This window comes from Acomys minous (assembly GCF_964271855.1).
Source record: "Acomys minous genome assembly, chromosome: 14".
NCBI classification, from domain to species: Eukaryota; Metazoa; Chordata; class Mammalia; order Rodentia; family Muridae; genus Acomys; species Acomys minous.
The window spans coordinates 58,915,301-58,987,241 of record NC_140496.1 but is presented as its reverse complement, the minus strand read 5'-3'; the positions used below and the strand labels follow the sequence as shown (position 1 = coordinate 58,987,241).

Sequence of the window (71,941 nt, the reverse complement as noted above, 5' to 3'; positions counted from 1 at the left end):
CCAAATCTGCCTATCATAATGTTCTACTTGTAGGTTTCTAGGACCCTCTGGATCCTTCTACTTATGGACCAGTTTCTTAGGCATCTATAAAAATAGGAACTTAACACAGAACACACTCTGGAAGGGACAGCAGCCTCTCTTCATGTGGTTCCCTGTAGGAGTCTAAGAGATTCTACACGTCAGTGAGTTCAGAGAGTTCTTCAGTGTCAGGTCAAAGGTACTGTGAGATGTGAGAAGGGAATCAGGCAGACACACCCTAATGCCACCAGAGTCCTGATGCATTTATCTGGTTTATTGACCTTTGAAATCTGTTTTAGAGGACGGGAAGAGAATGACTTTCAATGCCAACATGAGTTCAGTCTACCACCTGATACCACACCTTCCTACTCTCCACCATGCGGCCAAATGGTAGTCCAATGTGCGGTCTTAAACAGGTGAACTCGGTGAGCCCCAATCTAACTAACTCAGCAACTTCTTACTCCTTAGACTGCTCCAAAGTGCAAGCAAATAGCTAACAAAGCGTGGCACGGCCTGCGGAAGTCCCGGCATACCTGCTGGAATACAGAGAACGTTGTTCAACACTAACTGAAGTCCAATGCTCCTTGCAGAGTGGTGCAGTTGTCACTAAATGTTCCTTTCCATCCTGGGTTCTTCACATCTCCCCGCAATCTTCATCACTATTAATCTGTCCCTCAAGTCCTTCCTGCTATATCAAGTATGAAGGCAATTTTCAGCCTAGACTCTTCCACGTAGCCCTCCGCACTGTGAGCTAACGGGCTTGAAACCATAAGATTGCTGCCATAGGGCGTTTATCCATCCTGCAGCGCTTCCAACTTCCAAGCCATTTCTCTATCTGGCGTTGTACTTTAGGCAGCTGCTCTGCCTTGAAGTGAGATTAGAGTCAAGTAAGATCCTGTAGTCCAATGTGCTCTGCGAGCTGCAAAGCTCAGGAAGTGATGGACACTGGGAAGTTGTTAAGCCTGGCTTCTCCTGCTCTGACTCACAGCCTGGCCTACCTCCTTAGGCTGTGTGGCCTCTGGCTCTGAAGGGCTGGAGGGTCCAGCAGCAGATGGACATGGAGGCTTGGTGGCTGGAGGATGGTAATGCAGACGAGTACAGAAATGCATGGGTATGTAGGGCTGTCAGGAAGGGGTAACTAAAGAAACCATCATATATCTCAGAAGCCTAAGATTTTATTTACAGCTGTCAGTATTCTGGTAAAAGGTCGCTGAGGTTTAAGCCCAGGCCAACCATACCAAATGCTGCCTTCTTCTGGAACCCTTTCTGATAATCTTAACTTCAAGACGTCCCTCCATCTTGTCTGGATTTTCTGAGATGTTTGCCTCATTCTTTTATCTCTTCTATATTGTCTTATATTATTGCGAGGGAGCAAAGAATGAATGTCTTTTCTGTCACTCAAAGCAGCTTACAAGCAGGACCCGTGCAGTGCCTTCTTCTTAGCCACGGTGCTGTGAATAACTAGCGTAGCACACATTGCTGTTGTCCCACTTGCCGTTATCTCTTCTTTTGTAGTAAGTTGCTGTTTTCCTACCTTCCATTCAGCCCTTCTTTGTGGTAAGTTTGGGCTAAACACATAATGACCTAGCTAGAGCTCTGTTTACTGGATTCCTTTGCAGATAGGCATGACCCTGAGGTTTGTCTACTGTACAAGGGAAGAGGAAAGGTGGGCACTCTCTTGATTTTTTCTTTGTATTGTTTCTATTTCTGTTTTCTGAGACAAGGTCCTTCTATGGAGTCCTGGCTGTTGGAGAGCTTCCTATGTAGAGACGGCTGACCTCAGACTTGCAGAGATCCTCCTGCCTCTGCCTCCTGAGTGCTGGAATTAAAGGTGTGCGCCACCACGCCTGGCTCCACTTAAGGTTCCCATTTTATCTTTTTTAAAAAATTCTTCTCTCACACAATACATCCTGGGCACAGCCTCCACTTCTCCCAGTCCACCCCTCACCTTCCCTCTTCCGCTCTCCTCAATTTCCCTTGGAGCAGGCCTCCCAGTGATATATCAACCAAACACAGCGTAACAAGATGTAATAAGTCTGGGCAGAAACCTCATCTCAAGGCTGGACTAGGCAACCCAGTAGGAAGAAAAAGTTCTCAGGAGCAGACAAAAGAGCCAGAGACACCCCCACTTTCACTGTTATGAGTCCCACAAAAACCCCAAGCTGAAGAACAGCAGCACATGTGCAGAGGACCTAGCACAGACTGACACAGGCTCTGTTATTGAGCTTCAACCTCTGTGAGCCCTGCTCAGTTGATCCTGTGGGTCATGTTCTCCTGGTGTCCTTGACGCCTCTGGCTCCTACAATCCTTCCTCCCCATTTCCCATGGGATTCTCCAAGTCCCACCTAAACGCTTGGCTATGGGTCTCTACATCTGCTCTCGTCAACTGCTGGAGGGAGCCTCTCTGATGATGATCGGGCTGGGCACTCATCTATAAGTACAGAAGAATATCATTAGGCATCATTTAATTGACTTTATTGGTAAGTGATGTTTGGTTCTGCCCTAGGTCTCCGAGGCATCCAACTCCAGGAACACAATACTGGGCATGAGTTCCTTCTCCGGGCTTGGGCCTCAAGTTAGATTAGTTGTCAGTTGGCCATTCCCATAAGCTCTGAGCCTTGGAAAGTTCTCCTGTTTATTATTTTCCTTCCGAGGGCCTAGAAAGAAGAGGTGGTAGGCAAATACCATACCGAAGGGGTAGAAAAATAACAAGATAGAAAGAACCTAGACTCATAGCAAAGCTCCCTGAAACCCACTACTAATCCTAAGTATATATGTGTGAAAGGAATAAACTAGTATTTTTCACAAATTATTCTACATTGGGATGCCTATATACTAGCGAAGACTCCTAGCAATGGAGGATACGGAGCCTAAACCGGCCATCTTCTATAATCATCCAGGGTTCCCAGTGGTGGGACTGGGACACCAACCCAGCCACAAAATCTTTGACCCACAACCTGTTCTGCCTGCGAGGTGTGCTGGGGCAATGGTGGCTCAGAACAAGAAGATGGAAGCTCCCTGCTACCCACAACTATGTTGTTTGGCCTGGCTCGGCATTTGCTATACTCGCTTGGGCCCCCCTCTGCCTCTGCCTCTGAAGGACTGTGATTACTGACAGGTACCCCACACCTGATCTGCCTGATTTTCTTAATGTTGTCTCTGATTTTCATGAAAGACAAAGAGCCAGGGAAACCCGGGAGAGGAGGCATGTGTTTGAGTGGCCCGCGTTTTTGCATGATTTTAGGCCACTTTGCAGAAATTCACTATCAGAAAACTCAGGAGAGAGGTTTCTGTCATCAGGAGCTGAGGAGAAACATCTGCTGCAGGGCAGAGTGCTGCAACAGGCCCTGTGCTTTGGAGGACAAAGATCCTCTGCTGAGCCTGTCTGCGGCCTGGCAAAAGTGTAACCAACTGCTTTTGTAAGGTGAGGCAGCACCACAGAGGTAAATAGCATGCACTCTCTATCCCTCACAGAGCCCTAGGGCAGTGGATCTCAACCCCTCTGGGAGTCTAAGAACCCTTTCACAGGGGTCCCCTCAAGACCATCAGAAATATCAGATATTTACATTATGATTCATAGCAGTAACCAAATTATAGCTATGAAGTACCAATGAAATAAATTTATGACTGGGGGTCATCACAACATGAGGAACTGTATTAAAGGGTCACAGCATTGGGAAGGTTGAAAGCCACTGCTGTAGGGAGAATCAATACGATCATTGTGTATGGGCGTGCTCTATCAATGGTTAGGTCGCCTATCTCCCTGGTGCCTTCCTACCATTACAAATCTACATAGTGTTGGTTTAGCTGCTAATCACAGCCCTTTTCAGGGCCAAAACAATGAGAAACTTGACTCAGGTATGGCCAGTGGTATCTCCAATTTTTTTGGCCATGGTGATTTGTTCAAGGAACAACCACAGGACCCAAGTAGTCTGGGCCAATGGGAGCTCTTCCCTGGGAAGAACTCTAGGCCTTTTCTTCCCTGCCTCGTAAAGCAGTATGAAGTCTTCCGGGGGCTGGCTCCTTACAGCCATGGGCTGCCCATGGAGGAAGCAGAATCCAGAGATGAAGAGGGCGCCTCTGACTCCTATGCCTAAGACCTGGCTCAACCTCTGTCCTCCAGACACACATGCGCACATGATGTTTGCTTACATGAGCATATTTCCTTCTTTGCAACTGATCTGAGTCAGGTATTTGTCACCTGAAACAAAAAGATTTCTAATTAAGTAATATAACTAATAGACCATTAGCCAAGAGATTCTTTCAGTACAAGATTTGAGAGCCAGGGAGAGTGCTTCTTGAACCCATTTAATCAAGAATGGACTTTCTGGCCCGAGGACAGATATGGCTCAGAGAGTAAAGCGCTGGCTGTGTAAACCTAAAGACCTGAGATCAGATCCTTGCAGCCATTTAAAAAAATCCCATTGTTGGGGGAGGTGGGGGGAGGGACTGACACAGACAGATCCTGGGGGTCTGGGGGCCAGGTGGTTTAGTGAAATGGTAAGTTCCAGGTTCAATGAGAGACTCTGACTAGAAAAAATGAGGGAGAAAATGGTGGAGGAAGACACCTGACATCAAACTCTGGCCACACCCATACACGTGGGCATGCACATCTCACCCCCCCCATCCCAAAACACAGACACACACACACATACAGCAGACAAACACAGTCACACAAAGAAACAAACAAAGGGAAAAGGTGACCCCTCTTAGTAAGAAAAAGGTCTTTTTAATCAACCATATGATTTCAAGAGAACACAGATACAGTAATGAAGAAAGATCAAACAAAATCAGGCAGCTATTGGAGTCCAGCCTTGCTCACCCCTGTGGTCACTGGAATTACAATTTTTCCCAGAATGCAAGTGTCCCCTCCTCCCAGAGAAGACCCCCCCCTTCTGCTGGATAACTCTGATTCTTCGATATGTATATTAATCTGCTCTCTGTAACCTTTTCCTTGCTCCCTCCACCCTTTCTGAAAATATACGAAATCACCCTGCCACACGCTTCTATCACCATCTTCACACTCTTAAACAGGCCGTTCTCTAGTTATGGCCCAAGTCTTTTCTTCTCTTTGCCAGGGTGATAAGGCCACTAAAATGTCACTTGTCCTCTCTCTGGGCACCTGCCAATGAGAATATGTCTCTCATTAACCATGTCACAGCCACAGTTCCGAGCTCTGTTCTACTAGGAAGGAACACACCAGACCAGCCGGAAGCCCCATTCCAGACCCTGTACCTGGTACAGATTCGGCCTCAGCTTCCTTCTTCTTAGGACTTTGTTTTTATACTAGTGGCTTAGGCAGGGAGCACTGACCTATCGTTAAGTGCTGTTAACCTGTCTCCTCCCTATGTGGCTTATTGTTATTAGTTCTGGTTGTTTTATTGGACCTTGTAATGTATTCAAAAAATACTATTTCAGCATGTAGTCAACACAGAACTGTGAACATATTGTCCTATACAGTGTTTTTCAATTCAGATGTGTCCTTCCAAACCCAGGGCACCTCTGCCTCTGTCACTCAGAACTACCCCACCATGTCCCATGGGGCAGACAAGGTGGACCAGCTGTGATTTCTCATCATGCAGTGTGGCTTACTTGGAAACTAGTGGTGGTTGCCCTATTGATCTTGCCTTGTTTATTGTGATCCATCATTTTTTTAAAAAAGATATTCATTCAGTCTGTCAACAAATACGTTTGTTCACAAATCAGAAAGGCTTGCTTCTTTGATTTTATTTAAATCATCGGTTAAAATGTTGGACAGACCAAGGCTATATAGGAAGTGAGCCAAAGACTTTCACTGGGTGAATCCACACAGAGACCCTCTGTTTGAGTCACATTTGTCCACTGGGTTCCATGATAAATTTGCTGACCTTCATAGCTGACATGGGGAAGTATTAGTTTCTATAGCCCTTGCATTGGAGAAAGTGCTAGAGCAATGGGTATGAGGTAGGCTCATTTTGTGGATGTCAGAGTTGCACAGAGGGGCACAGCAGCCTTAGGTGGCTACAGACACAAGGGCTTCTGAAAGCTGCAGGAGGTAGTGGGCAAATAACGCACTCTGAATTCACCCTAGAAGGCTTTACAATTGATCTATCTTTGTTAGATCAATATATTCTCTGTGCATGCATGTATATAGTACTTACTCCCAATGAGGCACTAGTACAAGCATAGAACTGCAAAGACAGCCCTTTCTTTGCTCCAGGAACCAGGATCAACATTTCCTCACAAGACAAGAGTCATAGAGACACCTTCATATCTTCCTAGAGATATAAAGTCCTTGAGCTTGGGCAAGTCAGAAACAGGAAAGCTAGAGTATGTTGGGGGGCTCTACAAACATAGAAAGGAAGGTGACTGTCCTGATGGTTTTATCAACCTGACACATTCTAAGTTCGTCTGAGAGGAAAGCTTTGGCTGAGGAGTTACCCAATCAGACTTACTGTGAACATGTCTATCAGAACTGTCGTGATTGCTAATTGATATGAAAGTACCAGCCTACCATAGGCGACACCATTCCCTATGCAAGGTGATCCTGGCCTATATGAGAAGACCAGCTAAGCATCAATGAGAAAGCCAGGAAGTAGCATTTCTCCATGTTTGCTGCTCAATTTTTTGCTACTTGAAACTTCCTCAATCATTGACTATAGCCTATAAGCTGAAACAAACTCTTTCTTCCCCTAAGTTGCTTTTGAACAGAATGTTTTATGAGAGCAACAGAAAAGAAAATAGAGCAGTGCCTTTGGGTCTGTGATACAACAAGAGGCAGAGGAGTCAAGGCACCTGGGAGCCCTGGGCAATAGCCCTACAAGAGCCCTGAGATGCTGGAGAGGCTCTGTGGGAAATTTTCAACACTGGGGTTTGGATTCTGCTCTGAAGCCTTTTGCAGTCAGCAGTGCATCAAGAACCATACACAAAGCCGGGTGCGGTGGCGCACGTCTTTAATCCCAGCACATGGGAGGCAGAGGCAGGTAGATCGCTGTGAGTTCGAGGCCAGCCTGGTCTACAAAGGGAGTCCAGGACAACCAAGGATACACAGAGAACCCCTTTCTCAAAAAACCTTGAAAAAAGAGAAGAAGGAGGAGGAGGAGGAGGAGGAGGAGGAGGAGGAGGAGGAGGAAGAAGAAGAAGAAGAAGAAGAAGAAGAAGAAGAAGAAGACACATTTCAGAGCTACTGTGGGAAGTTACTACCAATTCAATGACTTAAGGTATTGGATACTCACTGGCCATCTCTGTGTGGTGCAGCCCCACACCCCCACCAGGCGGGGGGGGGGGCGCAAATCTATTCCATGTTCCTATCTGCTGGTGCACACTGCCTGTTCTTGGCACTCCTCAGCTTGTAGCCCGGTCACCTGGTCTGCGATCACGTCTCCACACTGCCTTCTCCTCCCCTATCTACACCCTTCTGCTTCTCCTCTAGCAGGGCATCCACTCTTTCTTTCTATTTTATGTCTCCTGCATAACCCAGAATGATTTCATCTGCGATTCTTAGTTTAATTACACCAGTAAAGACCTTTTCTTCAAATAAGCCTCCATTCACAAATCCCAAGGGTCGGGATGTATCCAATCTCTCTCTCTCTCTCTCTCTCTCTCTCTCTCTCTCTCTCTCTCTCTCTCTCTCTCTCTCTCTCTCTCTGGATTAGGATTCAGTCCAGTATGAGAATCCACTCCAGCTCTACTTCTGCTGCCACCAGATCTTCTCATCCAGACCCTGAGCAGTGCTTTCGCCAAAAGCAATTGAGAACTACAGCTGAAAACAAGCCAGATGTGTGTTACCACGTGTCATGGGTAACTTTCGCTGGTAACATCCTTGGACTTAGGGTCGCCACAGAAACACACCTCTGAGTATGTCTATGGGCATTTCCAGAAAGTTTTAACTGAATAGGGAAGATCTGCCCTAAACGCGGGTAGTGCCACGCTGTATGCTGGACTGAAAGAAAAAGGAGAAAGCAATCATTCATTCTCTTCCTACTCCTGACTGTAGGCGTGACGTCACCAGCTACCTCGCACTCCTGCCACCGCGTCTTCCATGCCTCCTAAAACCCTTCTATCTTTAAATTGCTTCTTCCCAGGTATGCAGACACAGCACTGACAGAAGTAGATCACGCATGACCTGCGGGTAAAAATATAGGGTGGTCTCTGCTAAGACCAGGGTAAAACAATGTACAAAGAACATGCACAGAAGGACCGTTGTAACTTAAGTCCCCTTACATGCCCTGGATACATCAAAAACTACAGTGACTTTACAACTCTGTGTAGAATAATATATTGGAAAGATTCACAATTGGCTTCCAGTACAATTATTGTCTCCTCCTCTCTCTTGCTCTATTTTTAAAAAGGTATGTCTTTATTTTTTAATGTGTGTGTGTGTGTGTGTGTGTGTGTGTGTGTGTGTGTGTGTGTGTGTGTGTAAAGCTGCCTTCAGAAGAGGGCACCCTGGAGCTGGAGTTCCTGGTGGTTGTGACTGTCTTGACACAGGTGCTAGGAACCAAACTCAGATCCTGTACAAGAGCTCTGAGCCATTTCCCCAGCCCCGTGCCTGCTTCTAGAGATCACTTTCGTTATCACCATCAGCTGTTCATCGCATCCTTCCTTGGTCTCCCTGTTTGGCCCGATCTCTCTGCTCTGGCCAGGCCTTTGGTGACCAGCACTGTCAAGACTCGGGGCCTCTTCTTCCAGATAGCTATTCTGCACTCTGTCCCCCTATGCTTGCCCCTTTCTGGAAGGGTCCAACCCAAGTATATCCTAAGAGGAGTGTCGGGAGCTTGGTGTTACTATGGCTAGAATTCAAAGGCCATGGCTTAAACAGTTATGAGTCAGAGTGGACCACGGGTCACTCACTCACTGGGTTCTCTCTCAGCCGCTGTCATATGCAAGGCATCATTCTAGCAGGAGTGAGGAAGAGAAATCAAGGGATGACCTTGCCTCTAAAGTATTTCAAGTGATGTGACACAATCCCGTCCTTCAGACTGAGGACAGGGATTCAAAATCCCACTAGCAGATCAGCCATTTGGAACATTGCACATGCCTGGCTGGCTTAGTTCTATATAAGCTGCATGTGCGTTAACTCCTCGAAACTAATGTTGTCCCCTTAGTGTTGAGGAAACTGAGGCTGGTTTGACCCAGATTCCCAGTCGATGGGCAGCAGTCTCCAGTCCATGGAGACCTAGTTCAGGGTGCTTCCAGGAAGCCGGAGCTTTTCCCACTGAGCTGTGATAGGAGTGGGGCTAGGCTGGAGGTGAAGCGTGCGAGTAGGATGCTTGCCTCACGTGCAGGGCCTGAGCTTCACCCCTGCCATAGAGAAACAGCAACAAAGGAAAATGAAAGAGATGGTTGCTCACCTGTGCTCCTGCCTGCCATGACTTCTAAGCTATTTTTAGTCCTCAGGTGTGGGACCCCATGCCCTTTGATGCCTCTGCCTGACTCCATACCTCAGACTGGATGGGCTGGTCCCTCTTCACTCGCATTGCTTCCTAGTTTCCCAACTCAATAAATTACATTAATGGGACCAAGATACTTCAAACACAGCACATTCCCAATTCTATTTTAAACTTGAAGGAGGTGATACTTTAATGGAAAATGAAGATAAAGTCTATTTAATGAGCATACTGGCTGAAAGACAAGCTACTTTTGTCATTATGAAATGGCTACAGAGCAAGCATTGTCTCGGAGGCACTGAGCTGGGAAATCCACAGGAGGGACCTGTCCACTTGCTTCCCTGGTGCCATGGGGCAGGGTTTGCAACTGGGAGCTTGTGGAGCACTGCTCAAGTTCCTGCTGTGAGACCCTGAACAACTAACCAGCTGAGCTCAGTGTCCCAAACATTCCAGATGATTCTCCTAAGAATAGATGGGCCTGCTGAGTATTAGGAGTTTGATTTTGCTTTATTTTATTGAGACAGGGTTTCTTTGTGTATCCTTCACTGTCCTGGAACTCACTCTGTAGACCAGGCTGGTCTCGGAGATCCAGCTGCCTCAGCCTCCCAAGTGCTGAGATTAAAGGCATGTATCACCACCGACTGGTAGAATTTGGTTTTCTTTCTTTCTTCTCTTTTAAGGGACCTTTTAAAAATAATTTATTTAGTTTTATGTGCATTTGTGTGACTGTGTCAGATCCCTTGGAACTGGAGTTACAGACAGTTGTGAGCTGCCATGTGGGTGCTGAGAATTGAACCTTGGTCCTTTGAAAGAGGAGACAGTGCTCTTAGCCACTGAGCCAAAATCCCTCCAGCCCTGGAGTTTGGTTTTCTAATGCCATTTATTTTCCTTCCCAGGGCTTTCATATTTAAGCCAGGGAAGTGGCGTCACTAACATGAGCTGGCTTGAAGTGAACTATTGCTCCGACAGCCTAAACCTCCTGACCCTTGTAAGAGCCACATATTTTGGGGATGCAGTTAAGAGTCTGCAGACACAGGTGAGAGGACAGGATGTAGGAGAGAAGCAGAGATTGGTGATGGGAGCAGGAAGGGAGGGGTGGTACGTCTATGTCGGGGGTGGGGGAGTCAAGCACCCAGGGGTCTGGAGAGGGTGCTAGTGGGTGTCAGGGAATGCACCTCCTCTCTCTGGGTAGCTTCCCATCTATTCTGCATTCTATAAACCATGAGTATTTTGGGTTTGATTAATTTTTTTGAGTCAGGGCCTCCCCCCCTACAACTCACACCAGCTTCCTGTTGCATGTGTTACTATGCTTGGCATAGATATGTGTTTTCAATTACAAAAATGATTTACACTTAGAAAAAATTGAACCAGTGGAATTCTTTTCCTTATAAAATATGGTTCTGGATGGGGAAATGGCTCAGCAGTTAAGAGGAATTATTACTTATGCAGAGGACCTGACTTTGTTTCCCACATCAAGCAGCTTAGAGCCACCTGTAACTCCAGGTGATCTGATGCCTCTGGTCTCTGAGGGAGCCTGCATTTGCCTGCACATATGTACCTGCAAGCATGTGTACCTACACATAATTTTAAAAATAATAAAAACAGGCCTTTATGATTCATCATAAAATACATAGAAGTAATTTTTTCTCTTTCTCTCCCAGCACCCTTGGCAAGCACTAAGTGATGTTAACAATTTGCATCACCACAACTTTGAGCAGGTTTTTGTTGAGACAAGATCTTCCTACTCAACTTCCAGACTACCCTGGACCATACAATAAGTTCAAAGCCAGCTGGAACTACAGAGAGTACTCTGTCTCAAAATAAAGAGTATACTTTCTTTGCTTTTGTTTTGAGACAAGGTCTCACATGTAGCGCAGGCTGCCCAGATTACCACTGAACTCACACCAATCCTCCTGCCTCAGCTTCCCAAGTGCTAGAAATGCTGGTAAGAGTCACCATGCCAGGCTGGTTCTATATTGTTGATCTTCAAGTCCTACAGTAACCAATTACCAAAATGGAGTGACTTGATATAAGTATATTCTCATAGTTCTAAAAGCCATTGGTGTGAACTGAGGCCTTTCTTCTCCCTCTGGTGCCTTCAAGGAGGATGATCTCTTGCCTCAGGGGAGAGGGCGGCTCTAAGTGTTCTTTCTTCTAGCTTCTGGCAGCGTGGCTTCTGCCCTGGTTGATTTTGGTCAACTTGACACAAATGTAGACATATCTAGGAAGAGGGAGCTTGGACTGAGAAAATGCCCCCATCTGACTGCTTGTGGGCAAACCTGTAGGGAATTCTCTTGACCAACGGTTGATGTGAGAAGGCCCAGCCCTGTGTGGGTGGTGCCACCCCTGGGCAGGTGATGCTGAGTGTATAAGAAAGGTGGCCGAGCAAGTCCTGGGGAGCAAGCCAGTGAGCAGTGTCCCTCCATGGCTTCAGGTCCGCCTCACGGTTCACGCTTTGAGTTCCTGCCCTGACTTCCTTTGACGGACTTTGATGTGGAGGTGTAAAGCAAATAAATCTTTTCCTGTTCACGTTGCTTTTGGTTATGGTGTTTTTATCACAATGATCAAAACCTAAGGCAGTGTCAACCCTCAATCCAGGCTGATGTCTTCTCCAGATCTTATTCAATTGCATATTGAAGGTCTCTTTTCCAAAACAGCTCCCAGTCTCAGATTCTCGGGGTTAGGAGGTGGGAGTATCTTTTGGATAATGGCAGAGCCCATCATACAAAGGACTATTTACATTTCATAGCGTTGGTGTAGGAAGTGTCCACCTGCTGAAGCAGGCAAGAGCAAGATCCTCAAAGGCTGTTAGTCCAGCTTTATAGTAACAGGGCGGATCAACACCCAGATTCCAGATGTCTGGGTATTTTCCAGATCTCCTCCATCAGTTTTCCCAGGAGAATGGATTGAAGATGTCAGTGTCTAACAAGAGACCCCCAGATTGCTGCAGTGTTATAAGTGATGCTCAATGCTGCTGCCAGGGGAGTATAAAATGGTGCTGCAGTCATTGTGACGTTTTAAAAACTTAAGCCCATAGCTACTTTTTAACCCAGCCATAACATGTCAATACATTCGCCTAAGAGGAAAGGAAGCCATGATTACACACAGATATGTACTCCAGAGTTCAGAGCAGCTTTGTTTGCAACAATCAGGAGCCGGTGGTGGGCTGGAGAGATGGTTCAACATCCACACAAAGCCAGGAGCAGTGTTCATTGTAGCTTCATACCTGCAGATATGGCAGACTATGTGGATTTGCTGGGTGTGTGTGTGTGTGTGTGTGTGTGTGTGTGTGTGTACTGTCTCATGCAGCCCAAGCCTACCTCAAACTCAATAAATAGCAAAGGCAGGCTTTGAACTCTTGATCCTTCAGCCTCGGCCTCCCAGATGCTGGCTTTACAAGAATGAAACATCACATTCAGCTGCATTTTCTGGCTTCTATGGGATACCTACATTCTTTGGCTTCTGGTCGCTCCTCCATCTTCAAGGCTGGACTCATAAAACCTTCAAGTCTTCCTATCTTACAGTTTCTCACATGCCCACTCTCCCTACTCACCTGCCATGCAGGCTTACTCAGGGAGCTTGCATGAGTGTATGAGCTTGTTTCTAGTCTGCTCTTTTAACTATTTACTGCCCAGCAACCATCTCTGCGTGTGCTGCATGGACCAACTCTGCCAGCATCAGGTCATTAGAGATGCGGTCTAATCGTTGACCCAGACTTTCTTAGGATCTGTGATGAACAAGATTCCGTGAGATTTGGAGGAACATGAACTCCCAGAGTTTATCCAATGATTTTGAATCCTTCATCACTGTAGCGTTCTATTCAGTACTGAGGTACCCTGTGTTACGCCTCCTCTTGTTCCTCATATGGAATTCACAGCTTCATTTGGGAAGAACTGGAACTTTTATAAGAACCTAAATCAATGCTCAATACATCATATTCTTTTATTTCTTCACTAGTTTTGTCTTTTATATTTTTCAATACATTCAGGATTTTTTTTCCTTTCATAATAGTCTAATATATGCCTCTCTTGTGGATTTTATTCCAGGAAGCTCACAGATTTTGTTGTTGCTAGAGGTGGTATTTTATTATCTTTCTAATTGTTGCAGACATACTGGTATGCAATATGTGTTTGCACATTGATCTGGCAACCAAGAAAATATATTTTACTAATGTTCATAATATTTATACACATCCCCTCTGAATTTTATGTAGGTAATACTATTTTCCATGAATAATAATAGTTTTACTTCATGTTATCTTAATCTTTTCTTGTATTAGTGCACTAAATAAGCTTTCTTGTACACAGTGGGTAAAGAAATAGTCATGGTCTTGATCCTAAAAGACAGGATGATCTTAAATCCCTCAATGCTAAGATAGATATTTGTAGTTGATTTTTTAAAATAGATACTCTTTACAAGATTAAGGAACTGGCTTTTTCCTCCTTCTAGTTTGCCAGGTTTTATAAGAAGAAATGAATATAAAATTTTCTGATTCTTTTTTATTATATCAGTTACTTTCCTCGGTGCTCTAACAAATAATCTGGCAAAATAACTGATGGAGGGAAGGGAGTGGACTTGGGCTCCCAGTCTGAGGGTACACTTAGTCGCTTAGTCACGGTGGAGAAGGCTGACAGCAGGAGTGTGAGGCGGCTTGTCACACTGCATGGCCAGGAAGTGACGAGAGAAGAATACCAGTGCTTAGCTCACTTTCTCCTTTTTACTCAGTCTGGGACTCCAGCCCTTAGGACAGTGCTGCCCATACTCAGGTGGATCATCTGTCTTTAGTTAAGGCTTACCAGAAGCACCCTCATAGGCACGGCCAGAGGTGTGCTTTCATGGTGATTCTAAATCCCATCACTTCCATGAAGATTAACAGTCACAATCCCAGCCTTGTCAACTTGACATCTGAACACATAAGCTTAAGGCAAAGCATCCTATTCATTGCCTCAAAGTCCCATTTTCACCTCCTAATGCCAACCTCAATGAGCCCATCTCTAACAGTCTCCATTGGGCTTTAAAAGTCCCAATATTTTCGAGGCTTAAGAAAAACAAGCAACAAGACCTGTTACATACGTTCAGTGAAAAGTGGCAGTGTTAACATTTCCATTGCAAAAAGAGGGGAATGCAGGCATAGCCAGCAAAGTTTGAGCCAAGCAAAACCAAACCACAGAAGGGCAAATACCAAGTCCTGCAGATCCATGTCCATCATCTAAGGCCTATGATGGGATCACTGGGCTCCAAAGGACTTGAATAGCCTTGCCCCTTCAGCTCTGCTACTTATAAAACATGTGTCCTCTCTCCTGGGTGGGCTCCACCCCAAGCCTATAGCTTTCCACAGAAAATTTCACATTGTTCTGGCATCTCCAAAGCCCTGGGGCACACACTACAACTTAGATTACACTTTCATAGCTTTGTGCAATCGCTTCTTAGGAATTCTTTGTTGGGACACCCACCATTGCCTGCTCTGAACAGCTCTCTGGATCCTTGGCATAAGACTCCATGCCCTTTTTACCTTTGCAACTTTAATGACTGAAAACAAAATGCCATGTGGATGATGTGTTTGGTTCTACTGCCAGCTAAGAGACAGAGCCTGGCCCCCTTCAACAACAGCCATGGTGGTTTCTGTATGGCTTGGGTGGCTGAGTCGATAAACACACTTTCCCAGGCACTTGTTTGTACATGGAGAGTCACTTCTGAAGCATTTCAGCTGGGTGCGCTCTCCTCTCAAATGACTTTGCACACTCATGGCTCACGTGTTAAGTCATGAGCACCCACTGGTGGAGATCTTGAAAGTGAATGGACCATGAAGGCTATGACTTCATCACAGTCCACTGATGCTGCTGCAGTTTGATGACATCATAGATAAGAGGTGGCTATGTAGAAGGGGGGAGGCAGGATGGAAGGAGGGACATTAGATTCAAATCACAACGCTTCGTGGATGTTCAGACTTCACACAAGCTGTTGCCTTCCGAGCCTGTTAGCCGGATAACAGTTACATTCCAGCTACTGTGCTAGAAATAAGGACTTAAAAAACAAGCAAGGAGTTGAATGTGGTAACTCAAAACTACAGAGCAAGTATTTGGGAAGCTGAGGCAGGAGGATCATCTAGGCTACAAAGCAAGCTTCGGGCTAGCCTAGGTTAAAGAATAAGATCTTCATGGGCCTGGAATCTGGTGGCGTTATTTTGTTAAATGGTCATGTTGCCAAGTTGACTCCTAAATATTTATGTTTCCACCTGTGAGTATGGGCTGCTTTCAGCCTTGGTCATAGAACCCATCCCCCATCCACAGTGGGCAGCAGTCAACAGAGAAGTGTGTAACCGGTCAGAGTGCTAACAATAAGAGACTGAGCATTCAATCCGGAAGAGGACGTCTATATTAACTACCACTACCAAGGCTCAGGAAACCCTGAGGAAGAGGAAATGGGGAGAATGTGAAGTGAGATGCTCTGGGAAATGCTTCCTTCTGAACATGATAAAACTAACGAATTCACGGACTCGCAGGAGCTGTGGTCACCTGCACAAGATAGAACCAGCCAAACTCCAGCACAGAAGGGGTGGGTGGTCTCCAGGTTCCATCCCTTGCTGAAGAGCTATTGGCACTGGCCAAGGTCCAGGAAGGAAGAAGCACTCTTTTTGGAGGTGTGGCCACTGGTAGTTTTCTCATGTTCCAGGGGTTGCCCACACTCGTGCACACATGGACAGCACTAACCGGGTTCAGTGGGTTATCAAAAACCAGCTCTCTTTCTCTGCCATTGGACCATGGGAGCCTGTGCCCCAGTAGGGACGATGGTGTGGAGCCTGCCTTGCCGGGGTGGTGGCCATGACAGCTGTGCTAAATGGGCTATTGTCTGGAGGATCTTGGAAGATTGAAAGCAAATTCAGTCTGCGCAGGCAGCAGGCTGTGTCTCCAAGGACAAGCAGTTCGAGTACACACGGTGCTGGTGTGAAGCAACTGCAAGGTTGGCTCAGCAGAGGTGTCACACTGCTGGAGGAGCTGTTGCCCAAAGGGAGGAGAGGAACAGGGGTTGCCTTCTTCTACCTGGTAGGGGCCAACTCCTGGCTCGGGAAATATGGAAAGACTAAAGTGTGTGCAAGGGCTGCTGCAGGCTGAGCCCAGAACAACCAGGACCAAGAACTGGAATGCCTCATGGACAAGGCCCTGAAGGAAGGTGGACCAGTAAACATGGCCATTGTTAGTGGACAGCCATCGCTGGTGCCCTCGAGGTGGCTAGACTGGCTGGACTCACTGGACTAGGTGTGTCCAAGTCCAAACCCTGAAGTCAGCTCCACATTCTCTCTGTCTGGAGGCACCTGGGGGTCCATGGGAGACACTGGAAGAGGGTCCCACGCACCCCCATTGGCCCCTTCCCTCCTCTTCCCACCTTGCTGTCACCCTGTGCATCCTGCAGAACCTTCAACCTCCCATCCCTTGAGACCTGCTGTTTAGTTCTAAGTCCTATGCTTTGAGATGAGTGTAAACAAAGTTGGGCTGTGCCTTGGGGTGGGACATGGATTTGGCAGGGTGTTAAAGGGAACACAGGGACAGTTGGAGGTGGAAGATGAGTCTGATCATATTCCATCATGTGCATGTAAGTGATTCTCAAATGTGAAGAAAATAAGGCTAAGTAAGACCTAGTCTTAAAACAGTTTCAACACAATAATAGTACTTATAAAAGCTGATTAAGATCGAGGATCTCTCTGAGAACGAGAGGGCTGTGTAATATGTAAAAGTCTTGGGACCAGATTAGCCTTTCACAGGCAATTGAATCTGAGTAAATTTACTTAAATTTGATGAACTTCAATTACCTTACTTACAAAATTAATATAAAATAGTCTAATGGATTTTGCAGTGATTAAGAGGCCACTAGCTATTTCTACTTGAAAAAATAAGGAAAATACGTCTCCTTACGTAAAAAGAACTCCCGATAGATAGTGCTTGGCTGCGTACCTGTGCAGCCAATGGGCTCAATTACTTTTCATCTCTTGCTTCCAACATTTTCTTCACCCACATCTTTGCTCTCGGGCTAGTTGCCTCTGTTATGGTTTAGGTGACAAGCAGCAGCCCTCAGCCTCCTGTGTTGGAGCACTTGGGCCCCCACTCAACCCCACCCCACCCCACCACCGGCATGATAGGATGGGTGGAGAGGTGGCTGAAGTGGGCCACCGAGAGCCGGCCTTGAGGGCACATCCACTTCTGAATCTAGCCTGAGCATTCTGTGACCTCTCTGCCACTGCCACAGCTGGAGCCACTCTCACAGTACCTTCGCCTCTGTGGTGTACCGAAATCTCTGGAAACCTCAGTCAAAACAATCTTTTCTCCCTCTAATTCTTTCTGTCAGGTACTTCATCAGCTGTGAGGAAAGAACTAACATGTTTGCAGCTGCAAAATGATTATCGAAATGTCCGTCATCCGGACACTTGCAAGAGGTACCCCTCCTCAGCACCCCATTAGGGTTCACTTCCATGTTGGCCAGAATTGTATTACCTGTCCATGTCTAAACCAATCACTCTGGGAGAAATAAGATTACAGTAATTGGTTTCCACCCCTTCCGCTGCATTCCCAGAGCCTCAGAAGGGGATGGTGAAATAGCTGTCCCATTCGGGGCTGAAGCCAATCATTCTGAGAAATAGAATTAGAGTAATTGTTTTAGTCCAAATGGGCTAGAGCCGTCCCCGAGTTACTAGGAAAAGCAATCTACATTCACTCAAAATTAGAGAGATTCTGGCCACAGAGAGGAACTGGGTAGCTTGGAAGGGAGGGCTGCAGCCACGCAGGGCGGCTGTCAGACGTAAAAGAGCTAATTTACACAGAGGGCTCAGGATGGTGTCGGGTGCATAGCAAGCTCTCAAGTAAATGTGAGCTACAAATATTTCTCATACTCCACAATGCAGCGTCGAAGGCAGGCAGTTTTTAACATGTATGTTTCTTACGATGTCCAATGATGGATGCTAGCAAGATGGTCCTGAGAGCATCAAGGAGGAGCCAGCTCCTAGCTGGAGTGGAGTCGAGAGTGGAAAGGTGACAGGGGGTGGGAGAGGCAGCCAGGGGATGCTTCCTGAAAAGGCATGGGCTTCGCTCGAGTGTTGAAAGATAAACAGGAATCACTGGATTTTGTTTTATTTTTTAGGTTTTTCAAGACAGGGTCTCTCTGTGTGTGTAGCCTTGGCTGTCCTGGACTCGCTTTTGTAGACCAGTCTGGCCTGAAACTCACAATGGTCCACCTGCCTCTGCCTCCGGAGTGCTGGAATTGAAGGCGTGAGCTACCACGCCAGGCGCAACTGATTCTTCTTAAGGTAGAATATAAGTATGGGCACGGCACAGGAGGTTAACCAATACCGATCCTCTGGACACTTGAAATTTGGGGCGGGGGAGAGGGAAGGCTAGAGAGGAGGAGAGAGCCTCACTGCTGGGTGTCCCCAGCTCCCAAGAGGGGTAAGATATCACAGCTGCATCGTAGGCTCATTGGTTTATCTTAAGCACATGCCAGAGTTCAATAACTTGCTGGGAAGAAATCAGCCAGCTAATAAAACAATGCGCTGGCTCAGAGAAAGATAATATGGCTGGGGAGTGGGTACAGAGAACCCGTTGGCTGGGCACGCCGCCACATGTCTGTAAGCTCATCTTTTGGAAGACAGAGGCGGAAGCATCAGGAGCTCAAAGTCATCCTCGGCTACATGGAGAATTTGGGGCACAGCCTAGGCTAAACTAGACCCTGTCTGAACACAAAATAAAAGTTCTGTCGTATGTAGCCAGCTTTTCTTCTGGGGAGTGATATTGGGGTATCTGGGGTCTACCACCCCAGTCAGCAAGGGCTATACCGCCAAGCTCTCTCCCTCACTCCTCAGCTTCAGGGAGCCAGTTTTTAAAGTGAGGAGGGTTGTAAGATCAGTTAGCAAGGTTGTAATTTGATGGTCCTGTCGAGTGTATCAAAGGACAGTTGAAGCAGGATGGTCTAAGGAGCCACGCACGATGACCATCAATGAAACGGGGGGCGGGGGGTGGGGGGAAGAGAGAGTGAACCGGGCACGAGGGCACCCAGCTACAGTCCCAGCAGTTGGGAGGCTGAGGCAGGAGGATCATAACCCTGTAGCTTCGGTTACATGGTGAGTTTTTGTCTCCAGAAACAAATGAAAGGAAAGCAAGGGAAATAGCTAGTGGGCAGCGTGCTTGCCATATAAGCACTGGGACTGGAGTTGGATGGCTAGCACAGAAGATAAATAAAATAAAATAAAGCAAGCTAGGATCATGTGTATATAATCTCAAAGCTGAGGAGGCTGAGACTGGCAGAAACCTGGGGCCTCTCTGGCTAGCCTGCCTAACCTAATTGGTAAACCCCAGGTCTCAGTGAGCCATTCTGTTTCAAAAACAAAGAAAAATAACAAGGTATGAGGCAGAAAGATGGCTGGGTGCATAAAGGTGCTTTCTGCACAAGTGTCACACACAAGTTCAATCCCCCAAAACCAAGTAAAGATGGAAAAAGAGAATCAACCCCATAAAGTGGTCCTTGGACCTCCATACATATGCCATGACACACAGGCACCCATACACACACACACACACACACACACACACACACACACACACACACTCGCAGCAAGAAAAGGAGGAAGGGAGGGAGGGAAAGGAGGAAGGAAGACATATTTAGGGATGATGATAATGATGATGCGAATTCATCTCTGCCTGGTTTTGCAGGTCAGTAGTTGTGGGACCAGGCAGCAGGTGCACAGGAGACTGTCCAGAGGGTGAGAGGAAGCACTGCTGTAAAGGAAGGTCACTTTAAAGAAGCCATGTCTCTTGCTTTGCTCCACTCAAGCCATGAGGCTGGGAAAGTGGACCCTCTGATGGGGCTTAGACTTATATTTTCCCACTGAACCTAAGAGCAGGTGGCAGTAAACCTCCAGGTGGGGGAATTAGCAGGGGATTTATTTTAGAAATTGAAGGGTATCATGGTCTAGTCTGGGTCTGGAAAATCCTCGAACTTGTAGTATGAAGACAGACTAAGACAAGTGCCACGCCTCCTGGTACAGGCAACACATCCTAGCTTTTGTATCTTACGCATGTGTGTGCTTTGTCTACATGCGCATCTGCACACCAGAAGAGGGCATCAGATCCCATTATAGACCCTTGGGATTCCCCCGTGTGAGTGCTGGGAATTGAACTCAGAACTTCTGGAAGAGCATCTCTCCAGCCCCTCGAATGAAGAGACGGATTTGCAAATACTACTGTTAATAAAAAGCCTTTGCTAATGTTGTCTTTGATTATTCAGATAGTTACAGGCAGGTTCTCGGTAGTCCAGCTTGCCTCTGACTCATAGCTTACACTGACGTTGAATCCCTGACCCTCCTCCCTCAGCCTCCTGAGTGTTGAGATTTACGGGTATCCACCCTCACCACCTGGGCTTGGCAAACGGCATGTCTACCTGAACTGGGTTTGTCAAATTCAAAAGCAGGATTTTGCATGTCCCTTTTGTTAGCATTCAGGCACCTCTACGGCCAGCCCTGGAGACTCAGCGCTAGCCGCAGAGATATAATGTGTTCCCACTGTCTCCACTAGTCGCCCTGCGCATGTGCAGGATCTGTCCGCTCCCCCCGCCCCCCTCTTTCCCACCACCCTCACCTGGAGGATTTCTCCGCATCCCCTCCCTAATAAGCCTCCCATGTTGCATGGTTTGCCTTGATGGAGACCTTAACACCTTTCAGCACCAGTGGCTACCACCTCCCCCTGTGCCTTCAGCCCCAGCCTCCTGCTAAGGGCCTGGGTTTCCACAGCATCTACCTCATCCGTTCTGTACTCTAGGCAGCATGGGCAGCGCCTTTTGAACTCTCTCCAAAGAGAGGCATCCTGCCAAGACAGAATGTTCCGACCTGCCCCACCCAGAAGATAAAACCACCACCATGTTTGTGAGTGAGAGGCAGCAAGCAAGAGAGGAGGGTAAGCAAGTCTGCACACACACGAGCTGGCTACAAACTGAGAAGGAAGTTCAGATGCTGTGTGCCTCTGTTCCCACCTTGGTGCCACGTCTTTGGTGGCGTCTCAGTCCCTGGTTGCTCCTGGAGGGCACCTTCCTCCATATGGAGCCCTCACATGCCGGGAACACCACCATCAAGGCCTTGACTCTTAACCAAAGGTCACAGAGCAAAGGCAGGCAGGAGAATGAATGGTTCAAGTCAAAAGGCACTGACAGCTGTGTCCCAAGGACATCCTGCTCCCTGCTGTGCCCTTCTACTGTCTCATCCTTGGACAACAACACACACACACACACACACACACACAGCCCACCAACAGCATATTGTTTCTCTCTTGGGCCTCTATCCCTGCACCGTTCAGAGAGCTACAGTGTCCACAGAAAACATCGCCATCATGGAGGGACCGTTGATCATTGGTCAGCCCCACTCCCATCGCCTTGTTACCTTATCATGGCAAGAATCCAGCCTCACTGGGTTTGTGTCTGTACAGCGATTCCACTCCCAGAGAGCTGTTCCCACCCTTAAAAATAAGACCTTACACTAAACCGGTATACAATGGAATTTTGTTCATTCACAGTAGCAACCCAAGAGAACAAACCATGATTTAAAAAAAAAAAAAGCACAGAATGAAATATTACTCAGCAATGAAAAGGGAGGAGCTCCTGAATGTGCCAAATAACCTTCGTAAGTATCCCTGAATTATGCAAAATGGGAGAAGGGGGCTGGGCAGACTGATACAGCTCCTCCATTCCACTTGAGTCTTCCAGAACGAGTACTGCTGGTGGGTCAGAAGACAAAGCTGCTGGTGGTGATGGCATCTGCTTGTTTTGTCAAAACTCTAAGAGGGGAGAAACTTATGGGCTTGAAAAACTCAACCAAAAAAAGAGAAGGGGAAGATAATGTGCCAGCCGATTGCGATTCCTAGTCACAACGCGAACTAACCTCACAGTGGAAGGAAATGACGTCATTCACAGCTCCCAGTGTTTGCCTCAAATGGCTGCACACAGCCCTGGGAGGCAATGCGGAGACCATGCTCCTGCCCTCTCACCAGATGAAATTCAGGGTGGATGACATAGTAGTTCTGATTTCTGCTCTTTTCTCTTCCAGTGTCACATGCTGTCTGAGAATTTTAAGTCTTCTGGATAAGATAAACAAGAAAACACTTCGGTCTGGCTTTCTTCACTGCCCCAGGCAGAAAGGCGGCCCATCTCATCCCAGGAGAGGGCCAGTCTGGCTGAGGGGAAAAACAAAGCAAACGAGACTCAAAGGCTTCCAAAAATCAGCTTCCATGTGGCTCCCCAACGGCACCTTGCTCAGGGGCCATGACCATGTCGGGATCCAGTCTGGAGAGTCCCAGGCCAGAATTCACAGCGGAGAAAATCAGATAGAGACATTTTCTCAAAAATAGAAAGAACCGGAAGTAGACATGAGTGCTAAATACATAGGTCCTTCCGTGGCAGGGCAGCCAGCACCAAGCGTCTTCAGTCAGGTTGGGTAGTTGCTCCTCACTACGATGCTGAGGCAAGGCTATCCCAGCATCTGTATTTGTAGGGAAAAGATAAACTCCTATATACCCTAGTTATTTTGACAAGGACATCCATGATGTCCTTGTCAAACCAGCTAAAAAGAATGGTGACGCAGCACCGGGCCCCATCTGCATCCATGATAGATTGATAGCCATCTTTGAATCCTCCCTTTACTCTGCCTCTTTTTTTTTTTTCTTTTTTTTTTTTTCCCTCCAGTCAGCCTGGTCCTTCCCAAGCACACAGCCCAGAGGGAGAAAACCTGAGCCCAGCACACCCAGGGTCTGGATGCTTAGGGACCACATCCTAAGCTCTTCCTGGTTAGCAATACATTTTGTCATTTATATAGCTGTCTGTTGAAACTGAGCATATCTTCTGGAAGAAGTAAGAGCTCAGAACCCTTGCTATGGACAAAACAACGCCCGCTTCTCCTGAACTGCCTCCGTCTCCTTCTTATGATGACAACTCTTTAGCCCCACTCTTCAGATCACAAGGACACTCGCTCTAGGCCTGTGGTTCTCAACCTTCCGGCTGCCGAAACCCTTTAATGCAGCTCCTCGTGTTGTGGTGATCCCCAGCTATAAAATTCTTTCTCTTCCTACTTCATGACTGTAACTTTGCTGCGATTATGAATTACAATGTAAGTATCTGACTACACAACCCTGTAGGGGTTGAGACCCTCAGGTTGAGACCCTCTGCCCTAGTCAATTTACCAAAAGCCAGTCACTCTGTTCTGCTCTAATTTACAAAGGTTACGCCCTGGTCCTCTCAAAGCCCCGCATGGAGACTTCATTTCCCAACATCCCCCTGGTGGAGACCCCTAGTAATGCTTTCTGGAAGCAGGCAGCCAAGTTAGGGAAAAGGACCCACTTTCCAGGGGGGCGCAGGGTGTGCCAAGCAGAGCAGAATAAAACCCGTGAAGGATTTTACCTTCTCCGAGAGAGAGGCTGTTAATCACGAAGAGGACTGACTGCTCTGTTCCTCAGACTGCTTCCTGGGTGGTTCATTTCCTCTGTGTTCACCGTTTCCCAACGCACCTCACCCTGAATAACCCTGTCACTAACCCCTTGAAGGCCAGGGCGGGGCCGCCTGGTTCCTCCAGGCTCTGAAGCTGCTGTGGCCTAATTACCAGCCAGAAGGAGCCTGCATCCCCAGCTGGAGGCCAGCTGCTGGAGAGAGGCATATTAAGACGGTTCCCTTTCTTCCAAACCCTTGTTAGTTCTTCCTGGTGGTGATTAGCCAGTTATTTTTAGCTCCATCTAAGCTCCCTGGTTAGTGTTCGGGCTGCTTTAGACAGGTCTGCGGCGCACTGCTCCACGTTCGGGGCTTGGGTTCCATTTGGCTCCCGCAGAAGTGGATAGATTAACTGGAGGCCCATTTTGCTGCTCCCCAGGTGCTCGCTTCTCCAGCTGTCCCCAAAGCAATGGCTTGGGTTTAAAAAGGCCCGAGGCCATCAGCAAGGACTTAATAGGGGGATCTGGGAAATGAGCAATTTGGAGGAGGAAGAGAGAGAGAGAGAGAGAGAGAGAGAGAGAGAGAGAGAGAGAGAGAGAGAGAGAGAGAGAGAGAGAGTGAGTCAGTCAAACGTTGGAAGGAGGAAGTCAAGGTTTTGTTCTGGGCTGAGACTGGCTGGTTCTGAGACACCAGGCAGCTGGTTGACCTTCACTGAGCTGGAAATGATGTGTCTGGGCCAATTGGCTCATTAATCCTTTCCAGGACCAAGGTACTGTAGAACTTTCAAGTCTTAAACAGAAGCTGGGCATGAAAACAACAAACAAACAAACAAACAAACAAACAAAAAAACAGCTCAACCTGTGGAGTCCATAGAACCTTTCTCTCTCTTGAATTCGTGTGGCTTCCTCCCTCTCCCCTCACCTGCCCCCACCCCCCACCTCCCAGCCCCCAGCCCCCTCCCCACCCCCTACCCCCACCACCCCCATCTCCCACAAAGCTATCCAGAGATGAAGCCCTGTGTGTTCACACAGTTCTACTTCTGCCTTCTACCTCTCTCCTGTTCTTCCCTGGGGGGCGGGGGGGGGGGGGGCGGGGCAGGGGAGGAGAGATGGACTGTTTCTAGTTGGCCTCCTACAGGTGCTGAGCAAGCAGAGGCAGCACCAAAGCATGCTGGGAGATAGAGTCACCACAGTGAGTCTGTAAGGTTGAGGAAGCCAGGGGCAGTGAGAAAGTCTAATTCCATCCCATTTAATCATGGAAGAGCGATGACGTGGGGATCATGCCTCTTCCTCTGCTACCATAAGCCAGCATAGACCCGAGGCCACAAAGGAGTGTGCGGCCCATCATTTAGGCAAAGCTCACCTTGCTTTGCTGTATCCGGCCAACCATCCTTCTGCATTTCCTCTTGACTTAAAACATGAGCAAGCTAGCAGCTGTTCGGTTAAAGCCAGGACTATTAACTATATAGCCATACATACAATTTGGCTCAGTGCCCTGCACCTAGTGGTTACCTTTTCTTACTAGCTGTGGGTTTTAAATCTATGAATAGCAGCCAATAATTACTGAAGTCTCACTCTGGGGAAAGGGGGAGTGTTCTATCCAAGCATGCACAGTACTTTTTTGCAACATCATTATTATATTCCTCCATAGAAATTAATATTTAAGCCTATACGAAGGAACGTCCGTGAGTTCACACTGCTAAGTGTGAACCTGAGAATAGAACCCAAGGAACAGCTCTTGGAGGCCAGTATCCGAGCTTTCGGCCATTTATTACACAACCTCCCATATGGTGTGTGTGTGTGTGTGTGTGTGTGTGTGTGTGTGTGTGTGTGTGTGTCCCTGAGAGTTGCCTTGCCTTTTGATTTTTGTTTTGTTTTGTCCTGGAGACAGGGTCTTGCTATGCAGCCCTAGCTGGCCTGGAACTCACGGGATAGACCAGATTGGCCTTGGCCTCACAGAGAACTGTTTGTCTCTGCCTCCTGAGTACTAGGCAGCAATGTTATCATTAAGAGATCCACCACAACTTACTTAATATTAGGAAGGAAGTTTATTGTGAGGAGGCGGGGAGAAACCTAGGGAGAAAGAAGGAGGGTGTGGACAGGGGAAGGAAACTGAGGCAGAGAACGAGAGAGAGAGAGAGAGAGAGAGAGAGAGAGAGAGAGAGGGAGGGAGGGAGGGAGAGAGGAGGCAGCAAGTTGGTCCTTTTATATCTGGTATGCAGCTGAAGCACATCTGGCACACACCTGGCTACAGCAAGTGATGACATCAGAGGTTGCTAAGCAACCTAGAGGCAGGCTAGAGGGGCTGCTGTATGCTAACTGAATGCTAGGATTAAATACGTGAGTCACTATGCCTGGTTAAGTCTTGTGGTTTTTTGTTTTTGTTTTTTGTTTTAAATATTTATCTGTCTTACATTCATGTGTATGTGTGTGACCATATGTGTATGTGGTACCTGCAGAGGCCAGAAAATTCTGAATATCATATCCATTTGGAGCTGGCATTTGTAAGCTACTCATATGTGTGCTGTGATCTGAACTCAGGCCCTTACAACTGAGCAGTGGCAATCGTTCTGAGCTACTGAGCCCAAGAGGCTTGCTGCACTTTTGAAGTTTCTGCTGCTTGATGCTAGCTGCTTGCTGTCGAAATGGGCAAGTTCATGAAACCCAGGAAAGTGGTCCTGGCTGGCTGGTACGTCGCTAAGAAGAATATTGATGATGGCACCTCAGACTGCCCTCACAGTCATGCCCTGGTGGCTGGAATTGACCGCTATCCCCAAAAAGTGACAGCTGACACGGACAAGAAGAAACTGGCCAAGAGGTCAAAGATCAAGTCCTTTGTGCCAGGCGTGGTGACGCACGCCTTTAATCCCAGCACTCGGGAGGCAGAGGCAGGTGGATCGCTGTGAGTTCAAGGCCAGGCTAATCTACAAAGCAAGTCCAGGACAGCCAAATCTACATAAAGAAACTCTGTCTCGAAAAACAAAACAAAACAAAAAAAAAAACAAAAAAAACAAAAAAAAAGGAAGAAAGAAAGTTTATAACTACAGTCACCTCATGCCCACAAAGCACCCTGTGGATAGCCCCTTGGAAAAGATTGTTGTCAACAAGGATGTCTTTAGAGACCCAGCCCTGAAACACAAGGCCAGGCAGGGGGCCAAGGTCAAGTTTGAGGAATAATACAAGACAGAGAAGAACAAATTGTTTTTCCAGAAGCTTAGCTTTTACGTATATTTTAATTCTATCATTAAAAATTAAAAAAAAATCCATGAGGCATGAAAAGGAGCTGATATATTTTATTGATGAGTCAAAATTCTGACCACTGTTTTCATGCCCTCTCTCTGTTGTTCCTCACTCACCAAAGCCCTTCTGTGTCACCAGCTGCCCACACAGCTCTGTGCTTAATCTTATTTAATTTCCAAGCTCTTAGATGGTGGTATCTATACAATCCTCTCCTAAGCCACATCAGCTCTGGACCTCACATGTAAAGCTTCCCTCAGTGCCAAGACCCCAGCAGAGGTTGCCTCCAGCCAAAGCCTCCCCTGCTGATCGCTCACCCTGCTGCTTGCCCTGGGATGCTGTTGAGAGCTAGGTGCTTGGTCCCCTGCCTGTCTGTTGCTGAGGCTACAGCTCCCACTGGTCCTTACAAGACTAAGTCACAATGCGATGATACTTTTGAAATATGTGAGAGGCAGAACAAGCACATGACAGATAAGTCTAGTTAACCCTGTGGCCATAGGGCACATACTCCAGTCAGTGTGCGGGCACCTCTGATAGGTTCCCAAGGCTGGCATAATGGCTGCGTGATCACTGATCAGCGAGCGAGTGCCCCAAGGTGCAATTAAGATAACCAGACCTGGAACAAAGGCTTTACAGTAAAATAGGCAGCTGATTCTGCAAGCTGGGTGGATGGGACCAGTCCCATCCGGCTGGGATCTTGCCAGCCTGACCCTGCCTTATCTCCCACAGTACAAAAGGCAGAGTATCTGAAAGTAACCGTGCCCAGCTGCTGCCAGGAGAAAGTCTTCAAACTGCTGCTGTTACTCAAAGATCAGGCAAAAATCCAACCTGCTGCATATTTTTTTTTCTTTTTAATGGTTTTTCTCTGCAAGCAGGCCAGGCTTGAAAAGACATTAGAGGGTTTAGGTAAGCCTACTGCTAGGACTGTGTTTTATTGGAACCATAAACAGCACCCAAAGCCACAACAGATGCACCTGGGGCCTTAGAGAAATAGTAAATGCCAGCTGCTTTGTTTCCTATTCATATAGCCAGCAGCTACTGGGCAGCTGGGGCGAGGGCGAGGCTGCTGGGCAGGGCCCCAGGGTGGGATCACTTCTAGAGAATCAAGAGTGAGTACTCTCACCTTGGCCCTGTGTACCATGTGGATGGAGAGAGGCCAACTCCTGTATGGCCTAGGACCCAGTTCAAAGGCCACTTGACCAGCTGTTGCCTGGTGAATTTGAGGAGCAATGGGTGAGCAAGTGAATCAGGAAGCGCATTTAGAAAATCTGTCCTGAAAGTCTGTCTTTGGTCAGAGAAGCTCCCCCCCCCCACCTGGTGCCCGTCAAGATAACTGCTGCCAAAGCAAACAGCAACAACAAACAAACAAAACCACACAAACCAGAAAATAATGTTGATGTGAAAACGGAGAAACCCAGATGCCTGTGCACCCATGGAACATGCTCCAGAGAATTGAAAGTAGGGCCCTAGGCATGTATACACCTTCTATTTGTAGTAGGTTCATTCACGGTCACTAAACTGTGGAAGCAACCCTCGTGGCCCCTGATGAGATGTAAGCAGGTGTGACACACACAATACAGAACACTGTTAAGCCTAAAGGGAAAGGGGATTCTGAACTGTGCTGCAACATGAACTTTGAGAGCATTGCGCTAAGTGAAAAAAAAAAAGCCAATCACAAAGAGACCAGCCAGGAGGAGTGAAGTGTGCCAATAATCACAGCCCAGAGCCAGCTGTTGCAGGAGGTCATGGGGTTGAGTCTAGCATGAACAGCATAATGAATTGCAGACTAACTTGAACTCCATAGTGAGTTTCTAAATGGCCTAAGTTACTTAGTTGGGGCGAGGGCAGTCATAGAGACAGAACCACAGAACAATGGCTACTAGGAGTTACCATTCACTGATACAGGATCTCAGTTTAACAAGGTGGAAGCTGGCTACAAACACACACACACACACACACACACACACACACACACACACACACACACACAGAGTGTTGAATGATCCTGAACCAAAGTTGAGATGGAATTGTGTGTAATAAGATGTATTTTACTCTGGGAAGACAGAGATGGGGAGGGCTGTAAAGCCAAATGGTTTGTGCCAGGTTAGGATTCTTCAGGCAGACAGAAACTCCTCTTCTTCTTCTTCTTCTTCTTCTTCTTCTTCTTCTTCTTCTTCTTCTTCTTCCTCCTCCTCCTCCTCCTCCTCCTCCTCCTCCTCCTCCTCTTCTTTTTTCTCTGCAGAGTGAGGACCACAACACCACAATGGCTGCAGTATAAGTGAGCCCGAGCACAGATCCCCTTCAGTTTCTGCAGCATTCTATCTAAGTAGTATTGTCCTCAGTTTAGACATAAGGTCACCAAAGCTTGTGGATTGAATGAAAACCAAATGACTTTCACTCTCAGCTGAGTAGCGTCCAGCTCAGGGGCCTCTGTGGTGGCGATACCAAAGATGAGGCTGTGGGGCAAGGCATCTCTAAAGCAGTGGTTCCCAGCCTTGGGGAACTATTGAGTTGGAAAGAAAGGAGGGTGGGTTCAGGGGGAACGTGTTCTAGGGGAGCAGACGGTAGACTTCAATGGCAAAGCAGTTTTTGCTCATTATCAAAAGGATCCACAGCTACAAATACATTTCCTACATGGGTGAAAGGTCATTAGGCTGGAGAGAGCCTGTGAAGGGATGGCTATTACAAAGACACTGAAGTCTGTACAGCACTGGCTGAGAATCCTTGACCCCTGCTTGTGTTGTAGGCACCATTGTCAGCTCTTTATATGCACATATATTTAATTCTTATGGCAGTCCCATGAGGGATTATTCGTTTATGCATAGGGATGCTGAGGCTCAGGAAAGTACCGTCACAGAGCAAAGGAGCAGAAAATCCTGGACTAAACCAAGATGCTCACAGAACATAACCACTCAAGCCCCACTCTGCAACTTGACAGTGGTGGAATCTGAAACCATGAGCCTTCAACATCCAAACCCATCTGCGTTTGGTTGAACACACCTCCTAGGGAAGCTTTGCAAGCTCTAGAGTAAAACATATTGCCCTGCATCGGTTACAACCACAGATGCTGATCGGCCCACATCCCATGAGCCTGTGTGCCTTTCCCCTCACCTCACTGGGGATGATTGTGCTTAAAGGCTTTCTCAAGGTAACGCACTCCACAGTCCCACCACTGCCCAAGTCAGTGCTCAATAAACATTTACTGAAGGGATAAAGGGCTGTACAAACAGGTGTCCAGATGCAGAGATGTCGTGCCTGATGGTTCACAGGGGTGCAGTGACTTGTTTCTCAACCAGTTTGCATACCAGACCCTAATGTTTAGGAAGGCTAGAAAGCATTATTTCAATCTTCCGGCCAAGAAGATTGAAAGCTGGGAAAAGGATGGTGGGTCCTCAGTGTACACAGGACATAGTCAGGGACCCCTCCCCTTACGCCCCCCCCAGTCCCCTTTCTCTCATTTAGTGCCTTCAAACAGGGTGGTGTGAGGATCCCAAGGGAGTTGCTGGGTCATTAAGAATGTCTTTAGGAAAGGAAAGATGGTACGTGAGGTCACAGCCCTGGCTAACTGACTTCTCTCTGCTGGACTTGCCTTTTTAGTTTATTTCTTATCTCTTCCTAATTCAGTCCAACAGCTGTCTCCTATTGACCTCCCAGGGTCAAGTGAAGAAATCAGAGGGAGCGTGGGGAGGAGAGCGCGCATGCTCAGAAACCTGAAGGCAAGGACCAATCTATAGACCACAAGGCAAAGAACTATGCCCTATACCAAAACACCCCCCCAGCTTCTGTCTGCTGTGTGCACCTGAATCAGGAACCCCACTCATGTCTAGAAGGAGGGCAGATGGAGATAGCATGTGTGGGTAACAGCACTCATGTGCAAAGATGCGACAAGTTCTGAGTAGCTTGTCTTTCACAGCACCAACGTTTATGTACTGGGTATTATCATGTCCCTAGTAGTTTCCTGGGTACAAGAAAGTGACACAGAAAAAGACATGAGCCATCGGGCTCTCACATGGCACCCCTCAAACTGGAAAGGACAAGTGAAATGAAATGAGAGAAATCAAGGAATGCAGCTACGTGCAGACTTCAATGTTGTTGGAGGTCAGGACTGAGCTGTTTGGGCTTGAGGGTAAAGAACGTGGTCATGGAAAATGTGACAGGGAGTGATAATTTTAAAAAGCCAAGGCCAGTGGGGGCATTCCTGAGCAGGCACGAGCATGGCCTGAGAGCAGAACAGAGGGGCAAGGGAGGGGATGACGTGTGTGTTCAGCACCAGACTGCCTCACTCTGTCCACTAGCCTGTGCCTTCATTTCCTCCCCAATAAAAAGGGATTCCATGGTGGTTAAAATAAACATTCTCAAAACAGGCATAATCATCTATTTCTATTTCTATTTCTGTCTATACTACTAATCCATATATATATATATATATATATATATATATATATCCTCTATATCCTCTCTCTATATATATATATATAAATCCTCTCTATATATCCATATATATATATAAAAGGATATATATATATATATATATATATATAGAAGGAAGGAAGAAAGGAAGGAAAGAAACAAAGAAACAATAAAACAAAGAAAGGAAGGAAGGAAGGAAGAAAAAGAGAAGGAAGAAGGAGGGAAGAAAGACAGAAAAAGAGAGACAGAGGAAGACAGAGACAGAGATTGACAGAAAAAGAGACAGACAGACAGACAGACAGACAGTCAGCTCTTCTTATCCAGCCACATTACTGGAGTTTTGCACAACACAGCAGGCAGACAATAGTTTGCCAGAGCCAAGGACAAGCCCTTCCTCTCATAGATACCCCAGGAAGGAGAGGAACATAGCTGAGTGATACAGAGGAAAGCTCAGAGACCCAACATCTGCCCACAACTGTGGAGAGGCATCCCTCAAAGGCTTCTCAGAAGAGGTGGTAGCTGTGAATCCACAATATAAGAAGTTTTTTTTAAGAGAGGAAGGAACAGTGGTGGAGGTCATGGGACCTCCAAGTTCTACAGTGTCGAACACAGTAGCAGGGGTTGAGGAGAACTGAGCTTGGAGATTTAGAAAGGGACCAGGGACCTGGCAGAGTGGCCTGGGACCTGGGGGTCAGGTCTAGTCTCTCTAGCAACAACAAGCTAGAACCTCCCATATTTTGTAGAGGTTTCCAGGACCAAAAAACCAAAATAACAGAGTCCCACTCCATAAATGTTCCAAGGCCCACATGCAGGACTTTATCGCTGGAATGGAATGCTTGCTTTGTTAATTCATCTAACCCCATTGTCTCCTCTCCACACCCCCAGAGTTCCCACGGTCTCCCAGGGTGTTCTCTCTCTGTATTTCTGACACTACAGGGGGATTGATGTCATTTGTCCAAAGTAGGTAGATCTTGGTGACAGAACTAGATCAGGGTCTAGGGACAGAGACTCACTGGGCCAGGGTGTTCCTGGGACTGCTGATGACACACAGCTCCACCTATCAGTACTTTCTAGGCTTTGGCCTAACTTTAGCCTTTGTTCTACTATAAGATGGCTACTTCCTGGATGTCCCCAAGGGTGCCCATTGTCTCAAGCTAACATCCTTAGGTACCTGTAGTCTCCCCCACTCTGCTGCATATGAGCCCCAGCTTCAGCATTCAATAGCTGTGTAGTCTGAGGCTGTGCAAAAGGCAAAGATAACATCTACTTCACAGAATTACTCTGAAGTTCACCTTATGTAGTATATAGAAAGTGCATAGTAGATGCTCAGCCTACTTTCTGCCAAGCAGCCATTTGATCAAGACTGGTGCTGAGTGTCTGTGATGTGCTCAGCGTTATGACAAGTGCTGAGAGGTATAGAGCAAGGATGAGGTGTCTTCACTTGGTTCCATCCTCACAGACCTGTAAACTAATCAGAGAATAAGTATTACCAGTTTTATGTGCACCCAGTATCATGCTAGGATGGTGACAAATTAAAACACACACAAAGCATGACAGAGTCCCTTTGCATGCAACTTATACCCTGAAGAGATTAAACAAACATGCACCAAAAAGAAAAAAGGGCAAATGCCTATACAAGATGTAACAGTGCCAAGGGGACAGGTCCCAGGGAAATGTGATGTATACAGACCACCGCTGAGTGGGAGGGATGGTCCAGCAGAGTCCAGGAGGCCTTGGGAGTCAAGAGACATAGAAGGGGCCAGGAAGGAAAATGGGGGCTCTGGGTTCCGTTGCTGGGGTCCTGCTGGCAGTGGTGACAGTAGTTGGGTCAGCAGAAGAGGCTGATGCATGAGTCTCAGATTACCCTGAGGGAAATGGGGAGCCGCATAGTGGGTCTGGGACCACAGCTCTGTCAACTGTCGACAAATGCCAGATGATATACATCGCCTACCTCAGTAGCCTGGAGGGCATCATTTTTCTAAGTTCTGTTTCCCCCTCTGCCTATAGAATTGGTGTAAATGTGAAATAAGGTAGCTCATAAATGACAAATACAGGCCCTGACACATATCATGGTTAATTTTATTTCTACTCATAATAATAAAAAGGAACCATATGCAGTCCCCCCCTTTTTTTAATATTTCTTTGAGAATACAATCCTCCCTGAGCCTTGGACTGCTATAGCATATGAATGTACTTTCTTGGAGTTCTGGAACTCAAACCCTGTGTGCATCCCTTGGTATTTTATAAAAGGGTCTCAGTTTGTAAGCTAAGCTAGTTTTCTCTATTCAGCCAGGCTGCCTTTGAGCTCACCAGTACCCTGCATAGGCCCCCCACCCCCACCCCCCGCACCTTGAATGCTGACATTACAGGTGTGTGCCTCACTCCTGCTTGTGAATCAGTATATTTGGAAAATAAGTTTTCATGTTTTATTTGCCACTGTCATTAATATGGGAATATAAAACTCCAGCTAATCTAGAGAGAAAAACCTGAGTGTTCTGTATAGCTCAAAACCCAATTTCTAGGATGTTTCATTAGAAACAATCCTTTAAAGTTTCCAGGTAAACTCACACAGACAGACACCTTGGGCTTTCGGGATAGGATGGCATGGATACAGCTTCCTTCCCAACCCCTCAACCTCACCCTGGGCTCCCCATTGGCCCTGGCTGTTTGGATTTCAGTCTATATTTCTCCTAAAAAAAAAAGACTTAGCAAGCCAGTGGGACTCAAACACTCAAGGAAGCTGTCTATCTGCCATGCTAAGTGGAAACAAGATTAGCAAGAATATGCAAAAACACTCACCCTCCTCCCAACCTGCCTTAAAAACAAACCCTCTACTGTAATCACTAACAGGCCCTAACATTGATCCTCTGTCCCCTCCCTTTTCCCCCTCTGGTGGGTGGATTAAGGAGAAGAGCCAAATGCAGCTGGCAAAGAGACAGAGGAGTAAGAGAACCAGTGGAGGATCTCCAAATTGAGCCATTAGCCCATGAATAATTGAGAGTTGCCTCTGTTTCTAAATTGATATATATTTTTTTTATCACAGTATGCCGAGAGCCGAGGCCCAGGGGGCTCCATTTTAGCCTTGTCATGGTGACCACAGAGCCCAAAGCCAGACCTTGCGAGGTGCTCCAGTAAACACAGCAGCTATTGTCCTTACCAGGAAGAAGGTGGCTTAGTGGGTTGGTGGCCCCCACACAATCCTTCAGCCAGATATCACAGAGAAAGAAAGGCCTGGAGCAGCAGATGTGCAGTCTGGAATGACACTGCTCTCTACCAGTTAAATCTTCCCATAATGGGGCCGAGGCAGTGGAGGGACAAGGGAACAGGGCCCCCAGCTTACAGCCCTGAAGTTTGCGAGGGTTGGACAAACTCCTTTGGTTTCTCTTTCAATGTGATGATATAGAATTTCATGGGAATTAAGCCCAGGGCAGGGACTGTATCTGCCCGGCCCACGGGTACAGACTTGCCGTTTCTGCCTTGTTGGCAACAAGAGACCCCATTGTGAGCCACAGTGAGGCTGGGCCACACTCCCAGCCCCAAGAGGCAGGAAGTTGACTCTATCTTAACCTTCACTACCCTCATTCGCTAACTGAAGAGGAATTTATTTCCTTAGACAATGAAGATCCCTCGTCTACCCAGGAAGAGGCATCAAGGGTGACAGGCTGGAACACCAAGCCGTATGATCTTGGAAAATCCTGAAATCCCTCTCACCTTCCATTCTGCCTTCTATGAAGACAGGGGAGACTGTCCACCATTCTGACTTGTCCCAACTTAAAGCATCACAGGGGACAGGCAGCCTGGACAACTGTCTTCTCTCTCACATCCTTGATTATCCAGCACCAGCAGTCCTTAGCCTGTGGTGATTGGGGGCTGGGAAACCCTCTTTTCTGCAGAAAAGAGTGCCCAGACAGGAGTTGCTGGTAGAGAAGTTTATACTGTGTTATGATATCATGGTGTCCCTTGTTGTTTTTTGTTAAAGATTTTGCCTCAGAGACCAACACCACTGAGGAACAGTTCAAGTTCAAGGCCAATGAAATCAGGGAGTGTTTCAATCTCCCAAGGGCAGCACTCTGCCTGCCCCACTGGCTGTTTGGTTCCATCGGCAGGAGCACCATGCCTGACAGAGTTCCTGAGCCTCAGAAGGAGAAGGAAGCTTCCAGCCCACGGTTAGGTCTAATTCACCGGAAACTGTGCCTGGTCTGAGAGGTGAGAGTCCTTTAGTCTTGCCTGTCCTACGGAAGTGATGCTGAAGGTGGTGAGGAAGCTGGACCAATTTACTGGCTCGTTCTTTCCTGCCTTGGGCTTTTAGAAATTATAGACCCCAGCCTTAGAGGCAGAGGGACTACAATGGAAGGGATACTTGAAGAATACAGAAGAGGAAAGTCTTCATCAACAGGGTGGCAGGGAGGAGGGAGGGATGGGAGAGTCAGGACTCCTCAGATTCCACGCCAAGGCCTCTTCACTCATTAGTGCCAGGCCCTCAGTTCAGAGTCACCCAAATCCTCTTCCTTGGCAGGGCCATCTGCATCCCCAGGGCAGCCAAGGGAGATGACTCATTTCCAGACCCAGGAGGTAGCTCTGAGCCCTCTTCCCAGGTACCGCAGAGTGGGCCAGCTGAAGCCAGGCTGGGACTGGGGCTGGTGGCCAGCCAACCTTGCCTTAGGCAAATCTGCCGACTCACAGCCCTCTTCTAAGCAGACCCTGAGAGCCGGAATGCAGGAAGGTGCACGGGGGGATTGGATAGTGTGGGGGGGGGGAGGGCAAGGGGGGTGAGTGCCATGGATGGGGAGGTGGGGGGTGGGGAGCGCACACCTGGCAGGGACTGATCAAAGGGAAGTGGGGACACAGCCACCTGCTACCCCAATCCCACAGTCTACTAACTTCACTGAAGCCAAAAATATGTGCTCTCCCAAGGGTGTCCGGGCCACAAGAGGAGACAAGCTAGTCTCAGACAAGCTCCTGTCGCAGGAGGAGAGATGTAACGCTTCTCATGGGAGGATGGCTTTCAGGACTTGAAGAAGCTTCAAAACTTAGGTTTGTGTGTGGCTGTGCTCAGAGGCTCCTTAAGGAAAAAAAAAAGTTAAAGCTGTGCATTAGTGTTTAGAAAATAAAGGCAGGGGAGCTGGAGAGACGGCACAGAGGATAAGAGCACTTGCTGCTCCTTGCAGAGGGCCCCCTTCAGTGCTCAGCACCCACCCTGTAGCCCAGAGCCAGCCGGCTGTCACTCCAGTGCCATGAGAGTCGACACTCTCTTCTGGCTTCTAAGGCATCAGGCGTGAACATGGTGGACACACATATGCATGCCAGCAAGACACGCATAAACAAAAAATAAAAATAATGAATCTTTAAAAAGATTACAAAAGAAGAAGAAGAGGAAGAAGAGGAAGAAGAAGAAGAAGAAGAAGAAGAAGAAGAAGAAGAAGAAGAAGAAGAAGAAGGAAGTGCAAGGACATATAAAGATTAAAACCATGACCTACAATCCAGCTCCCACACAATATCTGTAGATGTACAAAGAATAAGAGTATTTGATTAAATAATACATTGGAAAAAGGACATAAAATGAAGTACCAATGCCTTACTATTATCCCTCACAAGCCCAAAGCCATACTTGGAGAAATGTATACATACACTTTTATATCTATTGTCCATAAGCATCTTTAATATACCAAAAAATCCCTGAAGAACTTTAAGACATGGGGATATGTGCCTATAATCCTAGCACTTGAAATATACTTGCAGTAGGATCAGGAGTTTGAGGTCACCCTGGGCCACAGAGATCCTGTCTTTAAAAAAAACAAAAACAAAAAAACCAGTGCCCGGAAGGATTGCATGACTCCATGGAACATCAACTGTGCTGTAAGGTAGGCCCCAGAACCCACCTGAGTCATAGCACCATGCTGTACTGTAGGGCTCAGGGCCCAACAGAGTCATGGCACTGACTTAGAGTCAACACAAATATACCAATTTCATATTTTTTATAGCATTTCCCTTCATAGAGCACATCGTTTGAGATCATAATTTCTTCAACTATTCTATGTAGATGGATAATTTATCCCCTCACCCCACTGCAAAACTCCCCAGGGACCTTCTTGCACAGGCATCATTGCAAACTTGCGGGTATCTAGAGAGGAAATTCTTATCAACAGCGATCCCAGAGTGTGCAAATATACCTTTTCATGTTATGGATATGGCCTGATTTACAACTTAGTTATAAAGCTACTCCAAGGAACAAAGGTTTGCCTGACCTAACTCTTTCCTTTGACAAGGATCCAACCCTTGAGGATCTTTTTATTATCATGGTCTGAGTGATTGTGAATCCAGATGGCATGGGTAAGAAGGGGAATTGGATGAGAGAGAAGAAAACCAATCTGTGGAGTGCAAATGGGCTTGTCATCTCCATCACTGATGAGGAGGGAGGTAGGCGCAGGTTAGAGGGGCCTCTGAGCCCCTAGCTGCCTGTTACCCTTGGCCTACTCTGCTCCTTTAGGGCCTGTGTTCCTCCTCACTGCACATCTGCAGGACAGCAGTGGAGTTAACCCTGGGGCTGGCTTCTCTCAGAGGCTCTACTGTTCAGCCTCTCTCCCAGCTGCCCATTACCGTGATCTCTAATGAAGCCATGATTTATTCTTTCTCTTGAAGGTCTGTGGGTTGACTGGGCTTGGCGGGTGACTTTCGGTGAGGTCTCAGCTCCACCTTCACTGGACTGAGTGGGGTCCCATTTGCATCTGGGAACAAGGGTCGTGGCCAGGAGGCCGACGTACAGGGTTTAAGTGGCTCTTGTGCCAAACTCACATCTGGGAGGATGGAATCAGGTTCAGTTTAACCATGTGAATTGAGGTTAAGGATGAAGGCTTCCTTATAGTAAGGTTGGGAGCTGGAAGACTGTAGACAAAGACAAATGTATCCCTCTGTTCAATTTTTAAGATTCCCCCCATCTTTTTTGTTTTAATGTGTGTGTGTGTGTATATATGTACGTATGTATGTATGTATACATATGTACATATGCGTGTATATATTCCACATACACGTGCTTCATATATGTGTATATATACTTCAAATATATGTGCATATTCTTATATTCATAAGTCTATAAATACAATCTTCATAGTCTATATAATGTTTCTTGTATGTATATAATTTCACGGCTGACAAATTGGAAAATGGATTGGGGAGGCTCTACACTGGGAAAGACTATTTCTCACACTTTAAGCATTTCTTAACTGTCTATAATTATTTATCTAGAGTTGAGGCTCTAGACAAAGTTCCCGTGTGTGTGTGTGTGTGTGTGTGTGTGTGTGTGTGTGTGTATTGTACATGCTAGGGCAGGTATCTTTCAGAATCCAGAAAAGCATATTAGATCCTCTGTAGCTGGAGTTACAGGCAAGTGTGAGCCACCTGATACTGGTGCTGGGGGCTGAACTGGGCCCTCTGGAGGAACTGTACATGGTCTTAACTGCTAAGGCAACTTTACAGCCACATTATTATTTTTTAAATCATTCTTCAATTATTTGTATCTGTCTGTGTGTGGGTATGTGCACATGAGCACACGTTCCCTTGGGGGCCAGAAGAGGGCACTGGATTCCCCTGTAACTATAGTTACAGGCAGTTGTGAGTCACATAATGTGGGCGCTGAGAGTTCAACCCGGGACCTCTATAAGAGCAGTATGCACCCTTAACCGCAGAACCATCTCTATAGCCCTTCCCTATATGTCCACCTATCCACCTTCGCTCTTTGGGCTCTTTGGACAGTTGGTGGATACTGAGGACTGAACTTGGGCCTAGACATGCTATGCAAACATTCTGTCTTTGAGCTAGATCTCCACTTTTCTTTTTGTTTTGAGACAGGGTCTCACTAAGTTGTCCAAACTGTCCTTGAATTCACTCTTTAGCCCAAACTGGCCCTTAACCTCCCAAATTACAGGCCAGCACCCCAGGCCCACATGTTTGGGGAGTCATTTGGTATATTCTTCACATAAATATAGGCAGCTACTCTGTTCCCTTGAATACTTTAGTCTTCCAGGGAAAAGCCCACCTCTACCTCTCTCCTTATTCTGCGAGGGTTTTTGTTTGTTTTCCGGTGTTGGTGTTACACTGAGGGCCACACATACTAGACAAGTTTGTACCACCACGGATCTAAAGCCTCATCCTTATTTGTGACTTTCAGTTTGAGGCAAATTACTACTAAGTTGTCCAGACTGACTTTAAACCTCCTACCTCAGCTTCCAGGGCAGCTGAGGTTACAGGCTTGCACCTGCAGGCCCCAATTCTACGGAGGTTTATGGAAAGATTTCATCAAGTATCGGGAAAGGAACGGTAAGCCGCGTCCAAGCATCTTCCATTCTGTGAGACTCTCCTGAAGGAAGAGAGTTTGTGGTTCTGTATCCTTTCGGCTATCATTTGTTGATCTCTGGTTGTGTTATTTATTAGTTGAGAAGTCTCGGGTATGCTGCACAAGCCAGAGGAGCCTTAACTTTCTTATCTATAAAGTAAGAATAATCTCACATACTTCAGAGCTGATATAGAAATGACCGTATTTTTCAGACCATAAGATGCACTTCCCACCCTCCCCAAAAGTGGTGGGGAAATTAGGGTGCATCTTATGGTCCGATGGCTGTTTTTACTATTTTTCTTGTTTTACTTCTCAAAAAAACTGGGTTCATCTTATGGTCAGGTGCATTCTATAGTCCAAAAAAATGAGTCAGATAACAGCAAACGCCAGTATTTAGAACAGACCCTTGTAATTGATAGGCTAGCTTTCCTCTCTGGTTCCTGTAGGAGCCAGCTCTCACCCCAGCTCTGCAGGCTTCCCTAAAGAGCTTCAACGCTCTCCTTTTTCTCCCTCACGTGGGTTACATGTGATTTTATCATTTTAGTGGCACCTTCAGGCTCTGCGGCATCCCTCCTGACAGGTGACATCATCCCTCTTGACAGGTGACGTTATCCTTCTCTGAAGGCTTTAAGGCAAAGGTTCTCAACCTGTGGGTTGCCATCCCCTTTGGCAAACTTCTGTCTCCAAAAATATTTACATTATGATTCATAACAGTAGCACAATTACAGTTGTGAAGTAGAAATGAAAATAATTTTATGGTTGGGGGGTCATCACAACACGAGGAACTGCATTAAAGCTTTGGAAGGTTGAGAACCACTGTCTAGGATCTGTCCAAAGTAATCCTACTGACAAGGGAACTGTACAGATTTTATTTAAGACCTCTTGTATAACAGTGGGAACAGTCTTCAAACAATAGTGGACGGTGACCTCACAGTGAGCCTGCACTACTGAGAATCCATTCTCTCAAAGCTCCTCACCTCCATATCAGGACAACATGAGTTCTGCCTCACCTCTTTCCTCTTGTACATAACTGGGTTTCACTTCCAGTACACTTTTCCTCAGGTATAAACCCCTGAACAATTCAATTATCAAAGGAAAAGGATCCCACCACCACCACCCCATCCTAGGTCCTTACTCCTCTACTTTTTAAGGTCACCCAAGGGTCATCATGACCCCACCCCATGGGGAGCCACTTACCTAGACTGCATCTGAATTGGTGCCCCTCTGAACTTCTGACAACAGCTCAGCAGAGACTGCCTCACTGAGTTCACCTGCTCTCCGCTCTCCGTCCTCCCGTGGGGGTCTCAGCTCTTGTTTAGATGAAGATACAGCCATCTTAGAACACTGCATTGGGAGGGTTATGTGAGTGAGGAGAAAGAAGGGTTGCCAACAACCACCCTGCGGATGCAGACGGTGGGGAAGATTTCACCTGGCAAGCCTAGTGATCAGTATGCTATCCAGATGAGAGGAGGAGCAGCCAGACACCTGGGCAGCCAGCAACCCCACTGAACTGACCCTAGTGCCGAGACCACTCCTTCATTCGCCCCAGAGGCCTGAGATTAAGGGCATGTGTCACCATGCATGGCAGATACAACCCAGTCTGCGTGCTTCCTCCGCTCAACACAGGGCCATGCTTCCTGAGAAGAGAGGTATAGTGAAAACAAAAACAAAGATAATTGTATAAGAGTCACTTGCACCCATGCATGTCTTTCTGGAGGCCGGAAGCTCAGCATTAAGGAAGCAGCACAATTCTGTTCCTTCTGAAGGATCCGGGGTGAGCCTTCCTTGCTTCTTTCTAGTCTCCCATGTGCCAGCGCCCCTTGTCACCCCTCCACTTGTAGCCGTATCACCCCCTCTCTGCTCCTATCATCATACAGCCAGCCCTCTTCCTAATATGGGTCCCCATAAGTCCTGTTCTTTTCATGACTTTGTCCTACTTTCATCCAGTATGCCCTCGTTTTAACTATTACATTCACAAGGCTCCTATTTCCAAATACTGCTCAGGCTTCCAAGTGGCCCTGGAACCTTGAGGAATGGACTCAACCCACTCCATCTTGCTTTCCAGTCGGCCTGAGTTAGCAGGGCCAGACGCCACAGCCTCTCTTTCAGACTTCCTTCCTGCAGAGACATTGGCCTGGCAATTGTTCTTTCCAGCCAGCGAAGGAGCTCTGTAACCTTAAAGCTAAGACAGGGTAGGTAGGAGAACATGAGTCAGAAGTAGAGGTTCCTTGGGACTCGGTTTCTAGAAGGGTTTCCTAGTTCCAGAAGCCTCCATCCTCAGCGTGTCTGGGGGCAGAAGGGCTGTCTTGCTCAGGATCCTGTGTGTGAATGCATCTCAACTCTGGACTTGCCTGTGATGGGTGTGGGTACCAGGCGTCCGGTTGGATTTGCTTGTGTGTTGGTGATCCTGAAGGAAGACCACAATAGTCCAGGCTTCTTCATCATGGTTAGCACCAAATTGGGCTCTCCCTGAATTACTATGTGATAATGGGTGAAAGTTTCCTGCTATTATAGGTGGCCTAGATGGCAGTTTGGGGGTGTCTGTGCTGGTCTGTCATTCTTGGCTGTTTGGGGGAGCCACTACAGCTGGATGTCTACTGACCCTTCTAGTCCCTGTGAATGCTGGACAGCCCAGGCTCATATTCCTGGGAGTTCATGGTCAGCTCTGCTATATTCCTGCCTCCATGGACAAGGTGTGCCACTGCCCACACCTTTTACCTTCTGCATCAGAAATGTCTATTTCACATTTGAGTGTCGGCCCTCATTTACTCCCTGCGACTTGCCTGGACCCTAAGGAGCTGCTTTCCACTTCTCCTGACCTTTCTATATCTTTTTTCCAGCTAGCTAGTCGCAGGTGGGTATTCTGTGAACTCCCAGCATGGTCACTCAGGCACTATGCAGGGCTCAAAAGTGTGTCCAGAGATCTCTGTCCCTTCCCAAGCCAGCAATAGTGACTGCTGCCCCTGTTGCACAAGTTGAGCCTCAAGTGGCTGTAGCTATAGTGTGAACCTAGGACCAGCTTCCTTCCCTATTGTGGGCTATTCACCATACAGCCCAGAGTGAAGGGGGTAGTGTGGTTGGCCTAGTTGGCGCCACCTTCTCACAGTGTCCAACGGTCTGTATGTCAGAAACTAGGCCAGCCTCAGCTCTGGGTAAGGCAGCCAGTATCCTGTTTGCCTCAGTGTTAGGAGACTGGAATCTGCCTGGGGACATCTTCCTTTAACACTTTTACTTTTCTTCATGGCCATTTCCATTTGCTGATACTATGGGATTTGTATACTATAAATTGAGCTCGACAGTTTACTATCTTCCCACTAGAATGGAAGTTTCTAGAATAGAAACAAGGACCTTGTTCCCAGAACCTAGAACAGTGTCTTGCCTAGGCCCAGATGGCAATTATAAAAGCACTAGATAAAGAAAAGGAGGCAACCCTGTTCTCCTAAGAAAAGAATTAACTTCAGGGTGATCTGCCTTGTCTCTACATCTGGGAGCCAAAAGACCTAGGGTAACTTTTCCAATGTGATTGGAATTTATCAAGGTGTTTTGTGACCAGCTGTTCATTTGACCCTGCCACAGTGTTTTTGAGAACTGGATAATAGCAAAAATGAACTTAGAGATGCTGAGTAAACTAAGGTTTGTCTGACCCCAGCATTGTCACTTTGATTTATTCAAATGAGTTGGGAGAAGCATTTCAAGAGCCAAACTCAATCCCCAGGAATGCTACTTGGAGGCTCCACTTTGAGAAAGAGCTGCAGCCACGTTCTGCAGGTCAAATGGCATGGCTGGTCAGCAATGCCTTCCATGGGCGCAGGATGTGGGGCGGGGGTGTGCTGATGCCAACAAGCCAGCCCTGACAGGTGACAGTGAATGGCCAGGCTCTGCATTTTGGACACTTTCCCTCTCTGCACATCGCTTCGGAAGCCATTGTTCCTACAGTTCCTGTCTCGGCTACGAGAAGCTCTGGCAAAGCTGCCAATTACCATCAAGAGGCAGCCAAAGCAGAGCAGTGTTAATAAGCAACAGGACATTTTGTTATGCCAGAGTCTTCTGTCCATCATTCGGGACTTAACATCACCCTCATGTAAGAAAGACAAGCTTTTATTTTTTTTTTAAATACAGGATCTCATATAGGGTAGGCTGCTTTGAACTTGAACTTTGAACCAAGGATGACTTTAAACTCCTGATCCTCTTGCCTGTACCTCCCAAGTGCTGAGATCACAAGCAGACTCTAAGATGTTAATGACAATGGGGGAACATATAATCTGCCATCATTGTACCTGTCGTTGAAGGTACCATAGGACCACTGGGCTGCAGATCTATCTTCTTGGCTGTGCTGCCTTGGAGAATGGTACCCTGTCCAAGGCTGCCCGCAAGAAGACATCTTGCCATACACCTGTGTGTGGTAACACAGCCACTGAGAGAAACATTTGCTGCCAGAGAGATGCATAAATCAAAGGTCATCTCTACGAGATAGAGCATGAATTGTCTTGCCAACCTCATGGCTGGGAACCCCAGGAGCCATGTCAGTGACCCCAGATATGATTATTGGGTCAGTAGCTCAGCCTGATAACGTGTCTTATATCCCAGGCACATACATGCACAATGACATGTGTTTCCATTTTCTTCCATCTCCATGGACATTTTCTTTAGAGTGTAGAGTACTATGAGGTGTAGGCATGGACTCTGAATTCAATGAAACTATATCCAGCAAGAGGGACAGTGTGGAGACCCCTCTTACCAACGAGCCAGGAACTTTTGCCCTTGTATCTCACGCCTCACTAGCTTTTTTTTCTCTATTCTCCCCAGTGTCAGCCTGTCCTCGTGTTGGCACCTCTGTCACTAGCCCTGGCACAAACGGCTCCTTGTGGGTTTGGTTCCTGCCTGTGCCTTTACCAGCTGTGAGGTCCTCGCAAGTTATTTCCCTGTACACCCACTTGTTTCCCCACTTAACATAGAGAGGATTGGAGTCACATCCTCCTGGGGTTGTTGGAAAAATTAAATGAGCTTTTGGGGGGAAGAAATTAAATGAGTTAATATGTAGCTCGCCTCTCAGAAGCAAGCCCAGCATGCCTGAAGCACACATAGGTGTTAGTAATTAATGTTATTACTCATCCTACAAGACGCAACTTGAACATTATCTTTACAAGAAAGCATTGCAAAAATGTTACCGTAAACAGAGTCAAAGAGAAAGGGTTATCCAGAAAAAGTATCTGCAACTTATATGACAAAGGGCTAATTTTTCTTGATTTACGAGGAGCAAGCAGAACATTGTGGAACACAGCCATTCAGTGGGAAAGTGCCCAAGCATGCAGTTTATAGGAAAGAACTATAGTGAGAATAAGTTAGAAAAGACATCCAGTGTTGCTCACAGGTAACCAGTCAAGGCCATAATGAAAGGCTATGGGTCTTGCTTACCAGCTCGGTGAAAGTTCTCAACTCTGAGTGATGCTCAGTGCCAACAAGGAAGAGCAAAACAACCATTTGCATGTGATATTTTTATCCCTAGTTCTGGGATTGGAACCTAAGGCCTGGTGTGTGCTGGGTGAAAGCCCTACCACGAAGTTACATCTTCAACCATGCGTATGAGGAGTAGAGATTTCTGTAGCCATTTCGGCGAACGTTTCGGAAAGATACCTGAACCCTAAGGCGACACATCCCCTTGAATCAGAACTCACCCTCCTGCTTACGGACACCCTCACAAAGAGAGCAATACATGTTACTACTATAGTGTTGAAATGTGCCTGCCACAAAGGCACTCAGTAAATATTCAATGAATGAATACATGAACAAAAAATTGTACCTTGAAGTAATGTTTCCAATAGACAAAAACTGAAAACAACCTGAATGTCTAGCCACAAGGAAGAATTTAAATAAATTATTGATCACTCATACAGCTATGTTTTGACCTAAGATAATTTCTAATACATAAGATTAAACTAGTTGGGCGGTGGTGGTCCACGCCTTTAATCCCAGCACTTGGGAGGCAGAAGCAGGTGGATCACTGTGAGTTTGAGGCCAGCCTGGTCTACAAAGCAAGTCCAGGATGGCCAAGGCTACACAGAGAAACCATGTTTTGGAAAAAAAATCAAGTTCAGGGCAGTACACATTGTATGTGATAAATAAAAAATGAATATATACTCGGAAAAATTAGAACATTCTTGTCTTAGTTTGGGTCACTATTACTATGATGAAACATTGTGAGCAAAATCAAGTTGGGGAGGAAAGGGTTTATTTGGCTTAGGCTTCCACAGCTCTGTTCATCATCACAGGAAGTCAGTGCAGGAACTCAAACAAGTTGAGAACCTGGGGACAGGAACTGGGGCAGACGCCATGGAGGGTGCTTCTCACTGGTTTGCTTGCCTTGGCTCGCTCAGCCTGCTTTCTTACAGAACCCCAGAGCACCAGCCCAAGGATGGCACCACCCACAATGGCCTGGGCCCTGCCCCATCAATCACTAGTTCAGAAGATGCCCTACAGGATTGCCCACGGCCCAGCCTTGCCTTTCTCAGCTGAGCTCCCTCCTCTCAGACGACTATAGCTTGTGTCAAGTTGACATAAAACCAGCCAGCACAGTTCTGGTACATACACCTTTCTTTCCTAGAAAGAACTTAGAAACTCTTTATAATTCCTCTGTGGAGAAAGATCTGGAACAGGAAAACGAGCAAGGGAAAAACATAGTTGTTATGTATAGTCTTCTCATACCTCTTCTTCTCTCTTCTTCTTCTTCTTCTTCTTCTTCTTCTTCTTCTTCTTCTTCTTCTTCTTCTTCTTCACTCCTCTTCCTCTTCTCTCTTCTGTCCTCCTCTTCTCCCTTCCATTTTTCCTTTTGCCCTCTATGCCTATATTGATCTTATAGCCAATAAACACAAATGCATTTTGCTGTTCAGTAGCTCTCCATGCTCTGCCCTGGATACGGCTGAGCCTCCTCCTCTGGGCTGCCTCCCGCATCTCACCTCCTCACTTCCTACCCTGGCAACACTGAGTTCCTGGCAGCTCTGCACACACCTGCCACTGTGGCCCTCTTCCCAGGCCTTGGCACTTGCAACCTGGACCCTTTGCTTTCAGTGTTCTTCTCCCCGCTATATCATATCACAGGCTTAGCCTAGTGTCCCCAGAGCATCCTCAGCACACCCTTGTGCATCTCGGTCCATGGACCTTGATGGATTTGGAGGCAGAAATGCTAAGTTACTCTTAGCACAGTTCTATGCTTCCCTGCATTTTCCGTGCATTCTCTACAGGGCCTATTATTCAAAAGCTCTGAGGAAATGTTGGCTAGATGGATAGTAGGGAAATATCCTCTCTCCAAAATTATTTAAAGACAAACAAACAAAACACAACTCCCCCACCTGACTCTATTATGAAAGATACTGGCATCCGGAGTGTTTTAGGTTTGCGGTTCATTTTGTTTTGTTTTTGTTTTTTGAGACAGAGTCTCATCCTATTGCTCAGGCTGCTTTCAAACTCAAGTTTCTCCTGCCTCAATCTCCTTAGTCCTGAGATTGCAGACAGAGATCCCTCTACCTGGTGGGACAAATATTCTCTCATAAAGAGAACCACCTGTGAAGCCGGATGTTGAGTGAACAACCCTGCTTCTTCTCTAGCCGTTGAGAGTGATTGATCCCAGCATCACACAGCTCAGTCTTGAGTGAAGCAGCCCCTTTCTGGATCTCTCGTGCTGCTGTGGCTCTGGCCCCAGGTCCTTCTGCAGCCATCCTAACAAGTAATGAAGTGTGGGTTGAGGGAAGGACTCTGTAGCTCGCCTACCCATGTACCAAGCTCTTGATGTGTGCCAGGTACTTCACCAGGCAACAATTCATCTGAGAGTTACAAGGAGAAAAGGCTTTGCCCTCATTCTTAAAGGCCTACTTTCCCTGCAAAAGAGAGTAGAACAAAGAAACCAAATCGAGACAGAAGTAGTCAGTGAGCAAATTGATTGAGGAGTGCGAAGTATCCAGATCGCAGGTCACCTGGTGATGAAATCCCTGCTTCATAGGGATGTCTGCCTACAAGGTACAAATCATCATCATCATCATCATCATCATCATCAACTTCTTCACCACCATTATCATCATCACCACCTTCTTCTTCATCATCATCACCATCATTACCACCACCACCACCATTATCATTGAGTACAAATGAATTTGCAGAGAGATAAGCAGATGAGAAGATGGAAAGGAATACTGACCAGGATACAGTCGAATGTTTTAACACCAAATACATGAAAAAATAGTAAAGTCAGTAAAAGGCTCATGGCTGCCCTGAATGGCTCTGGCAATTTCATGGGATTTGGTACCTCTGTGAGGACTAGTCTACAGTCTGTGACTAAGAAGGTGAAGAGTGGGGGTGCTTCCGGTGTGTGTACTTACAGGTAGTACTGTGGAAGAAATGTGGGTGGCAGATGAGGTATGGCAGGTAGAGCTGAGTTGGGAAAGGCCTGTGCACCTCCCTCTCCCCTTTCCCAAGCTGCTCCCGGTCGGCCCCAGCTCCCTCCTGCTTCTATTCTGGCTTAGGCCTCTGCAGAGTGAAGGACATGGTGGCTTTGGCACGGACAAACAATGCAGTTTCAGTCACATGGGTAAGCACTCAGGTGAGAGACGATGTGTGAAGCCACAGAGGAAAATCCACATGTTATTCCAGGTAGGTATTTCAGGTCCACCATTAATCCACTGCACGGCCTTGGGCAAGTAACGCCTCTCTGTGGATTCTGTCTCAACGAACATTTGTATAAGGAATCTCTTGTGTATTGTATGGATGCATTACTTGTCAACTAAAAAAACCTATGGCCTATGGCTGAGGCAGGAAATAGGTGAGACTTCCAGCAGGCAGAGGGCATTCTGGGATAGAGAGAGGTGTGGGAGATTCAGCTGGTAAGATGCGAAGAGGATGGTTGCATGGTGCCTGAGCTCAGGTAACCAGTCACGTGGCAGAATGTATAAATGGAATAATTTACATTATGAGCTAGTCAGAAAAGAGCCTAGCTAGGTGGCTTAATTATTTGTATAATATTTAATGAGTCTCATGAGTCATTATTCTGGGAGCTATGGGACAGGAAGAAAAACCACCCAAAACATAATGGTGCCTTACTACAAACGTTCTCCTTGGAATTATCGTTATTAAAACAAGCAAACAAACAAGAGTCTCGCTGTGTATCCCTGGCTGACTTGGAATTCCATATGTACCCCAGGCTGGCATTGAACTCACAGAGATCTTCCTGCCTTTGCCTCTGGGTGATGGAAGGGGTGCAGCACCACGCCTGGCTTCACCTTAGAATTCTACATTTCACACACGTCTTTAGACTCTTAACTTCTAAAAGTACTCTAGGTAACCCAGAAAGCAGAGAGCAGAAAAAGGAAGCCCACACATTTTACTCCTCCCTAGATTCTCTGTAAGCAATGATTGGAACATGGTGCCCACAGCATCTAATTAGCCGCATGACATTTACTGAAGGCTTGTTATCCACATTAAGCAATTGGGTTACTAATTGGAGCTATTAATGTATATAATATTAGCACCAGTGTGTTGAACACTGTTGAGTATGTTACCTCCCTTGGTCCTCAGTTCTGAGTGGGAAGATACTATCCTTATTTAAATAGTTTTTAAAAAGACTGAGAGATTACGAAACCTGACCAATGACACACACAGAGAGAACAGCAGGTCCAAGATAAAAACTCATGTTGGCCCAGTTGATTCTATATCCCAGATACTTCCCTATGACGTACTTCCTGTCCTGGAAAAATCACAGGGGGCTCAGGAAGGACAAGCAACTGTTACCCAAACTGAGCAAACCAAGTGAGGCCGTGATCTAAGCAGTCAGTGCCTTCTCCTCCACAGAACCTGCTCCATGCGTTGCCTGCATCATTGCTATGTATTCCCTGGCTGAATAAGAGCCATCAGCGAGAACTGTGTGTGAGTGGTTGTTATTTACACTAGAGAGCTGCTGAGCTGCCTCAGACAAAGTGAATAGAGGACAGTTTAACTCTTCCAAGAGTAGGTGCCAGGAACCAAAGATTTTTAGTTTTCAGCCGCCGTCTGAACCTCAGCTACAAGGTATATCTCGAGTCGTGTTAGGTGGTCCTGAGCTTGCTTAACTCTTGGTTCCTGCAGGAGTCTCAGAGCCATGAGGATTATCTCCAAGGAAGCCACCAAGAACAGAGAAGCAGTTTGGCTTATCTCTGCAGGCTTGCAGACAGCTCCTCTAAGGGCCCCAAACTGCATTCTGCTCATAGGTCTAGAGAAAAGCAAAGGAATTTAGTTGCTATAAGCTTAGGAGGTCGTAGGTAAGTCATCAAACCTGTACGTAACTCCAGAAGAAGGCAAAGAGAGCCTCCAGGGGAAGGGAGGACGCGTACAGTGGGTGTGAGGGGCAGATCTTGAAGACTGCTGGAAAAGGGGCGTGGTCTGTGTGTCTCCCAGACGGTAGACACAGAAATGCACAGACAAGTCTCCATCTGCTAGAGATCACCTGAAGTCTCACTGCTGCAAGGAGTGCGGCCACTTTCATGTTACAGACAAGAAAACTGAGGCTTAGGGAGCAGAGAAGACTCTCTTGGTCAGCAGTCCTCACGTGGATCGAGACCCCTTTAGGGATGGAAAGGCCTTTCCCAGGGGAGTCTCCTAAGTCATCAGAAAACACAAATATTTACATTGTGACTCATATCAATAGCAAAGTTACAGTTATGAAGTAGCAATATGGTTGCTTATCTGTGGGGGTCACCACCACATGAGGAGCTGTATCAAAGGGTGGAAGGTTGAGAGCCAGTGCTCTCCATGCTCTTTCCCACGCCTTCAACATTAGCTAGTTCTCAGTCTTAAAAGATTCAGTAGGTGTAGGGGGGGCTATAGTCCCTAAAAATGCACAAGACCACACACCGGTGTGCACATGAGGAGGCCACCATGTGTCCCGCTCTATCACTCTGTGCCTTATTCTCTTGAGACCCTGGCTCTTGGACCTGGATCCAAGCTGGTTGCTAGCAAGCCTTAGCTATCCTCCTGTCTCTGTCCCCAACAGCACTGGGTTAACACAACCACTCCCAACTTCTTACATGCAGGCCGGGGATTTGAACTCATGGCCTCATGCTTGTACGACAAGCACTCTTATGCACTAGACCATTTCCCCTGACCTGAAAAAGAGTTTCACTGCTTCTTGAGCTGCAGTGAGCATTTTCATGGCTACAGGAACCGTAGCCTAGTGATTCTGCTCCAACGTGGTGATGGTTTGTTATATGTCGTGAGCAGTGTAGTTAAAGAGTACAGGCTTTGTCTAAAACAGTCCTAAGAAGACTGCAATGCAGATGATCAGAGGCCTGAAGACTGGGTAAGAGGGATTATTAGACTTCCTCTTTGCTGCCAGCATGTCCGTGTCACCCGGAAACTCTTAGATTTTATTCCAGAGTCAGAGTCACTGCAGTGGGCCCAAGAAACTCTCTGGACAGAGTTAAAACAATAGGTCAATGTCATAGGAGGACAGAGAGGGAAGGTCTGTGTGACAAGAATGGGCTCTCTGCTGGCCATGGTGGCACATGCTTTTAATCCCAGCACTCAGGAGGCAGAGGCAGGTGGATCGCTGTGAGTTCGAGGCCAGCCTGATCTACAAAGTGAGTCCAGGACAGCCAAGGCTACACAGAGAGACCCTGTCTTGGGGGGGAAAAAAAAGACTCCAACCAACGTCAGGCAAATATTGGGTCTGTGTTTTCATAGCTTCCTCTGTAAAACAGTAGTAGGGCTGGTCATTTCTGGTCAGTTCATCATGACAAGGAATAGGATTACATACAATTCATCACAGAGCCCGGTGCAAGGAAGGAGGGAGACACACATTGGACAGGTGTTCAGGGAGAGGGTCAGAGATGCAGACTTGAACAACAGGAAGGCCTGGCCCAAGGCACGAGCTCTCATCAAAAGGAGAGGGGCAAGTTCACAGGGGCCACGTCAATGGCTGAAGGCTGTGCGACTCAGTTTGGACTACCTGGATGGCTACTGCTCAGCCACGTGACACCCCACGACCTTGAAAAAGGTGAAGAAGTAAGAAAGGTCTAGTTGGCTCTGGGCCTTTTAAAATTTCAACTTTTTTTAAAAAAAGATTTATTAGTTATTATTATGTATACAGTGCTCTGTCTGCATATACACCTGCAGGCCAGAAGAGGGCACCAGATCTCATTATAGATGGTTGTGAGCCACCATGTGGTTGCTGGGAATTGAACTCAGGACCTCTGGAAGAGCAGTCAGTGCTCTTAACCTCTGAGCCATCTCTCTAGTCCCTTGCTTTGTTAATTTCACATCATGAAACCGAGTCTCAGTTATCTCGTGTCCCTTTTATCTGCCTCTGCCCTGGCAACCTTCTCTCCAAAAGGAAAATTTAAAAAACAAACAAACAAACAGGTCATGGAAGCTGTATTGTGTCACAGTGTGTCCCACAGTATACCCTTTCTTGTCCACACTTCTCTTTTTACAAATGTTCACTACAATGGTTCAAGACCTCTGGCTTCTGCTACCCTATCAATACTGGATCCTCAGCAGGACTCCTCTCAGATATCCTGTTGTTGGCCTATGTCAGGGAGATCCTGCAGCTTTTGATCTGTAGTTCTGGTCCCTTCCCACTCTCCAGCAGTTCATAGATGGTGTAAATGTTGTGGTAGGCCAACTCAAAGCTCTCAATCTGTGCCTGAGTCGCAGTTGAGCTGGTCAACCCACCAGCTCTCTCATACCCACCCCCCTAGGGTGAGTTCTCCAGCCCTGTTCCAGCTAGCTCACCCAATGCTACAGCTGGCAAAGGGCAGAGCCAGCTCTCCCACTGGTATGCCCTCTCCTGAGCCTATGCCTTCAGGGCAAGCTCTATTGTGCTGCAGCTCGTGTGGGGCAGGGCCCACTCTCCTGCTCTCATGACCCCAAGACCAGCTCTCCTGCCTGCCATAAGTGGTGAGGGGCAAGGGCGGGGAGGACAGATGAGTGGTAGGGCCAGCTCTCCTGCACTCATGCCCTCTGGACTGACTCACCTGAAATCCCCCAAAACAGAGCCCACTCTACTGTGCTTCCTGGGGAAGGTATGGGGACTGCTCTCCTGTTGTCATGCCAGCTCTCCCACAATGCCCAGTTCTGCGCAGCCTTCAGATATTAACATGGCCCCAGGCAGCAGTCCAGGCCAAGGATATCTACCTAGCCTTTGGTAGTAACAGATCACCACTGCTGCATGAACCCAGACAAGGCCCTCTTCATGGCCTTAGGTGGCTTGCAGGCTTCCCACATCAGGATGTTCCTCACAACCCAGTCTCCAGCTTAGCTTCTCTTCATTGTGCACACAATCCTTCTGCTTCTCTTTCCCTTCCAGCTCTCCACCACATATGTGCTCATCTTAGTGGTGCCCAGAGCCTCTGGGTGTCTGGGGTCATCTCAGGAGTGCTATGTTCCACCTGTGTCATGTGATATTGGGATGGGCGTCCTCTTTGGCATGGTTTGCCCACCATGCCCTGGACTTTTTGTTGAATTTTATTTTGAGATGAGGTCTTTCTATGTAGCTAGGACTGGATTCAAGTTCACAGAAACTCTCCTTGTCTCCGCCTTCTGAGTGCTGTGATTGCAGATGTGAGCCACCAGGTTGTCATGTACAGCCTAGAGAATGACCAATGATAGCTATATTTTTGGTTTTGAGTGAGTGGGCCTATTAAGTATACAGTAAGCCAAAGTAAAAGGAGAGAGAGAGAGAGAGAGAGAGAGAGAGAGAGAGAGAGAGAGAGAGAGAGAGAGCATTGTTAAATTAAATATTCAAACCATCCAGCAGAAATCAACTTTAAGATAGCCAACTGGGGTTTCCCACAGAGAATACTGAGTAGTGGGCAGATCAGGGTGTTTACTTTGATGAAGCTTCTAAGTTTAAAAACAAACAAACAAACAACAACAACAATAAAAATAGCAGCAGATAGAAATGATATCATCAATCCAGAGCTCACAGCCTCCTGTAGAAACCGACTGGGGAAACTGAGGCAGGCATCTAAGGTCCTCAAGTTAGCTTTCTCTCCATGGGTGAGCTTTCAGTTTCTCTTCCCACTGCAGACATTTTTATATTCTGGGATAAGCAATAGTAACCGATCAGCAACGGCTTGCCCTCTAACTGTTCTCAAGAATGCATTTTTTTTTCACTCTGGGAGCATTTTGCTTTTCTTTTCCCTCTGTGTCACAGGGTTGGTTGTGGGGAGCATCCCTAGATGAAAGGCTTGTTTAGATCAGAGGAGGCCCTCTTCCAGAGTCAGCGTCTCAGTATCAAACGACACACGACAATTTTCCAGTGTAACACACATGGCCCAAGCCTGCTAGGCGTCTATGTATATTTCCAGGAGTGAAACGTTATCATGCACCTGCGTTCTGTGGCCTAGTCCCCTGATGAGCAACTGTGGCACAATGGGCTGAGGGCCAGAGCTGAGCAGTCTGAAGCTTGTGAGCCCCTGGGCTCACCCTGGTCACAGAAGGACTGATGGTGGCCCTTGTCACAAGCTCATTAAATTCCCCAAGAAGAAAGGGTTTTTCACGTTGTGGACGTGTGGGCCCTTGGTGTTGTGATATGGTGAGTTACTCATTTTTTTTCCCCTATCAGGAGCTCAGCATAGCCCAGATATTCCAAAAGAGGTCTCTAGTTCCTCTAAGTCCCCAAGGTAAAGCCAGACACAAACGTAATTACAGACAGGTACAAATCCACACTAGCAGGGCTCTCCGAAGCATACTTGGGACCTAAAATGCTCTTGTTGGTCGAATCTTTGCTCCTGGGACTTTGAAATTACCTCGCATTCCTGTTTCCTACCTATCAGTAAATTGAATTTCTCTCTCATGTTGAGAGGAATGTGATAATTTCCAGAACTCTCTAGGGGCAGTGCTGGCAAGTTCATTTCATGCGTGAGAATTGTACCCTGGAAGCTTGTTCGTCTCCTTGTTCACTCGCTCTAAGCCCCAGGCCCTTGTCCTCAAACCACAGATCTCATTAAGACACTCTCACTCAGCCATGTAGAATTCAATTAACGCTATCTTAGGGGTCTGAGAATCTGCTGTGCTTGTTCTGAGAAACAGAGATTTAATGAAAAGAAACACTGAAGAAATATAACATGGATTTTTTTTTTTAATTTCAACATGTTTCTAGCCTCTTTTATGTTTCAGGATCCAAGACACTGTAATCCCTCTTGGGAGTCAGTTACCACCAAACAAGTAGAGAAACACGGAGTTTTCCTGTCTCTTAAGTGCTTGGCTGGGCTGTCTCCACTCCGCCTCCATCCTTCGCCCTGTAAACATCCACTGTCAAGCAATAATCGGACACCCACAGATCACTAAGCACACCGTCAAATACCCACAAACCCTCTGTGTCTCTCTAGTAACTCAGACATGTTGTTGCATCCTTCCAGGAAGCCTAAGATGGGTAAACAAACGCATAAACACCATGGACCAGTTCCTAATTGTGTCTGCAAGAGTCCTTGAGGAATATGAGAACTTGGTGGGAGATGGGGATGTCATGGGGAGGTCTGAGAAGCCAAAGGGTCCGTGCTCAGGCATGGACTCATACGCCATCTTGCCTTTCCTTCCCACCTCCCTGCTCAAGCCTCCCCTGCATGACTCTTCCTGTATCAATATGAGCCATATTCCTTCCTCTCAAGAAATTACATACAGAGGTGTCAACATTCAGTAGATAACACAGAGCTGACTTCTCCCCAGTTCAGGAGGCCCCTGTAGTTAACTCCCAAGTAAATACATCCCCAGGTTCTCTGCAATGCACTAACAAAATACACTGTACCAAGTCTCAGTAAAGAGAGTCCAGGAGAACCAGGCCCTTCCTCCTGGCCTAACTTGCTCTGTGTCACCTTTGAACCATCTCAGCCCAGGTCAGGACCATTGGCATCATAACTCTTAATGAAAAAGTGAAAAAAATAAAAAAATAAAAAATTTTAAAAAATGAAAAAAAAAGAGAGGCGGCTTTTCTTCAAGAATGGAAGGCAGCTATGTATGTTGAAAGGCTTAGTGATACTTCTGCATGGAATGGAAGGCTCTGCAGGGGCCTCCTATAATGTTGGTACAAAACTCACAAAATCTGCACAGTCTTTCTATGGTAGCAGCGTATCCAGGCCTCAGGCTCTGCTCCTCAGCTTCCCAGGCCTCAGGCTGTGCTCCTCAGCTTCCCAGGCCTCAGCTCGGTTCCTCAGCTTCCCAGGCCTCAGCTCGGTTCCTCAGCTTCCCAGGCCCCAGGCTCTGCTCCTCAGCTTTCCAGGCCTCAGCTCTGCTCCTCAGCTTCCCAGGCCTCAGCTCGGTTCCTCAGCTTCCCAGGCCTCAGCTCTGCTCCTCAGCTTCCCAGGCCCCAACTCTGCTCCTCAGCTTCCCAGGCCCCAGGCTCTGCTCCTCAGCTTCCCAGGCCTCAGCTCTGCTCCTCAGCTTCCCAGGCCTCAGCTCTGCTCCTCAGCTTCCCAGGCCTCAGGCTGTGCTCCTCAGCTTCCCAGGCCTCAGGCTGTGTTCCTCAGCTTCCCAGGCCTCAGCTCTGCTCCTCAGCTTCCCAGGCCTCAGGCTCTGCTCCTCAGCTTCCCAGGCCTCAGCTCTGCTCCTCAGCTTCCCAGGCCTCAGCTCTGCTCCTCAGCTTCCCAGGCCTCAGCTCTGCTCCTCAGCTTCCCAGGCCTCAGGCTCTGCTCCTCAGCTTCCCAGGCCTCAGGCTCTGTTCCTCAGCTTCCCAGGCCTCAGGCTCTGTTCCTCAGCTTCCCAGGCCCCAGGCTCTGCTCCTCAGCTTCCCAGGCCTCAGCTCTGCTCCTCAGCTTCCCAGGCCTCAGCTCGGTTCCTCAGCTTCCCAGGCCTCAGGCTCTGCTCCTCAGCTTCCCAGGCCCCAACTCTGCTCCTCAGCTTCCCAGGCCCCAGGCTCTGCTCCTCAGCTTCCCAGGCCTCAGCTCTGCTCCTCAGCTTCCCAGGCCTCAGCTCTGCTCCTCAGCTTCCCAGGCCTCAGGCTCTGCTCCTCAGCTTCCCAGGCCTCAGCTCTGCTCCTCAGCTTCCCAGGCCTCAGCTCTGCTCCTCAGCTTCCCAGGCCTCAGCTCTGCTCCTCAGCTTCCCAGGCCTCAGGCTCTGCTCCTCAGCTTCCCAGGCCTCAGGCTCTGTTCCTCAGCTTCCCAGGCCTCAGGCTCTGTTCCTCAGCTTCCCAGGCCCCAGGCTCTGCTCCTCAGCTTCCCAGGCCTCAGCTCTGCTCCTCAGCTTCCCAGGCCTCAGGCTCTGCTCCTCAGATTCCAAGGCCTCAGGCTCTGCTCCTCAGCTTCCCAGGCTTCAGGCTCTGCTCCTCAGCTTCCCAGGCCCCAGGCTCTGCTCCTCAGATTCCAAGGCCTCAGCTCTGCTCCTCAGCTTCCCAGGCCTCAGCTCTGCTCCTCAGCTTCCCAGGCCTCAGGCTCTGCTCCTCAGCTTCCCAGGCCCCAGGCTCTGCTCCTCAGCTTCCCAGGCCTCAGGCTCTGCTCCTCAGCTTCCCAGGCCCCAGGCTCTGCTCCTCAGCTTCCCAGGCCTCAGGCTCTGCTCCTCAGCTTCCCAGGCCTCAGGCTCTGCTCCTCAGCTTCCCAGGCCTCAGGCTGTGCTCCTCAGCTTCCCAGGCCCCAGGCTGTGATCCTCAGCTTCCCAGGCCTCAGCTCTGCTCCTCAGCTTCCCAGGCCTCAGCTCTGCTCCTCAGCTTCCCAGGCCTCAGCTCTGCTCCTCAGCTTCCCAGGCCTCAGCTCTGCTCCTCAGCTTCCCAGGCCTCAGCTCTGCTCTTCAGCTTCCCAGGCCCCAGGCTCTGCTCCTCAGCTTCCCAGGCCTCAGCTCTGCTCTTCAGCTTCCCAGGCCCCAGGCTCTGCTCCTCAGCTTCCCAGGCCTCAGGCTCTGCTCCTCAGCTTCCCAGGCCCCAGGCTCTGCTCCTCAGATTCCAAGGCCCCAGGCTCTGCTCCTCAGCTTCTCAGGCCTCAGGCTGTGCTCCTCAGCTTCCCAGGACTCAGCTCTGCTCCTCAGCTTCTCAGGCCTCAGGCTGTGCTCCTCAGCTTCCCAGGCCTCAGCTCTGCTCCTCAGCTTCCCAGGCCTCAGGCTGTGCTCCTCAGCTTCCCAGGCCTCAGGCTCTGCTCCTCAGCTTCCCAGGCCCCAGGCTCTGCTCCTCAGCTTCCCAGGCCTCAGGCTCTGCTCCTCAGCTTCCCAGGCCCCAGGCTCTGCTCCTCAGATTCCCAGGCCTCAGGCTCTGCTCCTCAGCTTCCCAGGCCTCAGGCTCTGCTCCTCAGCTTCCCAGGCCCCAGGCTCTGCTCCTCAGCTTCCCAGGCTTCAGGCTCTGCTCCTCAGCTTCCCAGGCCTCAGGCTGTGCTCCTCAGATTCCCAGGCCTCAGGCTCTGCTCCTCAGCTTCCCAGGCCCCAGGCTCTGCTCCTCAGCTTCCCAGGCCCCAGGCTCTGCTCCTCAGCTTCCCAGGCCTCAGCTCTGCTCCTCAGATTCCAAGGCCTCAGCTCTGCTCCTCAGCTTCCCAGGCCTCAGGCTGTGCTCCTCAGCTTCCCAGGCCTCAGCTCTGCTCCTCAGCTTCCCAGGCCTCAGGCTCTGCTCCTCAGCTTCCCAGGCCTCAGGCTCTGCTCCTCAGCTTCCCAGGCCTCAGGCTCTGCTCCTCAGCTTCCCAGGCCCCAGGCTCTGCTCCTCAGATTCCAAGGCCTCAGGCTCTGCTCCTCAGCTTCCCAGGCCTCAGGCTCTGCTCCTCAGCTTCCCAGGCCTCAGGCTCTGCTCCTCAGCTTCCCAGGCCCCAGGCTCTGCTCCTCAGCTTCCCAGGCCCCAGGCTCTGCTCCTCAGCTTCCCAGGCCTCAGGCTCTGCTCCTCAGCTTCCCAGGCCCCAGGCTCTGCTCCTCAGATTCCAAGGCCTCAGGCTCTGCTCCTCAGCTTCCCAGGCTTCAGGCTCTGCTCCTCAGCTTCCCAGTCCTCAGGCTGTGTTCCTCAGCTTCCCAGGCCTCAGCTCTGCTCCTCAGCTTCCCAGGCCTCAGCTCTGCTCCTCAGCTTCCCAGGCCCCAGGCTGTGATCCTCAGCTTCCCAGGCCTCAGCTCTGCTCCTCAGCTTCCCAGGCCTCAGCTCTGCCCCTCAGCTTCCCTGTCCTCAGGCTGTGCTCCTCATCTTCCCTGTCCTCAGGCTGTGCTCCTCAGCTTCCCAGGCCTCAGCTCTGCTCCTCAGCTTCCCAGCCCAAATGCACCAGGCCCCTGAGGAACCTTAGGCTCTGTTGGTCAGGATCAGCATTATGTCTTTTTTCCGTGACACTGAGGATGGAGCCCAGGGCTTCCTGCACACTCAGCAAAGGCTCCATGGCTGATCTCCATCCCCAGCCCTACATTTACCTTTTCTTTTTTTCGTTGTTATTGAAGATGCAGGAAGTCGATTCAGGGAGTATGCCAGAGCTAGGAGGAAGGGGGGAAGGCCAAGGGCCCACAGAAGGTTGAGACTTCATAGCTCATTTATGTAGTCAGAGTCTTCTTGAGTTTTTCTGACTGGCTGGCCCATCCACTGACACTAGTAGTTATCAGGGTTCCGTGGGTACCCAGTGGGATGTCCAGGAACAAGGAGCTAGGCAGAGATAGATAGCTCATTAAGAAAGAATATATTTCTGAAGGAGTAAGTAAGCTAGAAACAGAAGGAGAATTATTTTGGTGGCTTTTACGTGAGGGTTTTGAGGTGGGGTCTCTCTGAATTACACAGACGTGGCCTGCATTTGCTGTACAATCATGGCAGGACATGGACTTCTGACCTTTCTGCTTTCGGCCTCCTGAGGAGCTGGGATTACAGCTCTGAGCCACCAGGCCAGGTTTTACTGTCATTTCTGACAGGATCTGAGCATCCTCCTCCACCACTGCTTGAGTCAAGGTCTGGACTTCACTATCTGGGGAGGAATGGCTTCTTCCCCTCTGGTTAACTGCAGTCCTCCCTCTCTCTTGCAGAGTCCTCCCCCTGGCCAGCTTCTCCACCAGCATTCTGTTTCTGAGATCTCAGCCCTCCCTACTCCCTACCAGGTTTCATCCTCTTTATGTGATGCAGGCTCTAACGCTCCGGTGTCTGCTTTGCTTAGCTCTAACCTCTGACCTTCTTCTCACTGTTCTCTCCCGGCTTTTAGCTCACATGACTTTGGTTTTATGATCCGAACAGGCCACCTGGGTTCCTTCTGGAACAAGAGCCGCTTGGGCACCTCTGTTTGGGTCTTGTCCTTGTTCTTCCATCCAAGCAAACAAACAGGGGGTGACCACCAAGGACACCCCAGTCGCACAAGACAAGTCCTGAGGTGTGCTGCTGCGAAGAAGCTCCAGAGGCATGCACTCAGGGAAGCCCAGAGAAAACAGGAAGATATTCCCAGGTCCATGCGGAAGCTGGATGAGAGGAAAAGAGATTGTGGGGGAGCAGGAAACATGGGGGAGCAGGGAGGGAGGACTCGGTGTGATGGGAAAGGCCTGTAGTCAAGGCATCTTGTGGGGATGTGGGTGGGGGGGGACTGCTTGCTTGATAGGAGTCTGCCAAGACTGGATCACCTTTTGAGACCGCACACCTTTTCCATCCAGCATGGATGGAACATGGATGGGCATGGATAACAGCAAGGTTGTGCATTACTGAGCTCCTGGGTTTGTTGATTGGCTAAACGCTTAACTTCCTGCCTTGAGTGTACTCAGTGAGGAATATCAAGGAATATTACAACACACTTTTGCTGCTTTGTTTTGCTTTGCTTTGTTTTTACTAAAATAACTCTCCTTGCAGGCTGAAATGGTTTGGCACTATACCCCTGAAAGGCAGCAAGCTGTCAGCAGCCTCGTCAGCCTTATAATTGGCAGAAGGAGATTCCCAGAGACTGAAATGTTTCGGACTATGTTGGCATTTACAGAACTTAGATCCATGCTGGCACACCACAGGCACTCCAGAGTTGCTGATGGAGGGAACGGTATGATGTGTCAGTGTGGGCCTGAAAGTAGAGGCCAGGCTTTTGCTTCTGGCCCCTTTGGAGGGAGTGGTGGGTATCCAAACAGGAACCAAGTCTCTGAGTAGCCAGGCCTGTGGAGTCCCTTGCCCTGGCTCCTGTAGGCACTGGAGTTCACAGCTTCTGGGCTACACACTAGTAAGTTCTATTTTGTAACATTCCTACTTTGTAAAACTGACACCCAAAAATGTCTGATGTTGTCAGAGCTACACTGGGAAGCAAGAGGCAGCCCTAACACTGGTTGTCCAGACCCCCCAAATCCCTTGTATTGAGCTAACCCCAAAGCCTCCAGCTGCCTGACCTTGGTTTTGTCTCTAAGGCAAGCCTAAACTTCCTCATGTGTAACAGGAATACAAAACCTACTTAAACCAGTGACTGAGGGAAACAGACGCTGAGACCCACAGCCATTAGGCAGAGCCAGGGGAACGCTGCAGAAGATGAGGAGGAAGAATTGCAGGACCCAGAAGAGTTGAGGACACCAGGAGAGCAAGGCCCACAGAACCAATTAACCAGGGCTCATAGGGCATCACAGAGACGGAAGTGACAATCAGGAACCTTATATGGGTCTGGGCTAGGTCCTCTGCATATGTGGTATGGTCGTGTAGCTTGGTGTTCTTGGGAGACCTCTAACAGTGGGAGCGGGGGCTGTCTCTGATTCTTTTGCCTGCTCTTGGGACCCTTTTCCTCCTACTAAGTTGGCTCACCCAGCTGTGATATGAGGGTTCGTGCCCAGTCTTATTGAAACTTGCTATGCCATATTCAGTTAATAGCCCTGGGAATACTGCTCTTTTTTTTTTTTTTTTAAGGGAAGTAGAGAAACAGTGGATCTGGGGGAGGAGAAGGGATGTGTGTAGGTGGGACTTGGAGGAGTGGAGGGGGGAGGAAACTACAGTTGAGATGTGATGTATGAGAGAATAAATAATAATAACGTAAAACACCTGCCTAAAGTACTCATGAGAAGTAGGTGGTGTGTATTGAATCAGTCCGCAGAGAAATGGTGGGCATGGCTTCCAAAGGCTTCAGCTTAAGGTTTGATGGAAAGAGGCCCATGAAGAGTTAGATACCCTAAAACAAATTCCCTAAGAGCTTAAATTCATGTAGACACCCCCACCCCTCCCGGCTTTCCCTTTCCACTCAATGAGTGTGTGTCGTAGTTCATCTACGGGCCAGTGAGTACCAAGGGGCAGGAGGGTCCCGCGGCAATCTGCGCTTCGTGTTGGAGGTTGAAGCTGGTATCTTTTCTCATCCTCCTCCTCACTAGCTGAGAGAATTTGGGCAGGTCCATTAATCCACAAGATGAGCTCGGTTTCCTCAGCTGTCACATGGGAATGATAACACGTAACTCACATGGCTGTGATGTTGCAATAAGACTTTTTGGTTGTGAAAGGACCAGCTTCAGTCCTCAACCCAATTTATAAAATCAGAGCAGTACCTCCACCGCTGACCTACCGAAGGCAGGACATGCGTGGCCCAGTGGACCCAAGCAGCAGCCGGGAAACTGCTTAAGGTTTAGAATAGAGACTGTGTACAGTCTCTGTGTATTCTGGGTGCAGCCATTTTGCCTCTGATAATGTAAAGGATTTCAGTGCAGAGTAATAACAAACAAACAAACAAACAAAAAACAATGGGCGTCTGGGCCATTTTATGTTTGTTTTAAATTCCCAGCAGCCAAGGCACCCTTCCTGCCTGCACCTGAGGCAGACCATGGCCACGACCAGCCCTCAGCACTGACTTGCACAGGTATGCCCCAATACCTAAGTAAGAATAGCATCAGTTAGCACTGCTGCCAGCCCCACCTAGAGGAACATCCTTCCAGTATTTGCAGGTGAAGGTAACAGAGCTTGTTGAGTATCAGCAAATACCTTCATTAACCCAATAAAAATACAGACTTATCTTTAAAAAAAAAAAGTATACCATACATCAAACGTGTGTGTGTTGCAGTTTGCTGAGCAATTTTCATGAACAGAACATCTTCAGGGAAGCAGAAGCCAGAGAAATAAGCAGTATGTGGCAACATCCCACACGCCAGAAGAACTACGGCATGTATCACCTCTCAGCCTTTTGTGTGAGCAGGATTCGTGAGTCCAGTATGCTATTGAGTCTCATTGAACATTTTGTTGGTGTGTAGTTGGAGATGTTTCGTCCCTATTGTTGTATAGTATATGCCATTATGTGACCATACGCTGCTCTATCCATTAAACTATCAGAGGGCATTTGGGATATCTTCGATTTACATATTTTTTTATCAGTAACTTGTTACCAATAATGCAATTGTAAGTATTGCATTATTGTAAAACTTGCAGTGAGTATGTATGCTACACATGTTTCTGCTGGGCCTATAGCTAGAAGTGGAGGCACCAGGTCAAAGGTCATGCATAGGCGTGACATTAGTAGACACTGTCAAACACATCCAAAGTGGGTTTTTGAGGGGCTCCTGGTAAGAACCGCACTGTCACTTTCAAATGCTAACTCCTTCAGACTGAGGGGAGCAACAGGCACCTGGGATAAGAAAGATCTGACTTCCAGCCCAAAGAGTCTCAAGGCAGAGAGCCTGCCAGCCTCAAAATGGCCACTGGGGCTGAGCACACGAGACACCCAGGAAGAACAGGCCTTGGTCTCCCAGGTCCTGCATGAGGAAGCTACTCAGACCTCTGTCACAAAGGCGCCCAGGCATTGGGGCAACAACTTAAAAAAAAAAAAAAGTAAAGAAAGATCTAAAGGAAAACAGGAAAGAGAAGAGATACCAAAAATATAAAGAAATCCAGGTTGTACAGAGGAATTATGCAACCCAGAGGCAACTCTCAGAAGGAAAAGTGCGAGTCCCAGAAGTGAGGTGACGGCTCCCTCTTCCTTGTCATCTCAGCTGAGCCACCCTGTGAAAAACAAACAGCACGCTTTTCCTGGCTCCCTACCTTACCCAGCCTTTCCTACAGAGCTGTCCTCCAGTTGACTTGTCAGTAAGCTACTTCCTGAACAGAGACATGGTCCTCTCTCTTACACATCTGAGCCTGTGTACTCTTGCCGGCTGGCATACTGACCCTGCATCCCAACCCCAGTGCTGTTAAAAAGCTCCTCACTGGATCCCAGCCTTCGCTCCCCTCGTGACCCTGCACCTAGCTAGTCAGGCGGCCTCCTGGCAACTCTCCTTGCACTGCCCCCTAGTCCTGTCCACAGTCCCTGTTTGCCTGGAGTGCTGAGACAGACCATGTGTCTCTCTACCGCCCAAGGGCCTTTCCCTGCCTTTGTCTTCTCTCATGCCTTTAAACATATTTCTAAACTGAAATATGGTCACGTCAACCCTTCACGTATACCCTTGGAAGCCTTTCTAAAACCACCAGAAGCAAGCCAGCTAATTAACATATTTATCAAGGCCATTTGGCTAAGGATCGTCATTAGATTCATCTTATTACTTAATGTGTTCATGAACAGCAATATACTTCTTTACCCAAATTGAGTTCATTAAAATTTTAATTCCTGCTGCTGAGATTCAGCAGCAGCGCACTTAGCTAGCATAATGGAGACCCTGAGTTTCACCCCCGGCACAGCAAAAAAATAAATAAGTGTTTTGGTTGAGCGGCTGTTTGTTTGTTTGTTTGTGAGCTTTACATAGGCTAGAGTAATCTGGGAAGAGGCAACTGCAAATTAAAAATAATAGTAATAATTGATTTGTAGGTGGGTCTGGGTTTTTTTGTTGCTGTTGTTTTTTGTTGTTGTTGTTGTTGTTGTTTTGGCTTTTGTTTTTGTTTTGTTTTGTTTTTTTAATAATTCATGTAGGAGGGTCCAACTCAGGGTTGGTGGTCCTGGGGTGTACAAGAAAGCAGGCTGAGGAAGCCATAGGGTGCAAGGCAGTAAGCAGCGGTCCTCCAAGGCCTCAGCTTCAGTTCCTGCCTCCAGGCCTCTGCCTTGAGGACCTGCTCTGACTTCCCTCTATGATGGGCTGTGACCCAAGTATAAGAGGAAATCAACCCTTCCTCCTCTAGTTGCTTTTGATCATAACGTCTCCCTCCAACTTCATGCCCCACCCCCACCCTCTCCTTAAAAAGCCACGGAGTCTGATTAGCAGCGTCCTTATGTGCTTCGGTGTGGGGCCGTGCCCCGGACCATGAGCAACCTACCAGAGGCTGCACTCACAAAGAGAAATTGCCCTCCCTTCCCGACCAGCTATTAACTACCAATAGCTTCTCTGTTAGGGGTGGGTGGGGCGGTTCACGGGCCTTTCCCTTAACCATTCTGAAAACATGGCTGGCTTGATCTTGTGCATTGACCGCAACGGCTATCAGTTTGTGAGTGTAGCAGCCATGTCATATCCAGAAGACAGCAGTGTTTCACAGCTTCGCTCTCCACCATCCAGATTTAGCACCCCCCACCCCATGCCCACCCACCCCCACACCCCCACCCCCACATCCACCCACCCACACCCCCACATCCACACCCACACCCACACCTCCACCCCCACCCCACCCCCCAACCACATACACACCTACACCTACACCCCCACTCACACCCCCACCCCACTCACACCCCCACCCCACTCACACCCCCACCCCACTCACACCCCCACCCCACTCACACCCACCCACATCTCCACCCACACCCATACCCCCACTCCCATCCCCAGCCCACCCCCCCCACACACAAACACTTCCACCCACACCCACACCCCCATCCCCACCCCCACCCCGAGATGTATAGAGGTCCATTTGGGGCTGAGCACTCAGAGTCACTCATTCTCATCAGTCACTGTCACTGCCCTTGAGTCCTGTTCTATCCTAGCAATAGCAGCCCTGACTAAGACAGTAAGTAAATGAATAACAGTATTTCAATAGGATTAATTTCCAAGTTTCTGCATAATCCTGCATTTTGAACCTGCCTGTTTTTTGTTGCAGGGGGAGTCGGAAGAGAGCATCAGCCCCCCTGGAACTGGAGTCGTGAGTGGTTGTGAGCCTCCACCTAAGGGCTGGGAACCAAACTCAAAGCCTTCGGCAAAAGCAGCAAGTGTTCTAAGCGCTGAGATACCTCTCCGAGGCCCTAAAACTTATTAGTTGAGGCTGGAAATTTGGAGATGGGGAGTGGGGAATAGAAATTAACCCTGGAGGATGCACAAATAGGCTGGCAGTCTGGAGGTGATGGTGCCTAAATAGGAGGTTCTGAACGAGGATAGGAAAAAGCAAAGAGGAAACCCAGCTCGTCTGAGGGTACTCGGAAGTGACAGGGGACATTTGAATCGATGACTGAAAGCTGTGTAAGTAAGGCTGGTCCAACCACATGCAATCCTGAGGTCATTTCCACAGTGTTCCATCACAAGGAAATCCAATCTTGGCCTCAGACACTGGAGACTACACATGTGCCTACAGTGGGTGGCTGGGGCAGAGGCGGAGCCGAATTCGACAGACAAAGTCACTCTCATATCGCAACGTGTATCTCCTGCCGCTGAGCTAGAGAGCGTCCAGTTGTGAAGACTAACATTTGTCTAGTGCTTAGTGAACACGCACTTTTACTTGGTCCATCTCTTTCTCTAGATTTGGGGGCTTTTCTGCTATAGTTCCATTGACTTTCTGTGCCTTTAGTTTTAACTAAGTTCTTCCTTCTGCCCTATAAACTCTTAGTTTCTCTCTTGATCATGTCCAAGATCTTGAGTGTTTATGGTAAGACTTTATTTACTTGTCTGTTTATGTATGTGTATTTCTCTTGACCTTGCCTTTCAGCTCTCGTATTTCTGGAAGCTGTCCAGTCTACTGGTGATTGACAACTGTCACTGGTTATTTCCTCTGTGTCTTATTTGAGTCATTGAGTTTTTCACTTCCAACTTTTCACTTTCTTTTTTTCCAAAATGTTTTCTTTCCTGACTTTATCATTAATGTATTTACTTTTCTTTTTTAGGTCCTTAATTTATTGTCTTGCTTTATTCATATGCTTGTTTGTTTCCTCTTTGAGTCATTGTTCATTTTTCCAAGTAAGCTTTGGAATTCCTCATCTGGCATTGTCACCCATTTCATTATCTTTGGGTTGAGTAGTCGTGGAGCAATGATCTTTTGAGTGAGTCACGTCACTTTGCTTTTTTGTGTTTCTGTGTTGTGATTTGTGCATTTATTGGGGGTGTATAGCTAAGTTTAAGGAGGCAACTCTGACATGATAATTAAGAATACGATATTGTGGGCAGCAAATGAATGAGAAAAATGAATGAGAGGGATGTGATCCTGGCCAGACTTTAAAAACCTTGAAACGGGAATTACACACCCAAAGCTGCTCATGTGGAGATGAGAGCTTCGCTTGTAACTCTAGGCCCCACAGACAAACCTTGGCCATCTTCGAACAGCCACAGTTAAATGACTAAGCCAAGGGCATGGTTCACTTTTGGGCAGCCTGAGGCCCGTGACTTGGATCAGCATAAAAAGAGGAGTTGTGATCGAAGAGCAGGCTACAGTTCGTGTTGGAGAAAGCCCCTGGCCCCCTTACTAGGTGAGCCACATGGAGACTAAGCTGCCTATCAGCTTCATCTGAGCAGGGGGTGTGGGTCCTTTCCATGCCTGGTTCTTGGTTGGTGCATCAGTCTTTTCAAGTGGGATGGGGGTTGGGGGGAGAATGGAAAGGAAGGGAGGGTGGGCCCAGAAGGAGACAGGGGAGGGAAGGTGGAGACTACAATCAGGACAGAAAGTGAATAAATTAATTTTTAAAATGCATACCTGCATAAAGAAAAAAAATTAAAAAGAAGAGCTGTGTGGATCAGATTCTCTTTGGGAGCCTAAACTCGGGGAGCCAAAATGACAGAACTAACATCATGGGCAGATGCCCAAAGACTCGGAGCAGGTGTTTTCTATAGTAAATGTGATCCTGGAGAGTCTAGGGCTAGCTGAAGCTACACAGAAGCCAAAGTTGTTAGGAAACAGAAACTGTGGAGGAGAGCTGCAGACACTCTGCAGGGGGCCATGCATAAGGAAGAGAATAAGAGCCACAAGGCAGCTTGTGCTGGGTCGCCTGGGAACTTGATGTCTTGCCAGCTGCAGTCTAAACCCACATGTGGTCTGACAGCCACACCTCAGTCCTCTTTTCCTGGTAACTGATTGACAGCTGAGGGCTGAAGCGAAGCAGATTCAGTCTAAGAGAGAAGGCTTCTAGGAGAGGCTGGGTCAGCCCGGATGGTGTCAAGAGAGATAGGAGGGCCAAAAGAGGAATTCTTAAAAGTAGGAGATAAAAACGACTGTCACATGTCAGGCTTTTGTTAATGGTTGGTCAAACTAGTATTTGATGCGAGGCCAATAAATAAAACTTTGAATAACAGCATCAGGACTTTAGACTATAGGGAAAAAAGCCTCAGCAGTTCAAAACAGGAAAGAAGATGCCATCTGTCTGGTGTATGGATTCCTGAAGGTGTGGAAGACATTCTCCTTCAACTGTGGAGCATGTTTGACCACAGGCGACAGTTGACAAGCTGAGCACAGATGGCCTGAGGTGTGGGAGCAGCCCTTCGCAGGGGGTTGGAGGGAACAGAACTAGATGCCAGCATGACTGAGGAAAGATTCCACCCAGAATGCCTAGAGCCAGGAAGAAGCCAAAGGCTTCCGCCTAGCCGACTGCTGTGGGAAATTCTGCAACTCCTTGGCTATCTGGAAGCAGTTACATCATCCTGGGATGGTAACCATGAGTCTTCAGAGGGTTGGACAGGGAAAAGGCTGCTGTCCCCTTACATGCTGCATGTAGACCCATGACAGCTGCCTCATCCCCTCCTGCAGGCTTCTGCAGCTGCTGTCCTTGTCATATCTTGTCAGCATGGATACGAGGTTCCACAGCTCTTGGGCCCTAAGTCTAATGGCAGAACCGTGATGGGAAACAGGCGCTCTTGACACTTCCGGGAGGATGTGAGAGGGACTTTGCATTTCCCACTCCACACCTGTGCTTACGGCAGCACGGTTCACTGTAGACAAGATTTGGGGGCAACTAAGTCTCTGTCAGGAGGAGAATGAATAATGAGATGCATTGTATATGCAAACCGCACGACACTACTGAGCCATAAAACTCCCGGGAGAAATTATTTTAAGTGACTTAAGCCAGGCTCAACGAGACAAACCTGCCATGATGTCTCTCATATATGAGACGTAAAAGAACAAAGTGGAGTAGTGATTGCCAGAGACTTGAGTGGTCAGAGAGAAGAGCTGGGTGGGGAAGAGGGTACAGCTCAAAGGTCAGAGGGAAGGGCTAAGGGTTAGGATGCCGGTCGAAGGCATATACTAACAATTAGGAAGAACAAGTTCAAAAAGGCTGCTGGATGGTCTGCAGCATATTATAGTCTGGAAAAATGAGCAGTGTGAATGTTGAACATTCTCAAAAAAAAGAGACTTGTATGAAGCAATGCATTTTTATTAGCTAACTTCACAATGTTTAAATATATTTAAATATCCTTTTGTTGTACATCACACACACACACACACACACACACCTCCAAAGCCATATGCTTTGCTAGACAGGGCTCTTTTTCTTTTTCTTTTTCTTTTTTTCTTTTCTTTCTTTCTTCCTTTCTTTCTTTCTTTTTCCGAGACAGAGTTTCTCTGTGTGACTTTAGCTGTCCTGGACTTTCTTTGTAGACCAGGCTGGCCTCGAACTTACAGAGTTCCGCCTGTCTCTGCCTCCTGAGTGCTGGGACTAAAGCCATGCACCACCACAGCCCAGCATCAGGGCTCTTTTTCAACGCAGAACAGTTTAGATAAAAACTTACTCTTCCCATCCCACAGTTTAGGGCTCATCCTCTGAGAGATGACAAGTGGGTAATGAAAAAAGGATTTTCTTGTTGAATGTGGAGCCACGAGAACAAGATTCTAATGCCCCAACACCGTACCAGCTCTGCTTCCTGGGCCCTGTCACTTTACTCTCTGGCTCCTGTTTCTTATTCATTAGAGATGGGGTGGGACATGCGTCAGGATCAATACCATCTACCACCCGGATCCTGGTTTGGACTATGCAAAAGGATAAAATGGAGGAAGAAGTCAGGCAGATAAACCCAAGCCTAAGAGCTAGGTGACTGCAAGCGGAGAAAGGGCTCTTGGGCCACACAGGATCCCAGGACAAGGATGTGAACCTTGGGATGTCCCAGTGATGTACCTGGCTGCCTCTCCAGCAGAAATGATGCAGCCTCCAGTGCAGAGCAAGGAAAAGGAAAGATGGCTTTGTCTCTGCAGCCACCCACGTTCTGAGTGCATTAAGGGCCACACTGGACCAACCCACAATGACTTTCTGATGAAATAGACACAGCTTTCGGCAGGGCCAACAATCCCACATCCGGAGGGAAGAGGGGAACGCAGCAGAGAATGCCCCAGGCTCTCCAATCTGCTTTTTTCATTGTGCACTTCTAAAAAGAAAACACACACACACATACACACACACACACACACACACACACACACACACACACACACACACACACACACACACCTTCTGGATGCTGTTTGCATTCTAAGCCATCCATAGCTCCTAGATAGGAAAAAGGTATCCAGTGGGGTGGAGATGGGGTGGGGTGTGTGTGGCAGGGACCAGCAACAGCCACCACGAAGGGACCAGAGTCTGTGGGAACACCTATGGATGTATACTGTTCCCAGCAGGAGCAGAACAAAGTCTCTTTCATCTCTTGCTTTCTAAAAGCCTTTGTGTGCTTTAGAAGCTGGGTTTTATTGCATTATTAAAGGCCCAGTGAGCCTGGCCGAGGCGAGGATCCTCGGAGCTGTCCCAGGCAGCTTCAGCTGGTTCAGACTTCTCCTGTGACCCCACCTGACTCTTGGCTGGTAGGAGCAGGAAGGGAACAGGCAGGTAGGGAGGGGCTGGCCCTTGAAGAAGGTGCCCCCCACCTTGTCACTAGACCGGTTCCACCAGTTCCCAGGAGTTTTCCTAAGCAGAACCTTTGTTGCCAATATTGTGTTTCTTAAAGGACCAGCAACAGAGTGAGGGAGACAACGGTTAAGTTTGTAATATTTGAAACCAGTTTTCTTTTAGCTTCATCAAGGAGGCATTTGGGGAGACTGAGGGAGCCAAGTGGTCAGGCTCCTGTACGTCCTGGGTGTTGGGGGCCAGGACAGTATGTGGCAGTTCGCTGAGGGCAGGTTTGCTCCAATTTGTTGCACTTCCATCACTCTGTCATCATCCCGCTTTCAGGGAGGGGAGAAAGCCACAGAGGGGAGGTACCTCATCCAAGGGGGTCACGGTAGATTGGTGTTTAGTTCAGATAAGTACAGCCCGGACTCTTGACCTCACCCGACACTCACTGTACAATGCCAAGCTTACCGTTTGTTTGTTTCTGAGACAAGGGCTCTTACAAACCAAGACAGCCTTGAACACACACTGTAGCAGAGGCTAGCCCTGCACGGATCCTCTATCCCCCATCTCCCAAGTGTGGGATTTGAGACTTGTACCACTATGATTCACCTTGGAGAGAAAAGTTTCCAGCCTTTTCTCTCTAATTTCTCTCCTACTTCATTTTTGTTCTACCTAATAAGATAGACAGACAGACAGACAGACAGACAGACAGACAGACAGACAGCTGAAGGTACAGGCCTTTACTCCCAGCATTTAGGAAGCAGAGGCAGATCTCTGAGTTCAAGACCAGCCTAGTCTACAGAGTGAATACTAGGATATCCAAGCTACACAAAGAGAAACCCTGTCTTGAAACAAAAGAAGCCAAAAAAAATTGTATTGTTTTTATTTTTAATTATGTATGGTGATACCTATGCACAAGAGCACAGGTGCCCACAGAGGTGCAGAGGCATTGGATCCCTGGAGCTGGAGTGACAGGTGGCTGTGAGACATGGGTCCTTGGGAAGAGCAGAGCATGCTCAACCCCTGAGCCATCTTTTTACTCTTCACTTTTTACTGTACAGCGTTGACTTTTTACTGCTGAAGTGTATGCTTTCCGGGTTTCTAAGCTATTGCTGAGCCCTGTTTAGGTTGCTCCGTGCCCCTGAGAGCACTTTCAGGTCTCTTAGCCTACTGTCCACACAGGGTCTCCCTCGGCACACGCACTGCCTCTGTTCCCACACTGCCTCTCTCCTCTTCTCCCCCACGTGGCCCACCCAGCCAGCGAACTCTCAGGAAGCTGCTCCAAAGTGATTTATTTATAAACTTCCCTTCCTTGTGCATCTGCTGCCCCGCATGGTAGCCATGATCGGCCACGAGCCTTTGAACTGCCTAATCTGAGAAGAGACAGGTCATGAATCAAAGATATGT

At 47.9% G+C, this 71,941-nt stretch overlaps 1 long non-coding RNA gene across 1 annotated transcript; it reads right to left on the bottom strand.

Annotated features, from left to right (window-relative positions):
• Window positions 1-21,905: 21,905 nt before the first annotated feature.
• LOC311583032 lies at window positions 21,906-24,029 on the bottom strand. Its single transcript, XR_014774364.1, has 2 exons — window positions 23,808-24,029; window positions 21,906-22,893 (listed from the first exon to the last, which is right to left on the bottom strand). It is a non-coding gene; the product is annotated as an uncharacterized lncRNA (long non-coding RNA).
• Window positions 24,030-71,941: the final 47,912 nt, after the last annotated feature.